The sequence below is a fragment of the Lissotriton vulgaris genome, chromosome 4_1 (assembly GCF_964263255.1).
Source record: "Lissotriton vulgaris chromosome 4_1, aLisVul1.2, whole genome shotgun sequence".
NCBI classification, from domain to species: domain Eukaryota; kingdom Metazoa; phylum Chordata; class Amphibia; order Caudata; family Salamandridae; genus Lissotriton; species Lissotriton vulgaris.
In genome coordinates, this window is record NC_141691.1 from 1216997824 (window position 1) to 1217069912 (window position 72089).

Below are 72089 nucleotides of genomic sequence, written 5' to 3' on the forward strand. Positions count from 1 at the left end.
GGAGGCATTTAATGTTCGAGCAAAAACGGCTGATTTTCGACAAAAGAGATAACACCCCCCCATTACGTCATGCTTCAGAAATGTGGAAAATGGTCCGTTTTCAAATGTTTTATTTTTGAACGTCAGTTCACATTTGTAGCTGGATTATCAGTGTTAGAGCTAAAATTAGCATGTTTAAAGTGATTTTCATGCTTCCAGGGGCTCGGGAAGTTAATTAAATACCATTTGGAGGCATTTAATGTTCGAGCAAAAACGGCTGATTTTCGACAAAAGAGATAACACCCCCCCCATTACGTCATGCTTCAGAAATGTGGAAAATGGTCCGTTTTCAAATGTTTTATTTTTGAACGTCAGTTCACATTTGTAGGTGGATCATCAGTGTTAGAGCTAAAATTGCATGTTTAAAGTGATTTTCATGCTTCCAGGGGCCCAAAACACAAGATTTATGGAATGGTTAAAAGTGCATGAAAATGGCCAATTTACTCACTCTGAGTTCTCAAAAAGGGTTTCTTCACCCCGGGAAATTAATTAAATACCATTTGTAGGCATTTAATGTTCGAGCAAAAACGGCTGATTTTCGACAAAAGAGATAACACCCCCCCATTACGTTATGCTTCAGAAATGTGGAAAATGGTCCATTTTCAAATGTTTTATTTTTGAACGTCAGTTCACATTTGTAGGTGGATCATCAGTGTTAGAGCTAAAATTAGCATGTTTAAAGTGATTTTCATGCTTCCAGGGGCTCGGGAAGTTGATTAAATACCATTTGGAGGCATTTAATGTTCGAGCAAAAACGGCTGATTTTCGACAAAAGAGATAACACCCCCCCATTACGTCATGCTTCAGAAATGTGGAAAATGGTCCGTTTTCAAAGGTTTTATTTTTGAACGTCAGTTCACATTTGTAGGTGGATCATCAGTGTTAGAGCTAAAATTAGCATGTTTAAAGTGATTTTCATGCTTCCAGGGGCTCGGGAAGTTAATTAAATACCATTTGGAGGCATTTAATGTTCGAGCAAAAACGGCTGATTTTCGACAAAAGAGATAACACCCCCCCATTACGTCATGCTTCAGAAATGTGGAAAATGGTCAGTTTTCAAATGTTTTATTTTTGAACGTCAGTTTACATTTGTAGGTGGATCATCAGTGTTAGAGCTAAAATTAGCATGTTTAAAGTGATTTTCATGCTTCCAGGGGCTCGGGAAGTTAATTAAATACCATTTGGAGGCATTTAATGTTCGAGCAAAAACAGCTGATTTTCGACAAAAGAGATAACACCCCCCCATTACGTCATGCTTCAGAAATGTGGAAAATGGTCCGTTTTCAAATGTTTTATTTTTGAACGTCAGTTCACATTTGTAGGTGGATCATCAGTGTTAGAGCTAAAATTAGGATGTTTAAAGTGATTTTCATGCTTCCAGGGGCTCGGGAAGTTAATTAAATACCATTTGGAGGCATTTAATGTTCGAGCAAAAACGGCTGATTTTCGACAAAAGAGATAACACCCCCCCATTACGTCATGCTTCAGAAATGTGGAAAATGGTCCGTTTTCAAATGTTTTATTTTTGAACGTCAGTTCACATTTGTAGGTGGATCATCAGTGTTAGAGCTAAAATTAGCATGTTTAAAGTGATTTTCATGCTTCCAGGGGCTCGGGAAGTGAAATAAATACCATTTGGAGGCATTTAATGTTCGAGCAAAAAAGGCTGATTTTCCACAAAAGAGATAACACCCCCCCATTACGTCATGCTTCAGAAATGTGGAAAATGGTCCGTTTTCAAATGTTTTATTTTTGAACGTCAGTTCACATTTGTAGGTGGATCATCAGTGTTAGAGCTAAAATTAGCATGTTTAAAGTGATTTTCATGCTTCCAGGGGCTCGGGAAGTTAATTAAATACCATTTGGAGGCATTTAATGTTCGAGCAAAAACGGCTGATTTTCGACAAAAGAGATAACACCCCCCCATTACGTCATGCTTCAGAAATGTGGAAAATGGTCCGTTTTCAAATGTTTTATTTTTGAACGTCAGTTCACATTTGTAGGTGGATCATCATTGTTAGAGCTAAAATTAGCATGTTTAAAGTGATTTTCATGCTTCCAGGGGCCCAAAACACAAGATTTATGGAATGGTTAAAAGTGCATGAAAATGGCCAATTTACTCACTCTGAGTTCTCAAAAAGGGTTTCTTCACCCCGGGAAGTTAATTAAATACCATTTGGAGGCATTTAATGTTAGAGCAAAAACGGCTGATTTTCGACAAAAGAGATAACACCCCCCCATTACGTCATGCTTCAGAAATGTGGAAAATGGTCCGTTTTCAAATGTTTTATTTTTGAACGTCAGTTCACATTTGTAGGTGGATCATCAGTGTTAGAGCTAAAATTAGCATGTTTAAAGTGATTTTCATGCTTCCAGGGGCCCAAAACACAAGATTTATGGAATGGTTAAAAGTGCATGAAAATGGCCAATTTACTCACTCTGAGTTCTCAAAAAGGGTTTCTTCACCCCGGGAAGTTAATTAAATACCATTTGGAGGCATTTAATGTTCGAGCAAAAACGGCTGATTTTCGACAAAAGAGATAACACCCCCCCATTACGTCATGCTTCAGAAATGTGGAAAATGGTCCGTTTTCAAATGTTTTATTTTTGAACGTCAGTTCACATTTGTAGGTGGATCATCAGTGTTAGAGCTAAAATTAGCATGTTTAAAGTGATTTTCATGCTTCCAGGGGCCCAAAACACAAGATTTATGGAATGGTTAAAAGTGCATGAAAATGGCCAATTTACTCACTCTGAGTTCTCAAAAAGGGTTTCTTCACCCCGGGAAGTTAATTAAATACCATTTGGAGGCATTTAATGTTCGAGCAAAAACGGCTGATTTTCGACAAAAGAGATAACACCCCCCCATTACGTCATGCTTCAGAAATGTGGAAAATGGTCCGTTTTCAAATGTTTTATTTTTGAACGTCAGTTCACATTTGTAGGTGGATCATCAGTGTTAGAGCTAAAATTAGCATGTTTAAAGTGATTTTCATGCTTCCAGGGGCTCGGGAAGTTAATTAAATACCATTTGGAGGCATTTAATGTTCGAGCAAAAACGGCTGATTTTCGACAAAAGAGATAACACCCCCATTACGTCATGCTTCAGAAATGTGGAAAATGGTCCGTTTTCAAATGTTTTATTTTTGAACGTCAGTTCACATTTGTAGGTGGATCATCAGTGTTAGAGCTAAAATTAGCATGTTTAAAGTGATTTTCATGCTTCCAGGGGCTCGGGAAGTTAATTAAATACCATTTGGAGGCATTTAATGTTCGAGCAAAAACGGCTGATTTTCGACAAAAGAGATAACACCCCCCCATTACGTCATGCTTCAGAAATGTGGAAAATGGTCCGTTTTCAAATGTTTTATTTTTGAACGTCAGTTCACATTTGTAGGTGGATCATCAGTGTTAGAGCTAAAATTAGCATGTTTAAAGTGATTTTCATGCTTCCAGGGGCTCGGGAAGTTAATTAAATACCATTTGGAGGCATTTAATGTTCGAGCAAAAACGGCTGATTTTCCACAAAAGAGATAACACCCCCCCATTACGTCATGCTTCAGAAATGTGGAAAATGGTCCGTTTTCAAATGTTTTATTTTTGAACGTCAGTTCACATTTGTAGGTGGATCATCAGTGTTAGAGCTAAAATTAGCATGTTTAAAGTGATTTTCATGCTTCCAGGGGCCCAAAACACAAGATTTATGGAATGGTTAAAAGTGCATGAAAATGGCCAATTTACTCACTCTGAGTTCTCAAAAAGGGTTTCTTCACCCCGGGAAGTTAATTAAATACCATTTGGAGGCATTTAATGTTAGAGCAAAAACGGCTGATTTTCGACAAAAGAGATAACACCCCCCCATTACATCATGCTTCAGAAATGTGGAAAATGGTCCGTTTTCAAATGTTTTATTTTTGAACGTCAGTTCACATTTGCAGGTGGATCATCAGTGTTAGAGCTAAAATTAGCATGTTTAAAGTGATTTTCCTGCTTCCAGGGGCCCAAAACACAAGATTTATGGAATGGTTAAAAGTGCATGAAAATGGCCAATTTACTCACTCTGAGTTCTCAAAAAGGGTTTCTTCACCCCGGGAAGTTAATTAAATACCATTTGGAGGCATTTAATGTTCGAGCAAAAACGGCTGATTTTCGACAAAAGAGATAACACCCCCCCATTACGTCATGCTTCAGAAATGTGGAAAATGGTCCGTTTTCAAATGTTTTATTTTTGACCGTCAGTTCACATTTGTAGGTGGATCATCAGTGTTAGAGCTAAAATTAGCATGTTTAAAGTGATTTTCATGCTTCCAGGGGCCCAAAACACAAGATTTATGGAATGGTTAAAAGTGCATGAAAATGGCCAATTTACTCACTCTGAGTTCTCAAAAAGGGTTTCTTCACCCCGGGAAGTTAATTAAATACCATTTGGAGGCATTTAATGTTCGAGCAAAAACGGCTGATTTTCGACAAAAGAGATAACACCCCCCCATTACGTCATGCTTCAGAAATGTGGAAAATGGTCCGTTTTCAAATGTTTTATTTTTGAACGTCAGTTCACATTTGTAGGTGGATCATCAGTGTTAGAGCTAAAATTAGCATGTTGAAAGTGATTTTCATGCTTCCAGGGGCTCGGGAAGTGAAATAAATACCATTTGGAGGCATTTAATGTTCGAGCAAAAACGGCTGATTTTCGACAAAAGAGATAACACCCCCCCATTAAGTCATGCTTCAGAAATGTGGAAAATGGTCCGTTTTCAAATGTTTTATTTTTGAACGTCAGTTCACATTTGTAGGTGGATCATCAGTGTTAGAGCTAAAATTAGCATGTTTAAAGTGATTTTCATGCTTCCAGGGGCTCGGGAAGATAATTAAATACCATTTGGAGGCATTTAATGTTCGAGCAAAAACGGCTGATTTTCGACAAAAGAGATAAAACCCCCCCATTACGTCATGCTTCAGAAATGTGGAAAATGGTCCGTTTTCAAATGTTTTATTTTTGAACGTCAGTTCACATTTGTAGGTGGATCATCAGTGTTAGAGCTAAAATTAGCATGTTTAAAGTGATTTTCATGCTTCCAGGGGCCCAAAACACAAGATTTATGGAATGGTTAAAAGTGCATGAAAATGGCCAATTTACTCACTCTGAGTTCTCAAAAAGGGTTTCTTCACCCCGGGAAGTTAATTAAATACCATTTGGAGGCATTTAATGTTAGAGCAAAAACGGCTGATTTTCGACAAAAGAGATAACACCCCCCCATTCCGTCATGCTTCAGAAATGTGGAAAATGGTCCGTTTTCAAATGTTTTATTTTTGAACGTCAGTTCACATTTGTAGGTGGATCATCAGTGTTAGAGCTAAAATTAGCATGTTTAAAGTGATTTTCATGCTTCCAGGGGCTCGGGAAGTTAATTAAATACCATTTGGAGGCATTTAATGTTCGAGCAAAAACGGCTGATTTTCGACAAAAGAGATAACACCCCCATTACGTCATGCTTCAGAAATGTGGAAAATGGTCCGTTTTCAAATGTTTTATTTTTGAACGTCAGTTCACATTTGTAGGTGGATCATCAGTGTTAGAGCTAAAATTAGCATGTTTAAAGTGATTTTCATGCTTCCAGGGGCCCAAAACACAAGATTTATGGAATGGTTAAAAGTGCATGAAAATGGCCAATTTACTCACTCTGAGTTCTCAAAAAGGGTTTCTTCACCCCGGGAAGTTAATTAAATACCATTTGGAGGCATTTAATGTTCGAGCAAAAACGGCTGATTTTCGACAAAAGAGATAACACCCCCCCATTACGTCATGCTTCAGAAATGTGGAAAATGGTCCGTTTTCAAATGTTTTATTTTTGAACGTCAGTTCACATTTGTAGGTGGATCATCAGTGTTAGAGCTAAAATTAGCATGTTTAAAGTGATTTTCATGCTTCCAGGGGCTCGGGAAGTTAATTAAATACCATTTGGAGGCATTTAATGTTCGAGCAAAAACGGCTGATTTTCGACAAAAGAGATAACACCCCCCCATTATGTCATGCTTCAGAAATGTGGAAAATGGTCCGTTTTCAAATGTTTTATTTTTGAACGTCTGTTCACATTTGTAGGTGGATCATCAGTGTTAGAGCTAAAATTAGCATGTTTAAAGTGATTTTCATGCTTCCAGGGGCTCGGGAAGTTAATTAAATACCATTTGGAGGCATTTAATGTTCAAGCAAAAACGGCTGATTTTCGACAAAAGAGATAACACCCCCCCATTACGTCATGCTTCAGAAATGTGGAAAATGGTCCGTTTTCAAATGTTTTATTTTTGAACGTCAGTTCACATTTGTAGGTGGATCATCAGTGTTAGAGCTAAAATTAGCATGTTTAAAGTGATTTTCATGCTTCCAGGGGCTCGGGAAGTTGATTAAATACCATTTGGAGGCATTTAATGTTCGAGCAAAAACGGCTGATTTTCGACAAAAGAGATAACACCCCCCCATTACGTCATGCTTCAGAAATGTGGAAAATGGTCCGTTTTCAAAGGTTTTATTTTTGAACGTCAGTTCACATTTGTAGGTGGATCATCAGTGTTAGAGCTAAAATTAGCATGTTTAAAGTGATTTTCATGCTTCCAGGGGCTCGGGAAGTTAATTAAATACCATTTGGAGGCATTTAATGTTCGAGCAAAAACGGCTGATTTTCGACAAAAGAGATAACACCCCCCCATTACGTCATGCTTCAGAAATGTGGAAAATGGTCCGTTTTCAAATGTTTTATTTTTGAACGTCAGTTCACATTTGTAGGTGGATCATCAGTGTTAGAGCTCAAATTAGCATGTTTAAAGTGATTTTCATGCTTCCAGGGGCTCGGGAAGTTAATTAAATACCATTTGGAGGCATTTAATGTTCGAGCAAAAACGGCTGATTTTCGACAAAAGAGATAACACCCCCCCATTACGTCATGCTTCAGAAATGTGGAAAATGGTCCGTTTTCAAATGTTTTATTTTTGAACGTCAGTTCACATTTGTAGCTGGATTATCAGTGTTAGAGCTAAAATTAGCATGTTTAAAGTGATTTTCATGCTTCCAGGGGCTCGGGAAGTTAATTAAATACCATTTGGAGGCATTTAATGTTCGAGCAAAAACGGCTGATTTTCGACAAAAGAGATAACACCCCCCCCATTACGTCATGCTTCAGAAATGTGGAAAATGGTCCGTTTTCAAATGTTTTATTTTTGAACGTCAGTTCACATTTGTAGGTGGATCATCAGTGTTAGAGCTAAAATTGCATGTTTAAAGTGATTTTCATGCTTCCAGGGGCCCAAAACACAAGATTTATGGAATGGTTAAAAGTGCATGAAAATGGCCAATTTACTCACTCTGAGTTCTCAAAAAGGGTTTCTTCACCCCGGGAAATTAATTAAATACCATTTGTAGGCATTTAATGTTCGAGCAAAAACGGCTGATTTTCGACAAAAGAGATAACACCCCCCCATTACGTTATGCTTCAGAAATGTGGAAAATGGTCCATTTTCAAATGTTTTATTTTTGAACGTCAGTTCACATTTGTAGGTGGATCATCAGTGTTAGAGCTAAAATTAGCATGTTTAAAGTGATTTTCATGCTTCCAGGGGCTCGGGAAGTTGATTAAATACCATTTGGAGGCATTTAATGTTCGAGCAAAAACGGCTGATTTTCGACAAAAGAGATAACACCCCCCCATTACGTCATGCTTCAGAAATGTGGAAAATGGTCCGTTTTCAAAGGTTTTATTTTTGAACGTCAGTTCACATTTGTAGGTGGATCATCAGTGTTAGAGCTAAAATTAGCATGTTTAAAGTGATTTTCATGCTTCCAGGGGCTCGGGAAGTTAATTAAATACCATTTGGAGGCATTTAATGTTCGAGCAAAAACGGCTGATTTTCGACAAAAGAGATAACACCCCCCCATTACGTCATGCTTCAGAAATGTGGAAAATGGTCAGTTTTCAAATGTTTTATTTTTGAACGTCAGTTTACATTTGTAGGTGGATCATCAGTGTTAGAGCTAAAATTAGCATGTTTAAAGTGATTTTCATGCTTCCAGGGGCTCGGGAAGTTAATTAAATACCATTTGGAGGCATTTAATGTTCGAGCAAAAACAGCTGATTTTCGACAAAAGAGATAACACCCCCCCATTACGTCATGCTTCAGAAATGTGGAAAATGGTCCGTTTTCAAATGTTTTATTTTTGAACGTCAGTTCACATTTGTAGGTGGATCATCAGTGTTAGAGCTAAAATTAGGATGTTTAAAGTGATTTTCATGCTTCCAGGGGCTCGGGAAGTTAATTAAATACCATTTGGAGGCATTTAATGTTCGAGCAAAAACGGCTGATTTTCGACAAAAGAGATAACACCCCTCCATTACGTCATGCTTCAGAAATGTGGAAAATGGTCAGTTTTCAAATGTTTTATTTTTGAACGTCAGTTCACATTTGTAGGTGGATCATCAGTGTTAGAGCTAAAATTAGCATGTTTAAAGTGATTTTCATGCTTCCAGGGGCTCGGGAAGTGAAATAAATACCATTTGGAGGCATTTAATGTTCGAGCAAAAAAGGCTGATTTTCCACAAAATGGATAACACCCCCCCATTACGTCATGCTTCAGAAATGTGGAAAATGGTCCGTTTTCAAATGTTTTATTTTTGAACGTCAGTTCACATTTGTAGGTGGATCATCAGTGTTAGAGCTAAAATTAGCATGTTTAAAGTGATTTTCATGCTTCCAGGGGCTCGGGAAGTTAATTAAATACCATTTGGAGGCATTTAATGTTCGAGCAAAAACGGCTGATTTTCGACAAAAGAGATAACACCCCCCCATTACGTCATGCTTCAGAAATGTGGAAAATGGTCCGTTTTCAAATGTTTTATTTTTGAACGTCAGTTCACATTTGTAGGTGGATCATCATTGTTAGAGCTAAAATTAGCATGTTTAAAGTGATTTTCATGCTTCCAGGGGCCCAAAACACAAGATTTATGGAATGGTTAAAAGTGCATGAAAATGGCCAATTTACTCACTCTGAGTTCTCAAAAAGGGTTTCTTCACCCCGGGAAGTTAATTAAATACCATTTGGAGGCATTTAATGTTAGAGCAAAAACGGCTGATTTTCGACAAAAGAGATAACACCCCCCCATTACGTCATGCTTCAGAAATGTGGAAAATGGTCCGTTTTCAAATGTTTTATTTTTGAACGTCAGTTCACATTTGTAGGTGGATCATCAGTGTTAGAGCTAAAATTAGCATGTTTAAAGTGATTTTCATGCTTCCAGGGGCCCAAAACACAAGATTTATGGAATGGTTAAAAGTGCATGAAAATGGCCAATTTACTCACTCTGAGTTCTCAAAAAGGGTTTCTTCACCCCGGGAAGTTAATTAAATACCATTTGGAGGCATTTAATGTTCGAGCAAAAACGGCTGATTTTCGACAAAAGAGATAACACCCCCCCATTACGTCATGCTTCAGAAATGTGGAAAATGGTCCGTTTTCAAATGTTTTATTTTTGAACGTCAGTTCACATTTGTAGGTGGATCATCAGTGTTAGAGCTAAAATTAGCATGTTTAAAGTGATTTTCATGCTTCCAGGGGCCCAAAACACAAGATTTATGGAATGGTTAAAAGTGCATGAAAATGGCCAATTTACTCACTCTGAGTTCTCAAAAAGGGTTTCTTCACCCCGGGAAGTTAATTAAATACCATTTGGAGGCATTTAATGTTCGAGCAAAAACGGCTGATTTTCGACAAAAGAGATAACACCCCCCCATTACGTCATGCTTCAGAAATGTGGAAAATGGTCCGTTTTCAAATGTTTTATTTTTGAACGTCAGTTCACATTTGTAGGTGGATCATCAGTGTTAGAGCTAAAATTAGCATGTTTAAAGTGATTTTCATGCTTCCAGGGGCTCGGGAAGTTAATTAAATACCATTTGGAGGCATTTAATGTTCGAGCAAAAACGGCTGATTTTCGACAAAAGAGATAACACCCCCATTACGTCATGCTTCAGCAATGTGGAAAATGGTCCGTTTTCAAATGTTTTATTTTTGAACGTCAGTTCACATTTGTAGGTGGATCATCAGTGTTAGAGCTAAAATTAGCATGTTTAAAGTGATTTTCATGCTTCCAGGGGCTCGGGAAGTTAATTAAATACCATTTGGAGGCATTTAATGTTCGAGCAAAAACGGCTGATTTTCGACAAAAGAGATAACACCCCCCCATTACGTCATGCTTCAGAAATGTGGAAAATGGTCCGTTTTCAAATGTTTTATTTTTGAACGTCAGTTCACATTTGTAGGTGGATCATCAGTGTTAGAGCTAAAATTAGCATGTTTAAAGTGATTTTCATGCTTCCAGGGGCTCGGGAAGTTAATTAAATACCATTTGGAGGCATTTAATGTTCGAGCAAAAACGGCTGATTTTCCACAAAAGAGATAACACCCCCCCATTACGTCATGCTTCAGAAATGTGGAAAATGGTCCGTTTTCAAATGTTTTATTTTTGAACGTCAGTTCACATTTGTAGGTGGATCATCAGTGTTAGAGCTAAAATTAGCATGTTTAAAGTGATTTTCATGCTTCCAGGGGCCCAAAACACAAGATTTATGGAATGGTTAAAAGTGCATGAAAATGGCCAATTTACTCACTCTGAGTTCTCAAAAAGGGTTTCTTCACCCCGGGAAGTTAATTAAATACCATTTGGAGGCATTTAATGTTAGAGCAAAAACGGCTGATTTTCGACAAAAGAGATAACACCCCCCCATTACATCATGCTTCAGAAATGTGGAAAATGGTCCGTTTTCAAATGTTTTATTTTTGAACGTCAGTTCACATTTGCAGGTGGATCATCAGTGTTAGAGCTAAAATTAGCATGTTTAAAGTGATTTTCCTGCTTCCAGGGGCCCAAAACACAAGATTTATGGAATGGTTAAAAGTGCATGAAAATGGCCAATTTACTCACTCTGAGTTCTCAAAAAGGGTTTCTTCACCCCGGGAAGTTAATTAAATACCATTTGGAGGCATTTAATGTTCGAGCAAAAACGGCTGATTTTCGACAAAAGAGATAACACCCCCCCATTACGTCATGCTTCAGAAATGTGGAAAATGGTCCGTTTTCAAATGTTTTATTTTTGAACGTCAGTTCACATTTGTAGGTGGATCATCAGTGTTAGAGCTAAAATTAGCATGTTTAAAGTGATTTTCATGCTTCCAGGGGCCCAAAACACAAGATTTATGGAATGGTTAAAAGTGCATGAAAATGGCCAATTTACTCACTCTGAGTTCTCAAAAAGGGTTTCTTCACCCCGGGAAGTTAATTAAATACCATTTGGAGGCATTTAATGTTCGAGCAAAAACGGCTGATTTTCGACAAAAGAGATAACACCCCCCCATTACGTCATGCTTCAGAAATGTGGAAAATGGTCCGTTTTCAAATGTTTTATTTTTGAACGTCAGTTCACATTTGTAGGTGGATCATCAGTGTTAGAGCTAAAATTAGCATGTTGAAAGTGATTTTCATGCTTCCAGGGGCTCGGGAAGTGAAATAAATACCATTTGGAGGCATTTAATGTTCGAGCAAAAACGGCTGATTTTCGACAAAAGAGATAACACCCCCCCATTAAGTCATGCTTCAGAAATGTGGAAAATGGTCCGTTTTCAAATGTTTTATTTTTGAACGTCAGTTCACATTTGTAGGTGGATCATCAGTGTTAGAGCTAAAATTAGCATGTTTAAAGTGATTTTCATGCTTCCAGGGGCTCGGGAAGATAATTAAATACCATTTGGAGGCATTTAATGTTCGAGCAAAAACGGCTGATTTTCGACAAAAGAGATAAAACCCCCCCATTACGTCATGCTTCAGAAATGTGGAAAATGGTCCGTTTTCAAATGTTTTATTTTTGAACGTCAGTTCACATTTGTAGGTGGATCATCAGTGTTAGAGCTAAAATTAGCATGTTTAAAGTGATTTTCATGCTTCCAGGGGCCCAAAACACAAGATTTATGGAATGGTTAAAAGTGCATGAAAATGGCCAATTTACTCACTCTGAGTTCTCAAAAAGGGTTTCTTCACCCCGGGAAGTTAATTAAATACCATTTGGAGGCATTTAATGTTAGAGCAAAAACGGCTTATTTTCGACAAAAGAGATAACACCCCCCCATTCCGTCATGCTTCAGAAATGTGGAAAATGGTCCGTTTTCAAATGTTTTATTTTTGAACGTCAGTTCACATTTGTAGGTGGATCATCAGTGTTAGAGCTAAAATTAGCATGTTTAAAGTGATTTTCATGCTTCCAGGGGCTCGGGAAGTTAATTAAATACCATTTGGAGGCATTTAATGTTCGAGCAAAAACGGCTGATTTTCGACAAAAGAGATAACACCCCCATTACGTCATGCTTCAGAAATGTGGAAAATGGTCCGTTTTCAAATGTTTTATTTTTGAACGTCAGTTCACATTTGTAGGTGGATCATCAGTGTTAGAGCTAAAATTAGCATGTTTAAAGTGATTTTCATGCTTCCAGGGGCCCAAAACACAAGATTTATGGAATGGTTAAAAGTGCATGAAAATGGCCAATTTACTCACTCTGAGTTCTCAAAAAGGGTTTCTTCACCCCGGGAAGTTAATTAAATACCATTTGGAGGCATTTAATGTTCGAGCAAAAACGGCTGATTTTCGACAAAAGAGATAACACCCCCCCATTACGTCATGCTTCAGAAATGTGGAAAATGGTCCGTTTTCAAATGTTTTATTTTTGAACGTCAGTTCACATTTGTAGGTGGATCATCAGTGTTAGAGCTAAAATTAGCATGTTTAAAGTGATTTTCATGCTTCCAGGGGCTCGGGAAGTTAATTAAATACCATTTGGAGGCATTTAATGTTCGAGCAAAAACGGCTGATTTTCGACAAAAGAGATAACACCCCCCCATTATGTCATGCTTCAGAAATGTGGAAAATGGTCCGTTTTCAAATGTTTTATTTTTGAACGTCTGTTCACATTTGTAGGTGGATCATCAGTGTTAGAGCTAAAATTAGCATGTTTAAAGTGATTTTCATGCTTCCAGGGGCTCGGGAAGTTAATTAAATACCATTTGGAGGCATTTAATGTTCAAGCAAAAACGGCTGATTTTCGACAAAAGAGATAACACCCCCCCATTACGTCATGCTTCAGAAATGTGGAAAATGGTCCGTTTTCAAATGTTTTATTTTTGAACGTCAGTTCACATTTGTAGGTGGATCATCAGTGTTAGAGCTAAAATTAGCATGTTTAAAGTGATTTTCATGCTTCCAGGGGCTCGGGAAGTTGATTAAATACCATTTGGAGGCATTTAATGTTCGAGCAAAAACGGCTGATTTTCGACAAAAGAGATAACACCCCCCCATTACGTCATGCTTCAGAAATGTGGAAAATGGTCCGTTTTCAAAGGTTTTATTTTTGAACGTCAGTTCACATTTGTAGGTGGATCATCAGTGTTAGAGCTAAAATTAGCATGTTTAAAGTGATTTTCATGCTTCCAGGGGCTCGGGAAGTTAATTAAATACCATTTGGAGGCATTTAATGTTCGAGCAAAAACGGCTGATTTTCGACAAAAGAGATAACACCCCCCCATTACGTCATGCTTCAGAAATGTGGAAAATGGTCAGTTTTCAAATGTTTTATTTTTGAACGTCAGTTCACATTTGTAGGTGGATCATCAGTGTTAGAGCTAAAATTAGCATGTTTAAAGTGATTTTCATGCTTCCAGGGGCTCGGGAAGTTAATTAAATACCATTTGGAGGCATTTAATGTTCGAGCAAAAACGGCTGATTTTCGACAAAAGAGATAACACCCCCCCATTACGTCATGCTTCAGAAATGTGGAAAATGGTCCGTTTTCAAATGTTTTATTTTTGAACGTCAGTTCACATTTGTAGGTGGATCATCAGTGTTAGAGCTAAAATTAGCATGTTTAAAGTGATTTTCATGCTTCCAGGGGCTCGAAAGTTAATTAAATACCATTTGGAGGCATTTAATGTTCGAGCAAAAACGGCTGATTTTCGACAAAAGAGATAACACCCCCCCATTACGTCATGCTTCAGAAATGTGGAAAATGGTCCGTTTTCAAATGTTTTATTTTTGAACGTCAGTTCACATTTGTAGGTGGATCATCAGTGTTAGAGCTAAAATTAGCATGTTTAAAGTGATTTTCATGCTTCCAGGGGCTCGGGAAGTTAATTAAATACCATTTGGAGGCATTTAATGTTCGAGCAAAAACGGCTGATTTTCGACAAAAGAGATAACACCCCCCCATTACGTCATGCTTCAGAAATGTGGAAAATGGTCCGTTTTCAAATGTTTTATTTTTGAACGTCAGTTCACATTTGTAGCTGGATTATCAGTGTTAGAGCTAAAATTAGCATGTTTAAAGTGATTTTCATGCTTCCAGGGGCTCGGGAAGTTAATTAAATACCATTTGGAGGCATTTAATGTTCGAGCAAAAACGGCTGATTTTCGACAAAAGAGATAACACCCCCCCATTACGTCATGCTTCAGAAATGTGGAAAATGGTCCGTTTTCAAATGTTTTATTTTTGAACGTCAGTTCACATTTGTAGGTGGATCATCAGTGTTAGAGCTAAAATTAGCATGTTTAAATTGATTTTCATGCTTCCAGGGGCTCGGGAAGTGAAATAAATACCATTTGGAGGCATTTAATGTTCGAGCAAAAACGGCTGATTTTCCACAAAAGAGATAACACCCCCCCATTACGTCATGCTTCAGAAATGTGGAAAATGGTCCGTTTTCAAATGTTTTATTTTTGAACGTCAGTTCACATTTGTAGGTGGATCATCAGTGTTAGAGCTAAAATTGCATGTTTAAAGTGATTTTCATGCTTCCAGGGGCCCAAAACACAAGATTTATGGAATGGTTAAAAGTGCATGAAAATGGCCAATTTACTCACTCTGAGTTCTCAAAAAGGGTTTCTTCACCCCGGGAAATTAATTAAATACCATTTGGAGGCATTTAATGTTCGAGCAAAAACGGCTGATTTTCGACAAAAGAGATAACACCCCCCTATTACGTTATGCTTCAGAAATGTGGAAAATGGTCCATTTTCAAATGTTTTATTTTTGAACGTCAGTTCACATTTGTAGGTGGATCATCAGTGTTAGAGCTAAAATTAGCATGTTTAAAGTGATTTTCATGCTTCCAGGGGCTCGGGAAGTTGATTAAATACCATTTGGAGGCATTTAATGTTCGAGCAAAAACGGCTGATTTTCGACAAAAGAGATAACACCCCCCCATTACGTCATGCTTCAGAAATGTGGAAAATGGTCCGTTTTCAAAGGTTTTATTTTTGAACGTCAGTTCACATTTGTAGGTGGATCATCAGTGTTAGAGCTAAAATTAGCATGTTTAAAGTGATTTTCATGCTTCCAGGGGCTCGGGAAGTTAATTAAATAACATTTGGAGGCATTTAATGTTCGAGCAAAAACGGCTGATTTTCGACAAAAGAGATAACACCCCCCCATTACGTCATGCTTCAGAAATGTGGAAAATGGTCAGTTTTCAAATGTTTTATTTTTGAACGTCAGTTTACATTTGTAGGTCGATCATCAGTGTTAGAGCTAAAATTAGCATGTTTAAAGTGATTTTCATGCTTCCAGGGGCTCGGGAAGTTAATTAAATACCATTTGGAGGCATTTAATGTTCGAGCAAAAACAGCTGATTTTCGACAAAAGAGACAACACCCCCCCATTACGTCATGCTTCAGAAATGTGGAAAATGGTCCGTTTTCAAATGTTTTATTTTTGAACGTCAGTTCACATTTGTAGGTGGATCATCAGTGTTAGAGCTAAAATTAGCATGTTTAAAGTGATTTTCATGCTTCCAGGGGCTCGGGAAGTTAATTAAATACCATTTGGAGGCATTTAATGTTCGAGCAAAAACGGCTGATTTTCGACAAAAGAGATAACACCCCCCCATTACGTCATGCTTCAGAAATGTGGAAAATGGTCCGTTTTCAAATGTTTTATTTTTGAACGTCAGTTAACATTTGTAGGTGGATCATCAGTGTTAGAGCTAAAATTAGCATGTTTAAAGTGATTTTCATGCTTCCAGGGGCTCGGGAAGTGAAATAAATACCATTTGGAGGCATTTAATGTTCGAGCAAAAAAGGCTGATTTTCCACAAAAGAGATAACACCCCCCCATTACGTCATGCTTCAGAAATGTGGAAAATGGTCCGTTTTCAAATGTTTTATTTTTGAACGTCAGTTCACATTTGTAGGTGGATCATCAGTGTTAGAGCTAAAATTAGCATGTTTAAAGTGATTTTCATGCTTCCAGGGGCTCGGGAAGTTAATTAAATACCATTTGGAGGCATTTAATGTTCGAGCAAAAACGGCTGATTTTCGACAAAAGAGATAACACCCCCCCATTACGTCATGCTTCAGAAATGTGGAAAATGGTCCGTTTTCAAATGTTTTATTTTTGAACGTCAGTTCACATTTGTAGGTGGATCATCAGTGTTAGAGCTAAAATTAGCATGTTTAAAGTGATTTTCATGCTTCCAGGGGCCCAAAACACAAGATTTATGGAATGGTTAAAAGTGCATGAAAATGGCCAATTTACTCACTCTGAGTTCTCAAAAAGGGTTTCTTCACCCCGGGAAGTTAATTAAATACCATTTGGAGGCATTTAATGTTAGAGCAAAAACGGCTGATTTTCGACAAAAGAGATAACACCCCCCCATTACGTCATGCCTCAGAAATGTGGAAAATGGTCCGTTTTCAAATGTTTTATTTTTGAACGTCAGTTCACATTTGTAGGTGGATCATCAGTGTTAGAGCTAAAATTAGCATGTTTAAAGTGATTTTCATGCTTCCAGGGGCCCAAAACACAAGATTTATGGAATGGTTAAAAGTGCATGAAAATGGCCAATTTACTCACTCTGAGTTCTCAAAAAGGGTTTCTTCACCTCGGGAAGTTAATTAAATACCATTTGGAGGCATTTAATGTTCGAGCAAAAACGGCTGATTTTCGACAAAAGAGATAACACCCCCCCATTACGTCATGCTTCAGAAATGTGGAAAATGGTCCGTTTTCAAATGTTTTATTTTTGAACGTCAGTTCACATTTGTAGGTGGATCATCAGTGTTAGAGCTAAAATTAGCATGTTTAAAGTGATTTTCATGCTTCCAGGGGCCCAAAACACAAGATTTATGGAATGGTTAAAAGTGCATGAAAATGGCCAATTTACTCACTCTGAGTTCTCAAAAAGGGTTTCTTCACCCCGGGAAGTTAATTAAATACCATTTGGAGGCATTTAATGTTCGAGCAAAAACGGCTGATTTTCGACAAAAGAGATAACACCCCCCATTACGTCATGCTTCAGAAATGTGGAAAATGGTCCGTTTTCAAATGTTTTATTTTTGAACGTCAGTTCACATTTGTAGGTGGATCATCAGTGTTAGAGCTAAAATTAGCATGTTTAAAGTGATTTTCATGCTTCCAGGGGCTCGGGAAGTTAATTAAATACCATTTGGAGGCATTTAATGTTCGAGCAAAAACGGCTGATTTTCGACAAAAGAGATAACACCCCCATTACGTCATGCTTCAGAAATGTGGAAAATGGTCCGTTTTCAAATGTTTTATTTTTGAACGTCAGTTCACATTTGTAGGTGGATCATCAGTGTTAGAGCTAAAATTAGCATGTTTAAAGTGATTTTCATGCTTCCAGGGGCTCGGGAAGTTAATTAAATACCATTTGGAGGCATTTAATGTTCGAGCAAAAACGGCTGATTTTCGACAAAAGAGATAACACCCCCCCATTACGTCATGCTTCAGAAATGTGGAAAATGGTCCGTTTTCAAATGTTTTATTTTTGAACGTCAGTTCACATTTGTAGGTGGATCATCAGTGTTAGAGCTAAAATTAGCATGTTGAAAGTGATTTTCATGCTTCCAGGGGCTCGGGAAGTGAAATAAATACCATTTGGAGGCATTTAATGTTCGAGCAAAAACGGCTGATTTTCGACAAAAGAGATAACACCCCCCCATTAAGTCATGCTTCAGAAATGTGGAAAATGGTCCGTTTTCAAATGTTTTATTTTTGAACGTCAGTTCACATTTGTAGGTGGATCATCAGTGTTAGAGCTAAAATTAGCATGTTTAAAGTGATTTTCATGCTTCCAGGGGCTCGGGAAGATAATTAAATACCATTTGGAGGCATTTAATGTTCGAGCAAAAACTGCTGATTTTCGACAAAAGAGATAAAACCCCCCCATTACGTCATGCTTCAGAAATGTGGAAAATGGTCCGTTTTCAAATGTTTTATTTTTGAATGTCAGTTCACATTTGTAGGTGGATCATCAGTGTTAGAGCTAAAATTAGCATGTTTAAAGTGATTTTCATGCTTCCAGGGGCCCAAAACACAAGATTTATGGAATGGTTAAAAGTGCATGAAAATGGCCAATTTACTCACTCTGAGTTCTCAAAAAGGGTTTCTTCACCCCGGGAAGTTAATTAAATACCATTTGGAGGCATTTAATGTTAGAGCAAAAACGGCTGATTTTCGACAAAAGAGATAACACCCCCCCATTACGTCATGCTTCAGAAATGTGGAAAATGGTCCGTTTTCAAATGTTTTATTTTTGAACGTCAGTTCACATTTGTAGGTGGATCATCAGTGTTAGAGCTAAAATTAGCATGTTTAAAGTGATTTTCATGCTTCCAGGGGCTCGGGAAGTTAATTAAATACCATTTGGAGGCATTTAATGTTCGACCAAAAACGGCTGATTTTCGACAAAAGAGATAACACCCCCATTACGTCATGCTTCAGAAATGTGGAAAATGGTCCGTTTTCAAATGTTTTATTTTTGAACGTCAGTTCACATTTGTAGGTGGATCATCAGTGTTAGAGCTAAAATTAGCATGTTTAAAGTGATTTTCATGCTTCCAGGGGCCCAAAACACAAGATTTATGGAATGGTTAAAAGTGCATGAAAATGGCCAATTTACTCACTCTGAGTTCTCAAAAAGGGTTTCTTCACCCCGGGAAGTTAATTAAATACCATTTGGAGGCATTTAATGTTCGAGCAAAAACGGCTGATTTTCGACAAAAGAGATAACACCCCCCCATTACGTCATGCTTCAGAAATGTGGAAAATGGTCCGTTTTCAAATGTTTTATTTTTGAACGTCTGTTCACATTTGTAGGTGGATCATCAGTGTTAGAGCTAAAATTAGCATGTTTAAAGTGATTTTCATGCTTCCAGGGGCTCGGGAAGTTAATTAAATACCATTTGGAGGCATTTAATGTTCAAGCAAAAACGGCTGATTTTCGACAAAAGAGATAACACCCCCCCATTACGTCATGCTTCAGAAATGTGGAAAATGGTCCGTTTTCAAATGTTTTATTTTTGAACGTCAGTTCACATTTGTAGGTGGATCATCAGTGTTAGAGCTAAAATTAGCATGTTTAAAGTGATTTTCATGCTTCCAGGGGCTCGGGAAGTTGATTAAATACCATTTGGAGGCATTTAATGTTCGAGCAAAAACGGCTGATTTTCGACAAAAGAGATAACACCCCCCCATTACGTCATGCTTCAGAAATGTGGAAAATGGTCCGTTTTCAAAGGTTTTATTTTTGAACGTCAGTTCACATTTGTAGGTGGATCATCAGTGTTAGAGCTAAAATTAGCATGTTTAAAGTGATTTTCATGCTTCCAGGGGCTCGGGAAGTTAATTAAATACCATTTGGAGGCATTTAATGTTCGAGCAAAAACGGCTGATTTTCGACAAAAGAGATAACACCCCCCCATTACGTCATGCTTCAGAAATGTGGAAAATGGTCAGTTTTCAAATGTTTTATTTTTGAACGTCAGTTTACATTTGTAGGTGGATCATCAGTGTTAGAGCTAAAATTAGCATGTTTAAAGTGATTTTCATGCTTCCAGGGGCTCGGGAAGTTAATTAAATACCATTTGGAGGCATTTAATGTTCGAGCAAAAACGGCTGATTTTCGACAAAAGAGATAACACCCCCCCATTACGTCATGCTTCAGAAATGTGGAAAATGGTCCGTTTTCAAATGTTTTATTTTTGAACGTCAGTTCACATTTGTAGGTGGATCATCAGTGTTAGAGCTAAAATTAGCATGTTTAAAGTGATTTTCATGCTTCCAGGGGCTCGAAAGTTAATTAAATACCATTTGGAGGCATTTAATGTTCGAGCAAAAACGGCTGATTTTCGACAAAAGAGATAACACCCCCCCATTACGTCATGCTTCAGAAATGTGGAAAATGGTCCGTTTTCAAATGTTTTATTTTTGAACGTCAGTTCACATTTGTAGGTGGATCATCAGTGTTAGAGCTAAAATTAGCATGTTTAAAGTGATTTTCATGCTTCCAGGGGCTCGGGAAGTTAATTAAATACCATTTGGAGGCATTTAATGTTCGAGCAAAAACGGCTGATTTTCGACAAAAGAGATAACACCCCCCCATTACGTCATGCTTCAGAAATGTGGAAAATGGTCCGTTTTCAAATGTTTTATTTTTGAACGTCAGTTCACATTTGTAGCTGGATTATCAGTGTTAGAGCTAAAATTAGCATGTTTAAAGTGATTTTCATGCTTCCAGGGGCTCGGGAAGTTAATTAAATACCATTTGGAGGCATTTAATGTTCGAGCAAAAACGGCTGATTTTCGACAAAAGAGATAACACCCCCCCATTACGTCATGCTTCAGAAATGTGGAAAATGGTCCGTTTTCAAATGTTTTATTTTTGAACGTCAGTTCACATTTGTAGGTGGATCATCAGTGTTAGAGCTAAAATTAGCATGTTTAAATTGATTTTCATGCTTCCAGGGGCTCGGGAAGTGAAATAAATACCATTTGGAGGCATTTAATGTTCGAGCAAAAACGGCTGATTTTCCACAAAAGAGATAACACCCCCCCATTACGTCATGCTTCAGAAATGTGGAAAATGGTCCGTTTTCAAATGTTTTATTTTTGAACGTCAGTTCACATTTGTAGGTGGATCATCAGTGTTAGAGCTAAAATTGCATGTTTAAAGTGATTTTCATGCTTCCAGGGGCCCAAAACACAAGATTTATGGAATGGTTAAAAGTGCATGAAAATGGCCAATTTACTCACTCTGAGTTCTCAAAAAGGGTTTCTTCACCCCGGGAAATTAATTAAATACCATTTGGAGGCATTTAATGTTCGAGCAAAAACGGCTGATTTTCGACAAAAGAGATAACACCCCCCCATTACGTTATGCTTCAGAAATGTGGAAAATGGTCCGTTTTCAAATGTTTTATTTTTGAACGTCAGTTCACATTTGTAGGTGGATCATCAGTGTTAGAGCTAAAATTAGCATGTTTAAAGTGATTTTCATGCTTCCAGGGGCTCGGGAAGTTGATTAAATACCATTTGGAGGCATTTAATGTTCGAGCAAAAACGGCTGATTTTCGACAAAAGAGATAACACCCCCCCATTACGTCATGCTTCAGAAATGTGGAAAATGGTCCGTTTTCAAAGGTTTTATTTTTGAACGTCAGTTCACATTTGTAGGTGGATCATCAGTGTTAGAGCTAAAATTAGCATGTTTAAAGTGATTTTCATGCTTCCAGGGGCTCGGGAAGTTAATTAAATACCATTTGGAGGCATTTAATGTTCGAGCAAAAACGGCTGATTTTCGACAAAAGAGATAACACCCCCCCATTACGTCATGCTTCAGAAATGTGGAAAATGGTCAGTTTTCAAATGTTTTATTTTTGAACGTCAGTTTACATTTGTAGGTGGATCATCAGTGTTAGAGCTAAAATTAGCATGTTTAAAGTGATTTTCATGCTTCCAGGGGCTCGGGAAGTTAATTAAATACCATTTGGAGGCATTTAATGTTCGAGCAAAAACAGCTGATTTTCGACAAAAGAGATAACACCCCCCCATTACGTCATGCTTCAGAAATGTGGAAAATGGTCCGTTTTCAAATGTTTTATTTTTGAACGTCAGTTCACATTTGTAGGTGGATCATCAGTGTTAGAGCTAAAATTAGCATGTTTAAAGTGATTTTCATGCTTCCAGGGGCTCGGGAAGTTAATTAAATACCATTTGGAGGCATTTAATGTTCGAGCAAAAACGGCTGATTTTCGACAAAAGAGATAACACCCCCCCATTACGTCATGCTTCAGAAATGTGGAAAATGGTCCGTTTTCAAATGTTTTATTTTTGAACGTCAGTTCACATTTGTAGGTGGATCATCAGTGTTAGAGCTAAAATTAGCATGTTTAAAGTGATTTTCATGCTTCCAGGGGCTCGGGAAGTGAAATAAATACCATTTGGAGGCATTTAATGTTCGAGCAAAAAAGGCTGATTTTCCACAAAAGAGATAACACCCCCCCATTACGTCATGCTTCAGAAATGTGGAAAATGGTCCGTTTTCAAATGTTTTATTTTTGAACGTCAGTTCACATTTGTAGGTGGATAATCAGTGTTAGAGCTAAAATTAGCATGTTTAAAGTGATTTTCATGCTTCCAGGGGCTCGGGAAGTTAATTAAATACCATTTGGAGGCATTTAATGTTCGAGCAAAAACGGCTGATTTTCGACAAAAGAGATAACACCCCCCCATTACGTCATGCTTCAGAAATGTGGAAAATGGTCCGTTTTCGAATGTTTTATTTTTGAACGTCAGTTCACATTTGTAGGTGGATCATCAGTGTTAGAGCTAAAATTAGCATGTTTAAAGTGATTTTCATGCTTCCAGGGGCCCAAAACACAAGATTTATGGAATGGTTAAAAGTGCATGAAAATGGCCAATTTACTCACTCTGAGTTCTCAAAAAGGGTTTCTTCACCCCGGGAAGTTAATTAAATACCATTTGGAGGCATTTAATGTTAGAGCAAAAACGGCTGATTTTCGACAAAAGAGATAACACCCCCCCATTACGTCATGCCTCAGAAATGTGGAAAATGGTCCGTTTTCAAATGTTTTATTTTTGAACGTCAGTTCACATTTGTAGGTGGATCATCAGTGTTAGAGCTAAAATTAGCATGTTTAAAGTGATTTTCATGCTTCCAGGGGCCCAAAACACAAGATTTATGGAATGGTTAAAAGTGCATGAAAATGGCCAATTTACTCACTCTGAGTTCTCAAAAAGGGTTTCTTCACCCCGGGAAGTTAATTAAATACCATTTGGAGGCATTTAATGTTCGAGCAAAAACGGCTGATTTTCGACAAAAGAGATAACACCCCCCCATTACGTCATGCTTCAGAAATGTGGAAAATGGTCCGTTTTCAAATGTTTTATTTTTGAACGTCAGTTCACATTTGTAGGTGGATCATCAGTGTTAGAGCTAAAATTAGCATGTTTAAAGTGATTTTCATGCTTCCAGGGGCCCAAAACACAAGATTTATGGAATGGTTAAAAGTGCATGAAAATGGCCAATTTACTCACTCTGAGTTCTCAAAAAGGGTTTCTTCACCCCGGGAAGTTAATTAAATACCATTTGGAGGCATTTAATGTTCGAGCAAAAACGGCTGATTTTCGACAAAAGAGATAACACCCCCCCATTACGTCATGCTTCAGAAATGTGGAAAATGGTCCGTTTTCAAATGTTTTATTTTTGAACGTCAGTTCACATTTGTAGGTGGATCATCAGTGTTAGAGCTAAAATTAGCATGTTTAAAGTGATTTTCATGCTTCCAGGGGCTCGGGAAGTTAATTAAATACCATTTGGAGGCATTTAATGTTCGAGTAAAAACGGCTGATTTTCGACAAAAGAGATAACACCCCCATTACGTCATGCTTCAGAAATGTGGAAAATGGTCCGTTTTCAAATGTTTTATTTTTGAACGTCAGTTCACATTTGTAGGTGGATCATCAGTGTTAGAGCTACAATTAGCATGTTTAAAGTGATTTTCATGCTTCCAGGGGCTCGGGAAGTTAATTAAATACCATTTGGAGGCATTTAATGGTCGAGCAAAAACGGCTGATTTTCGACAAAAGAGATAACACCCCCCCATTACGTCATGCTTCAGAAATGTGGAAAATGGTCCGTTTTCAAATGTTTTATTTTTGAACGTCAGTTCACATTTGTAGGTGGATCATCAGTGTTAGAGCTAAAATTAGCATGTTTAAAGTGATTTTCATGCTTCCAGGGGCCCAAAACACAAGATTTATGGAATGGTTAAAAGTGCATGAAAATGGCCAATTTACTCACTCTGAGTTCTCAAAAAGGGTTTCTTCACCCCGGGAAGTTAATTAAATACCATTTGTAGGCATTTAATGTTCGAGCAAAAACGGCTGATTTTCGACAAAAGAGATAACACCCCCCCATTACGTTATGCTTCAGAAATGTGGAAAATGGTCCATTTTCAAATGTTTTATTTTTGAACGTCAGTTCACATTTGTAGGTGGATCATCAGTGTTAGAGCTAAAATTAGCATGTTTAAAGTGATTTTCATGCTTCCAGGGGCTCGGGAAGTTGATTAAATACCATTTGGAGGCATTTAATGTTCGAGCAAAAACGGCTGATTTTCGACAAAAGAGATAACACCCCCCCATTACGTCATGCTTCAGAAATGTGGAAAATGGTCCGTTTTCAAATGTTTTATTTTTGAACGTCAGTTCACATTTGTAGGTGGATCATCAGTGTTAGAGCTAAAATTAGCATGTTTAAAGTGATTTTCATGCTTCCAGGGGCTCGGGAAGTTAATTAAATACCATTTGGAGGCATTTAATGTTCGAGCAAAAACGGCTGATTTTCGACAATAGAGATAACACCCCCCCATTACGTCATGCTTCAGAAATGTGGAAAATGGTCCGTTTTCAAATGTTTTATTTTTGAACGTCAGTTCACATTTGTAGGTGGATCATCAGTGTTAGAGCTAAAATTAGCATGTTTAAAGTGATTTTCATGCTTCCAGGGGCTCGGGAAGTTAATTAAATACCATTTGGAGGCATTTAATGTTCGAGCAAAAACGGCTGATTTTCGACAATAGAGATAACACCCCCCCATTACGTCATGCTTCAGAAATGTGGAAAATGGTCCGTTTTCAAATGTTTTATTTTTGAACGTCAGTTCACATTTGTAGGTGGATCATCAGTGATAGAGCTCAAATTAGCATGTTTAAAGTGATTTTCATGCTTCCAGGGGCTCGGGAAGTTAATTAAATACCATTTGGAGGCATTTAATGTTCGAGCAAAAACGGCTGATTTTCGACAAAAGAGATAACACCCCCCCATTACGTCATGCTTCAGAAATGTGGAAAATGGTCCGTTTTCAAATGTTTTATTTTTGAACGTCAGTTCACATTTGTAGCTGGATTATCAGTGTTAGAGCTAAAATTAGCATGTTTAAAGTGATTTTCATGCTTCCAGGGGCTCGGGAAGTTAATTAAATACCATTTGGAGGCATTTAATGTTCGAGCAAAAACGGCTGATTTTCGACAAAAGAGATAACACCCCCCCCATTACGTCATGCTTCAGAAATGTGGAAAATGGTCCGTTTTCAAATGTTTTATTTTTGAACGTCAGTTCACATTTGTAGGTGGATCATCAGTGTTAGAGCTAAAATTGCATGTTTAAAGTGATTTTCATGCTTCCAGGGGCCCAAAACACAAGATTTATGGAATGGTTAAAAGTGCATGAAAATGGCCAATTTACTCACTCTGAGTTCTCAAAAAGGGTTTCTTCACCCCGGGAAATTAATTAAATACCATTTGTAGGCATTTAATGTTCGAGCAAAAACGGCTGATTTTCGACAAAAGAGATAACACCCCCCCATTACGTTATGCTTCAGAAATGTGGAAAATGGTCCATTTTCAAATGTTTTATTTTTGAACGTCAGTTCACATTTGTAGGTGGATCATCAGTGTTAGAGCTAAAATTAGCATGTTTAAAGTGATTTTCATGCTTCCAGGGGCTCGGGAAGTTGATTAAATACCATTTGGAGGCATTTAATGTTCGAGCAAAAACGGCTGATTTTCGACAAAAGAGATAACACCCCCCCATTACGTCATGCTTCAGAAATGTGGAAAATGGTCCGTTTTCAAAGGTTTTATTTTTGAACGTCAGTTCACATTTGTAGGTGGATCATCAGTGTTAGAGCTAAAATTAGCATGTTTAAAGTGATTTTCATGCTTCCAGGGGCTCGGGAAGTTAATTAAATACCATTTGGAGGCATTTAATGTTCGAGCAAAAACGGCTGATTTTCGACAAAAGAGATAACACCCCCCCATTACGTCATGCTTCAGAAATGTGGAAAATGGTCAGTTTTCAAATGTTTTATTTTTGAACGTCAGTTTACATTTGTAGGTGGATCATCAGTGTTAGAGCTAAAATTAGCATGTTTAAAGTGATTTTCATGCTTCCAGGGGCTCGGGAAGTTAATTAAATACCATTTGGAGGCATTTAATGTTCGAGCAAAAACAGCTGATTTTCGACAAAAGAGATAACACCCCCCCATTACGTCATGCTTCAGAAATGTGGAAAATGGTCCGTTTTCAAATGTTTTATTTTTGAACGTCAGTTCACATTTGTAGGTGGATCATCAGTGTTAGAGCTAAAATTAGGATGTTTAAAGTGATTTTCATGCTTCCAGGGGCTCGGGAAGTTAATTAAATACCATTTGGAGGCATTTAATGTTCGAGCAAAAACGGCTGATTTTCGACAAAAGAGATAACACCCCCCCATTACGTCATGCTTCAGAAATGTGGAAAATGGTCCGTTTTCAAATGTTTTATTTTTGAACGTCAGTTCACATTTGTAGGTGGATCATCAGTGTTAGAGCTAAAATTAGCATGTTTAAAGTGATTTTCATGCTTCCAGGGGCTCGGGAAGTGAAATAAATACCATTTGGAGGCATTTAATGTTCGAGCAAAAAAGGCTGATTTTCCACAAAAGAGATAACACCCCCCCATTACGTCATGCTTCAGAAATGTGGAAAATGGTCCGTTTTCAAATGTTTTATTTTTGAACGTCAGTTCACATTTGTAGGTGGATCATCAGTGTTAGAGCTAAAATTAGCATGTTTAAAGTGATTTTCATGCTTCCAGGGGCTCGGGAAGTTAATTAAATACCATTTGGAGGCATTTAATGTTCGAGCAAAAACGGCTGATTTTCGACAAAAGAGATAACACCCCCCCATTACGTCATGCTTCAGAAATGTGGAAAATGGTCCGTTTTCAAATGTTTTATTTTTGAACGTCAGTTCACATTTGTAGGTGGATCATCATTGTTAGAGCTAAAATTAGCATGTTTAAAGTGATTTTCATGCTTCCAGGGGCCCAAAACACAAGATTTATGGAATGGTTAAAAGTGCATGAAAATGGCCAATTTACTCACTCTGAGTTCTCAAAAAGGGTTTCTTCACCCCGGGAAGTTAATTAAATACCATTTGGAGGCATTTAATGTTAGAGCAAAAACGGCTGATTTTCGACAAAAGAGATAACACCCCCCCATTACGTCATGCTTCAGAAATGTGGAAAATGGTCCGTTTTCAAATGTTTTATTTTTGAACGTCAGTTCACATTTGTAGGTGGATCATCAGTGTTAGAGCTAAAATTAGCATGTTTAAAGTGATTTTCATGCTTCCAGGGGCCCAAAACATAAGATTTATGGAATGGTTAAAAGTGCATGAAAATGGCCAATTTACTCACTCTGAGTTCTCAAAAAGGGTTTCTTCACCCCGGGAAGTTAATTAAATACCATTTGGAGGCATTTAATGTTCGAGCAAAAACGGCTGATTTTCGACAAAAGAGATAACACCCCCCCATTACGTCATGCTTCAGAAATGTGGAAAATGGTCCGTTTTCAAATGTTTTATTTTTGAACGTCAGTTCACATTTGTAGGTGGATCATCAGTGTTAGAGCTAAAATTAGCATGTTTAAAGTGATTTTCATGCTTCCAGGGGCCCAAAACACAAGATTTATGGAATGGTTAAAAGTGCATGAAAATGGCCAATTTACTCACTCTGAGTTCTCAAAAAGGGTTTCTTCACCCCGGGAAGTTAATTAAATACCATTTGGAGGCATTTAATGTTCGAGCAAAAACGGCTGATTTTCGACAAAAGAGATAACACCCCCCCATTACGTCATGCTTCAGAAATGTGGAAAATGGTCCGTTTTCAAATGTTTTATTTTTGAACGTCAGTTCACATTTGTAGGTGGATCATCAGTGTTAGAGCTAAAATTAGCATGTTTAAAGTGATTTTCATGCTTCCAGGGGCTCGGGAAGTTAATTAAATACCATTTGGAGGCATTTAATGTTCGAGCAAAAACGGCTGATTTTCGACAAAAGAGATAACACCCCCCCATTACGTCATGCTTCAGAAATGTGGAAAATGGTCCGTTTTCAAATGTTTTATTTTTGAACGTCAGTTCACATTTGTAGGTGGATCATCAGTGTTAGAGCTAAAATTAGCATGTTTAAAGTGATTTTCATGCTTCCAGGGGCTCGGGAAGTTAATTAAATACCATTTGGAGGCATTTAATGTTCGAGCAAAAACGGCTGATTTTCCACAAAAGAGATAACACCCCCCCATTACGTCATGCTTCAGAAATGTGGAAAATGGTCCGTTTTCAAATGTTTTATTTTTGAACGTCAGTTCACATTTGTAGGTGGATCATCAGTGTTAGAGCTAAAATTAGCATGTTTAAAGTGATTTTCATGCTTCCAGGGGCCCAAAACACAAGATTTATGGAATGGTTAAAAGTGCATGAAAATGGCCAATTTACTCACTCTGAGTTCTCAAAAAGGGTTTCTTCACCCCGGGAAGTTAATTAAATACCATTTGGAGGCATTTAATGTTAGAGCAAAAACGGCTGATTTTCGACAAAAGAGATAACACCCCCCCATTACATCATGCTTCAGAAATGTGGAAAATGGTCCGTTTTCAAATGTTTTATTTTTGAACGTCAGTTCACATTTGCAGGTGGATCATCAGTGTTAGAGCTAAAATTAGCATGTTTAAAGTGATTTTCCTGCTTCCAGGGGCCCAAAACACAAGATTTATGGAATGGTTAAAAGTGCATGAAAATGGCCAATTTACTCACTCTGAGTTCTCAAAAAGGGTTTCTTCACCCCGGGAAGTTAATTAAATACCATTTGGAGGCATTTAATGTTCGAGCAAAAACGGCTGATTTTCGACAAAAGAGATAACACCCCCCCATTACGTCATGCTTCAGAAATGTGGAAAATGGTCCGTTTTCAAATGTTTTATTTTTGAACGTCAGTTCACATTTGTAGGTGGATCATCAGTGTTAGAGCTAAAATTAGCATGTTTAAAGTGATTTTCATGCTTCCAGGGGCCCAAAACACAAGATTTATGGAATGGTTAAAAGTGCATGAAAATGGCCAATTTACTCACTCTGAGTTCTCAAAAAGGGTTTCTTCACCCCGGGAAGTTAATTAAATACCATTTGGAGGCATTTAATGTTCGAGCAAAAACGGCTGATTTTCGACAAAAGAGATAACACCCCCCCATTACGTCATGCTTCAGAAATGTGGAAAATGGTCCGTTTTCAAATGTTTTATTTTTGAACGTCAGTTCACATTTGTAGGTGGATCATCAGTGTTAGAGCTAAAATTAGCATGTTGAAAGTGATTTTCATGCTTCCAGGGGCTCGGGAAGTGAAATAAATACCATTTGGAGGCATTTAATGTTCGAGCAAAAACGGCTGATTTTCGACAAAAGAGATAACACCCCCCCATTAAGTCATGCTTCAGAAATGTGGAAAATGGTCCGTTTTCAAATGTTTTATTTTTGAACGTCAGTTCACATTTGTAGGTGGATCATCAGTGTTAGAGCTAAAATTAGCATGTTTAAAGTGATTTTCATGCTTCCAGGGGCTCGGGAAGATAATTAAATACCATTTGGAGGCATTTAATGTTCGAGCAAAAACGGCTGATTTTCGACAAAAGAGATAAAACCCCCCCATTACGTCATGCTTCAGAAATGTGGAAAATGGTCCGTTTTCAAATGTTTTATTTTTGAACGTCAGTTCACATTTGTAGGTGGATCATCAGTGTTAGAGCTAAAATTAGCATGTTTAAAGTGATTTTCATGCTTCCAGGGGCCCAAAACACAAGATTTATGGAATGGTTAAAAGTGCATGAAAATGGCCAATTTACTCACTCTGAGTTCTCAAAAAGGGTTTCTTCACCCCGGGAAGTTAATTAAATACCATTTGGAGGCATTTAATGTTAGAGCAAAAACGGCTGATTTTCGACAAAAGAGATAACACCCCCCCATTCCGTCATGCTTCAGAAATGTGGAAAATGGTCCGTTTTCAAATGTTTTATTTTTGAACGTCAGTTCACATTTGTAGGTGGATCATCAGTGTTAGAGCTAAAATTAGCATGTTTAAAGTGATTTTCATGCTTCCAGGGGCTCGGGAAGTTAATTAAATACCATTTGGAGGCATTTAATGTTCGAGCAAAAACGGCTGATTTTCGACAAAAGAGATAACACCCCCATTACGTCATGCTTCAGAAATGTGGAAAATGGTCCGTTTTCAAATGTTTTATTTTTGAACGTCAGTTCACATTTGTAGGTGGATCATCAGTGTTAGAGCTAAAATTAGCATGTTTAAAGTGATTTTCATGCTTCCAGGGGCCCAAAACACAAGATTTATGGAATGGTTAAAAGTGCATGAAAATGGCCAATTTACTCACTCTGAGTTCTCAAAAAGGGTTTCTTCACCCCGGGAAGTTAATTAAATACCATTTGGAGGCATTTAATGTTCGAGCAAAAACGGCTGATTTTCGACAAAAGAGATAACACCCCCCCATTACGTCATGCTTCAGAAATGTGGAAAATGGTCCGTTTTCAAATGTTTTATTTTTGAACGTCAGTTCACATTTGTAGGTGGATCATCAGTGTTAGAGCTAAAATTAGCATGTTTAAAGTGATTTTCATGCTTCCAGGGGCTCGGGAAGTTAATTAAATACCATTTGGAGGCATTTAATGTTCGAGCAAAAACGGCTGATTTTCGACAAAAGAGATAACACCCCCCCATTATGTCATGCTTCAGAAATGTGGAAAATGGTCCGTTTTCAAATGTTTTATTTTTGAACGTCTGTTCACATTTGTAGGTGGATCATCAGTGTTAGAGCTAAAATTAGCATGTTTAAAGTGATTTTCATGCTTCCAGGGGCTCGGGAAGTTAATTAAATACCATTTGGAGGCATTTAATGTTCAAGCAAAAACGGCTGATTTTCGACAAAAGAGATAACACCCCCCCATTACGTCATGCTTCAGAAATGTGGAAAATGGTCCGTTTTCAAATGTTTTATTTTTGAACGTCAGTTCACATTTGTAGGTGGATCATCAGTGTTAGAGCTAAAATTAGCATGTTTAAAGTGATTTTCATGCTTCCAGGGGCTCGGGAAGTTGATTAAATACCATTTGGAGGCATTTAATGTTCGAGCAAAAACGGCTGATTTTCGACAAAAGAGATAACACCCCCCCATTACGTCATGCTTCAGAAATGTGGAAAATGGTCCGTTTTCAAAGGTTTTATTTTTGAACGTCAGTTCACATTTGTAGGTGGATCATCAGTGTTAGAGCTAAAATTAGCATGTTTAAAGTGATTTTCATGCTTCCAGGGGCTCGGGAAGTTAATTAAATACCATTTGGAGGCATTTAATGTTCGAGCAAAAACGGCTGATTTTCGACAAAAGAGATAACACCCCCCCATTACGTCATGCTTCAGAAATGTGGAAAATGGTCAGTTTTCAAATGTTTTATTTTTGAACGTCAGTTCACATTTGTAGGTGGATCATCAGTGTTAGAGCTAAAATTAGCATGTTTAAAGTGATTTTCAAGCTTCCAGGGGCTCGGGAAGTTAATTAAATACCATTTGGAGGCATTTAATGTTCGAGCAAAAACGGCTGATTTTCGACAAAAGAGATAACACCCCCCCATTACGTCATGCTTCAGAAATGTGGAAAATGGTCCGTTTTCAAATGTTTTATTTTTGAACGTCAGTTCACATTTGTAGGTGGATCATCAGTGTTAGAGCTAAAATTAGCATGTTTAAAGTGATTTTCATGCTTCCAGGGGCTCGAAAGTTAATTAAATACCATTTGGAGGCATTTAATGTTCGAGCAAAAACGGCTGATTTTCGACAAAAGAGATAACACCCCCCCATTACGTCATGCTTCAGAAATGTGGAAAATGGTCCGTTTTCAAATGTTTTATTTTTGAACGTCAGTTCACATTTGTAGGTGGATCATCAGTGTTAGAGCTAAAATTAGCATGTTTAAAGTGATTTTCATGCTTCCAGGGGCTCGGGAAGTTAATTAAATACCATTTGGAGGCATTTAATGTTCGAGCAAAAACGGCTGATTTTCGACAAAAGAGATAACACCCCCCCATTACGTCATGCTTCAGAAATGTGGAAAATGGTCCGTTTTCAAATGTTTTATTTTTGAACGTCAGTTCACATTTGTAGCTGGATTATCAGTGTTAGAGCTAAAATTAGCATGTTTAAAGTGATTTTCATGCTTCCAGGGGCTCGGGAAGTTAATTAAATACCATTTGGAGGCATTTAATGTTCGAGCAAAAACGGCTGATTTTCGACAAAAGAGATAACACCCCCCCATTACGTCATGCTTCAGAAATGTGGAAAATGGTCCGTTTTCAAATGTTTTATTTTTGAACGTCAGTTCACATTTGTAGGTGGATCATCAGTGTTAGAGCTAAAATTAGCATGTTTAAATTGATTTTCATGCTTCCAGGGGCTCGGGAAGTGAAATAAATACCATTTGGAGGCATTTAATGTTCGAGCAAAAACGGCTGATTTTCCACAAAAGAGATAACACCCCCCCATTACGTCATGCTTCAGAAATGTGGAAAATGGTCCGTTTTCAAATGTTTTATTTTTGAACGTCAGTTCACATTTGTAGGTGGATCATCAGTGTTAGAGCTAAAATTGCATGTTTAAAGTGATTTTCATGCTTCCAGGGGCCCAAAACACAAGATTTATGGAATGGTTAAAAGTGCATGAAAATGGCCAATTTACTCACTCTGAGTTCTCAAAAAGGGTTTCTTCACCCCGGGAAATTAATTAAATACCATTTGGAGGCATTTAATGTTCGAGCAAAAACGGCTGATTTTCGACAAAAGAGATAACACCCCCCCATTACGTTATGCTTCAGAAATGTGGAAAATGGTCCGTTTTCAAATGTTTTATTTTTGAACGTCAGTTCACATTTGTAGGTGGATCATCAGTGTTAGAGCTAAAATTAGCATGTTTAAAGTGATTTTCATGCTTCCAGGGGCTCGGGAAGTTGATTAAATACCATTTGGAGGCATTTAATGTTCGAGCAAAAACGGCTGATTTTCGACAAAAGAGATAACACCCCCCCATTACGTCATGCTTCAGAAATGTGGAAAATGGTCCGTTTTCAAAGGTTTTATTTTTGAACGTCAGTTCACATTTGTAGGTGGATCATCAGTGTTAGAGCTAAAATTAGCATGTTTAAAGTGATTTTCATGCTTCCAGGGGCTCGGGAAGTTAATTAAATAACATTTGGAGGCATTTAATGTTCGAGCAAAAACGGCTGATTTTCGACAAAAGAGATAACACCCCCCCATTACGTCATGCTTCAGAAATGTGGAAAATGGTCAGTTTTCAAATGTTTTATTTTTGAACGTCAGTTTACATTTGTAGGTCGATCATCAGTGTTAGAGCTAAAATTAGCATGTTTAAAGTGATTTTCATGCTTCCAGGGGCTCGGGAAGTTAATTAAATACCATTTGGAGGCATTTAATGTTCGAGCAAAAACAGCTGATTTTCGACAAAAGAGACAACACCCCCCCATTACGTCATGCTTCAGAAATGTGGAAAATGGTCCGTTTTCAAATGTTTTATTTTTGAACGTCAGTTCACATTTGTAGGTGGATCATCAGTGTTAGAGCTAAAATTAGCATGTTTAAAGTGATTTTCATGCTTCCAGGGGCTCGGGAAGTTAATTAAATACCATTTGGAGGCATTTAATGTTCGAGCAAAAACGGCTGATTTTCGACAAAAGAGATAACACCCCCCCATTACGTCATGCTTCAGAAATGTGGAAAATGGTCCGTTTTCAAATGTTTTATTTTTGAACGTCAGTTAACATTTGTAGGTGGATCATCAGTGTTAGAGCTAAAATTAGCATGTTTAAAGTGATTTTCATGCTTCCAGGGGCTCGGGAAGTGAAATAAATACCATTTGGAGGCATTTAATGTTCGAGCAAAAAAGGCTGATTTTCCACAAAAGAGATAACACCCCCCCATTACGTCATGCTTCAGAAATGTGGAAAATGGTCCGTTTTCAAATGTTTTATTTTTGAACGTCAGTTCACATTTGTAGGTGGATCATCAGTGTTAGAGCTAAAATTAGCATGTTTAAAGTGATTTTCATGCTTCCAGGGGCTCGGGAAGTTAATTAAATACCATTTGGAGGCATTTAATGTTCGAGCAAAAACGGCTGATTTTCGACAAAAGAGATAACACCCCCCCATTACGTCATGCTTCAGAAATGTGGAAAATGGTCCGTTTTCAAATGTTTTATTTTTGAACGTCAGTTCACATTTGTAGGTGGATCATCAGTGTTAGAGCTAAAATTAGCATGTTTAAAGTGATTTTCATGCTTCCAGGGGCCCAAAACACAAGATTTATGGAATGGTTAAAAGTGCATGAAAATGGCCAATTTACTCACTCTGAGTTCTCAAAAAGGGTTTCTTCACCCCGGGAAGTTAATTAAATACCATTTGGAGGCATTTAATGTTAGAGCAAAAACGGCTGATTTTCGACAAAAGAGATAACACCCCCCCATTACGTCATGCCTCAGAAATGTGGAAAATGGTCCGTTTTCAAATGTTTTATTTTTGAACGTCAGTTCACATTTGTAGGTGGATCATCAGTGTTAGAGCTAAAATTAGCATGTTTAAAGTGATTTTCATGCTTCCAGGGGCCCAAAACACAAGATTTATGGAATGGTTAAAAGTGCATGAAAATGGCCAATTTACTCACTCTGAGTTCTCAAAAAGGGTTTCTTCACCTCGGGAAGTTAATTAAATACCATTTGGAGGCATTTAATGTTCGAGCAAAAACGGCTGATTTTCGACAAAAGAGATAACACCCCCCCATTACGTCATGCTTCAGAAATGTGGAAAATGGTCCGTTTTCAAATGTTTTATTTTTGAACGTCAGTTCACATTTGTAGGTGGATCATCAGTGTTAGAGCTAAAATTAGCATGTTTAAAGTGATTTTCATGCTTCCAGGGGCCCAAAACACAAGATTTATGGAATGGTTAAAAGTGCATGAAAATGGCCAATTTACTCACTCTGAGTTCTCAAAAAGGGTTTCTTCACCCCGGGAAGTTAATTAAATACCATTTGGAGGCATTTAATGTTCGAGCAAAAACGGCTGATTTTCGACAAAAGAGATAACACCCCCCCATTACGTCATGCTTCAGAAATGTGGAAAATGGTCCGTTTTCAAATGTTTTATTTTTGAACGTCAGTTCACATTTGTAGGTGGATCATCAGTGTTAGAGCTAAAATTAGCATGTTTAAAGTGATTTTCATGCTTCCAGGGGCTCGGGAAGTTAATTAAATACCATTTGGAGGCATTTAATGTTCGAGCAAAAACGGCTGATTTTCGACAAAAGAGATAACACCCCCATTACGTCATGCTTCAGAAATGTGGAAAATGGTCCGTTTTCAAATGTTTTATTTTTGAACGTCAGTTCACATTTGTAGGTGGATCATCAGTGTTAGAGCTAAAATTAGCATGTTTAAAGTGATTTTCATGCTTCCAGGGGCTCGGGAAGTTAATTAAATACCATTTGGAGGCATTTAATGTTCGAGCAAAAACGGCTGATTTTCGACAAAAGAGATAACACCCCCCCATTACGTCATGCTTCAGAAATGTGGAAAATGGTCCGTTTTCAAATGTTTTATTTTTGAACGTCAGTTCACATTTGTAGGTGGATCATCAGTGTTAGAGCTAAAATTAGCATGTTGAAAGTGATTTTCATGCTTCCAGGGGCTCGGGAAGTGAAATAAATACCATTTGGAGGCATTTAATGTTCGAGCAAAAACGGCTGATTTTCGACAAAAGAGATAACACCCCCCCATTAAGTCATGCTTCAGAAATGTGGAAAATGGTCCGTTTTCAAATGTTTTATTTTTGAACGTCAGTTCACATTTGTAGGTGGATCATCAGTGTTAGAGCTAAAATTAGCATGTTTAAAGTGATTTTCATGCTTCCAGGGGCTCGGGAAGATAATTAAATACCATTTGGAGGCATTTAATGTTCGAGCAAAAACTGCTGATTTTCGACAAAAGAGATAAAACCCCCCCATTACGTCATGCTTCAGAAATGTGGAAAATGGTCCGTTTTCAAATGTTTTATTTTTGAATGTCAGTTCACATTTGTAGGTGGATCATCAGTGTTAGAGCTAAAATTAGCATGTTTAAAGTGATTTTCATGCTTCCAGGGGCCCAAAACACAAGATTTATGGAATGGTTAAAAGTGCATGAAAATGGCCAATTTACTCACTCTGAGTTCTCAAAAAGGGTTTCTTCACCCCGGGAAGTTAATTAAATACCATTTGGAGGCATTTAATGTTAGAGCAAAAACGGCTGATTTTCGACAAAAGAGATAACACCCCCCCATTACGTCATGCTTCAGAAATGTGGAAAATGGTCCGTTTTCAAATGTTTTATTTTTGAACGTCAGTTCACATTTGTAGGTGGATCATCAGTGTTAGAGCTAAAATTAGCATGTTTAAAGTGATTTTCATGCTTCCAGGGGCTCGGGAAGTTAATTAAATACCATTTGGAGGCATTTAATGTTCGACCAAAAACGGCTGATTTTCGACAAAAGAGATAACACCCCCATTACGTCATGCTTCAGAAATGTGGAAAATGGTCCGTTTTCAAATGTTTTATTTTTGAACGTCAGTTCACATTTGTAGGTGGATCATCAGTGTTAGAGCTAAAATTAGCATGTTTAAAGTGATTTTCATGCTTCCAGGGGCTCGGGAAGTTGATTAAATACCATTTGGAGGCATTTAATGTTCGAGCAAAAACGGCTGATTTTCGACAAAAGAGATAACACCCCCCCATTACGTCATGCTTCAGAAATGTGGAAAATGGTCCGTTTTCAAAGGTTTTATTTTTGAACGTCAGTTCACATTTGTAGGTGGATCATCAGTGTTAGAGCTAAAATTAGCATGTTTAAAGTGATTTTCATGCTTCCAGGGGCTCGGGAAGTTAATTAAAAACCATTTGGAGGCATTTAATGTTCGAGCAAAAACGGCTGATTTTCGACAAAAGAGATAACACCCCCCCATTACGTCATGCTTCAGAAATGTGGAAAATGGTCAGTTTTCAAATGTTTTATTTTTGAACGTCAGTTTACATTTGTAGGTGGATCATCAGTGTTAGAGCTAAAATTAGCATGTTTAAAGTGATTTTCATGCTTCCAGGGGCTCGGGAAGTTAATTAAATACCATTTGGAGGCATTTAATGTTCGAGCAAAAACGGCTGATTTTCGACAAAAGAGATAACACCCCCCCATTACGTCATGCTTCAGAAATGTGGAAAATGGTCCGTTTTCAAATGTTTTATTTTTGAACGTCAGTTCACATTTGTAGGTGGATCATCAGTGTTAGAGCTAAAATTAGCATGTTTAAAGTGATTTTCATGCTTCCAGGGGCTCGAAAGTTAATTAAATACCATTTGGAGGCATTTAATGTTCGAGCAAAAACGGCTGATTTTCGACAAAAGAGATAACACCCCCCCATTACGTCATGCTTCAGAAATGTGGAAAATGGTCCGTTTTCAAATGTTTTATTTTTGAACGTCAGTTCACATTTGTAGGTGGATCATCAGTGTTAGAGCTAAAATTAGCATGTTTAAAGTGATTTTCATGCTTCCAGGGGCTCGGGAAGTGAAATAAATACCATTTGGAGGCATTTAATGTTCGAGCAAAAACGGCTGATTTTCCACAAAAGAGATAACACCCCCCCATTACGTCATGCTTCAGAAATGTGGAAAATGGTCCGTTTTCAAATGTTTTATTTTTGAACGTCAGTTCACATTTGTAGGTGGATCATCAGTGTTAGAGCTAAAATTGCATGTTTAAAGTGATTTTCATGCTTCCAGGGGCCCAAAACACAAGATTTATGGAATGGTTAAAAGTGCATGAAAATGGCCAATTTACTCACTCTGAGTTCTCAAAAAGGGTTTCTTCACCCCGGGAAATTAATTAAATACCATTTGGAGGCATTTAATGTTCGAGCAAAAACGGCTGATTTTCGACAAAAGAGATAACACCCCCCCATTACGTTATGCTTCAGAAATGTGGAAAATGGTCCGTTTTCAAATGTTTTATTTTTGAACGTCAGTTCACATTTGTAGGTGGATCATCAGTGTTAGAGCTAAAATTAGCATGTTTAAAGTGATTTTCATGCTTCCAGGGGCTCGGGAAGTTGATTAAATACCATTTGGAGGCATTTAATGTTCGAGCAAAAACGGCTGATTTTCGACAAAAGAGATAACACCCCCCCATTACGTCATGCTTCAGAAATGTGGAAAATGGTCCGTTTTCAAAGGTTTTATTTTTGAACGTCAGTTCACATTTGTAGGTGGATCATCAGTGTTAGAGCTAAAATTAGCATGTTTAAAGTGATTTTCATGCTTCCAGGGGCTCGGGAAGTTAATTAAATACCATTTGGAGGCATTTAATGTTCGAGCAAAAACGGCTGATTTTCGACAAAAGAGATAACACCCCCCCATTACGTCATGCTTCAGAAATGTGGAAAATGGTCCGTTTTCAAATGTTTTATTTTTGAACGTCAGTTCACATTTGTAGCTGGATTATCAGTGTTAGAGCTAAAATTAGCATGTTTAAAGTGATTTTCATGCTTCCAGGGGCTCGGGAAGTTAATTAAATACCATTTGGAGGCATTTAATGTTCGAGCAAAAACGGCTGATTTTCGACAAAAGAGATAACACCCCCCCATTACGTCATGCTTCAGAAATGTGGAAAATAGTCCGTTTTCAAATGTTTTATTTTTGAACGTCAGTTCACATTTGTAGGTGGATCATCAGTGTTAGAGCTAAAATTAGCATGTTTAAATTGATTTTCATGCTTCCAGGGGCTCGGGAAGTGAAATAAATACCATTTGGAGGCATTTAATGTTCGAGCAAAAACGGCTGATTTTCCACAAAAGAGATAACACCCCCCCATTACGTCATGCTTCAGAAATGTGGAAAATGGTCCGTTTTCAAATGTTTTATTTTTGAACGTCAGTTCACATTTGTAGGTGGATCATCAGTGTTAGAGCTAAAATTGCATGTTTAAAGTGATTTTCATGCTTCCAGGGGCCCAAAACACAAGATTTATGGAATGGTTAAAAGTGCATGAAAATGGCCAATTTACTCACTCTGAGTTCTCAAAAAGGGTTTCTTCACCCCGGGAAATTAATTAAATACCATTTGGAGGCATTTAATGTTCGAGCAAAAACGGCTGATTTTCGACAAAAGAGATAACACCCCCCCATTACGTTATGCTTCAGAAATGTGGAAAATGGTCCGTTTTCAAATGTTTTATTTTTGAACGTCAGTTCACATTTGTAGGTGGATCATCAGTGTTAGAGCTAAAATTAGCATGTTTAAAGTGATTTTCATGCTTCCAGGGGCTCGGGAAGTTGATTAAATACCATTTGGAGGCATTTAATGTTCGAGCAAAAACGGCTGATTTTCGACAAAAGAGATAACACCCCCCCATTACGTCATGCTTCAGAAATGTGGAAAATGGTCCGTTTTCAAAGGTTTTATTTTTGAACGTCAGTTCACATTTGTAGGTGGATCATCAGTGTTAGAGCTAAAATTAGCATGTTTAAAGTGATTTTCATGCTTCCAGGGGCTCGGGAAGTTAATTAAATACCATTTGGAGGCATTTAATGTTCGAGCAAAAACGGCTGATTTTCGACAAAAGAGATAACACCCCCCCATTACGTCATGCTTCAGAAATGTGGAAAATGGTCAGTTTTCAAATGTTTTATTTTTGAACGTCAGTTTACATTTGTAGGTGGATCATCAGTGTTAGAGCTAAAATTAGCATGTTTAAAGTGATTTTCATGCTTCCAGGGGCTCGGGAAGTTAATTAAATACCATTTGGAGGCATTTAATGTTCGAGCAAAAACAGCTGATTTTCGACAAAAGAGATAACACCCCCCCATTACGTCATGCTTCAGAAATGTGGAAAATGGTCCGTTTTCAAATGTTTTATTTTTGAACGTCAGTTCACATTTGTAGGTGGATCATCAGTGTTAGAGCTAAAATTAGCATGTTTAAAGTGATTTTCATGCTTCCAGGGGCTCGGGAAGTTAATTAAATACCATTTGGAGGCATTTAATGTTCGAGCAAAAACGGCTGATTTTCGACAAAAGAGATAACACCCCCCCATTACGTCATGCTTCAGAAATGTGGAAAATGGTCCGTTTTCAAATGTTTTATTTTTGAACGTCAGTTCACATTTGTAGGTGGATCATCAGTGTTAGAGCTAAAATTAGCATGTTTAAAGTGATTTTCATGCTTCCAGGGGCTCGGGAAGTGAAATAAATACCATTTGGAGGCATTTAATGTTCGAGCAAAAAAGGCTGATTTTCCACAAAAGAGATAACACCCCCCCATTACGTCATGCTTCAGAAATGTGGAAAATGGTCCGTTTTCAAATGTTTTATTTTTGAACGTCAGTTCACATTTGTAGGTGGATAATCAGTGTTAGAGCTAAAATTAGCATGTTTAAAGTGATTTTCATGCTTCCAGGGGCTCGGGAAGTTAATTAAATACCATTTGGAGGCATTTAATGTTCGAGCAAAAACGGCTGATTTTCGACAAAAGAGATAACACCCCCCCATTACGTCATGCTTCAGAAATGTGGAAAATGGTCCGTTTTCGAATGTTTTATTTTTGAACGTCAGTTCACATTTGTAGGTGGATCATCAGTGTTAGAGCTAAAATTAGCATGTTTAAAGTGATTTTCATGCTTCCAGGGGCCCAAAACACAAGATTTATGGAATGGTTAAAAGTGCATGAAAATGGCCAATTTACTCACTCTGAGTTCTCAAAAAGGGTTTCTTCACCCCGGGAAGTTAATTAAATACCATTTGGAGGCATTTAATGTTAGAGCAAAAACGGCTGATTTTCGACAAAAGAGATAACACCCCCCCATTACGTCATGCCTCAGAAATGTGGAAAATGGTCCGTTTTCAAATGTTTTATTTTTGAACGTCAGTTCACATTTGTAGGTGGATCATCAGTGTTAGAGCTAAAATTAGCATGTTTAAAGTGATTTTCATGCTTCCAGGGGCCCAAAACACAAGATTTATGGAATGGTTAAAAGTGCATGAAAATGGCCAATTTACTCACTCTGAGTTCTCAAAAAGGGTTTCTTCACCCCGGGAAGTTAATTAAATACCATTTGGAGGCATTTAATGTTCGAGCAAAAACGGCTGATTTTCGACAAAAGAGATAACACCCCCCCATTACGTCATGCTTCAGAAATGTGGAAAATGGTCCGTTTTCAAATGTTTTATTTTTGAACGTCAGTTCACATTTGTAGGTGGATCATCAGTGTTAGAGCTAAAATTAGCATGTTTAAAGTGATTTTCATGCTTCCAGGGGCCCAAAACACAAGATTTATGGAATGGTTAAAAGTGCATGAAAATGGCCAATTTACTCACTCTGAGTTCTCAAAAAGGGTTTCTTCACCCCGGGAAGTTAATTAAATACCATTTGGAGGCATTTAATGTTCGAGCAAAAACGGCTGATTTTCGACAAAAGAGATAACACCCCCCCATTACGTCATGCTTCAGAAATGTGGAAAATGGTCCGTTTTCAAATGTTTTATTTTTGAACGTCAGTTCACATTTGTAGGTGGATCATCAGTGTTAGAGCTAAAATTAGCATGTTTAAAGTGATTTTCATGCTTCCAGGGGCTCGGGAAGTTAATTAAATACCATTTGGAGGCATTTAATGTTCGAGTAAAAACGGCTGATTTTCGACAAAAGAGATAACACCCCCATTACGTCATGCTTCAGAAATGTGGAAAATGGTCCGTTTTCAAATGTTTTATTTTTGAACGTCAGTTCACATTTGTAGGTGGATCATCAGTGTTAGAGCTACAATTAGCATGTTTAAAGTGATTTTCATGCTTCCAGGGGCTCGGGAAGTTAATTAAATACCATTTGGAGGCATTTAATGGTCGAGCAAAAACGGCTGATTTTCGACAAAAGAGATAACACCCCCCCATTACGTCATGCTTCAGAAATGTGGAAAATGGTCCGTTTTCAAATGTTTTATTTTTGAACGTCAGTTCACATTTGTAGGTGGATCATCAGTGTTAGAGCTAAAATTAGCATGTTTAAAGTGATTTTCATGCTTCCAGGGGCCCAAAACACAAGATTTATGGAATGGTTAAAAGTGCATGAAAATGGCCAATTTACTCACTCTGAGTTCTCAAAAAGGGTTTCTTCACCCCGGGAAGTTAATTAAATACCATTTGGAGGCATTTAATGTTAGAGCAAAAACGGCTGATTTTCGACAAAAGAGATAACACCCCCATTACGTCATGCTTCAGAAATGTGGAAAATGGTCCGTTTTCAAATGTTTTATTTTTGAACGTCAGTTCACATTTGTAGGTGGATCATCAGTGTTAGAGCTACAATTAGCATGTTTAAAGTGATTTTCATGCTTCCAGGGGCTCGGGAAGTTAATTAAATACCATTTGGAGGCATTTAATGGTCGAGCAAAAACGGCTGATTTTCGACAAAAGAGATAACACCCCCCCATTACGTCATGCTTCAGAAATGTGGAAAATGGTCCGTTTTCAAATGTTTTATTTTTGAACGTCAGTTCACATTTGTAGGTGGATCATCAGTGTTAGAGCTAAAATTAGCATGTTTAAAGTGATTTTCATGCTTCCAGGGGCCCAAAACACAAGATTTATGGAATGGTTAAAAGTGCATGAAAATGGCCAATTTACTCACTCTGAGTTCTCAAAAAGGGTTTCTTCACCCCGGGAAGTTAATTAAATACCATTTGGAGGCATTTAATGTTAGAGCAAAAACGGCTGATTTTCGACAAAAGAGATAACACCCCCCCATTACATCATGCTTCAGAAATGTGGAAAATGGTCCGTTTTCAAATGTTTTATTTTTGAACGTCAGTTCACATTTGCAGGTGGATCATCAGTGTTAGAGCTAAAATTAGCATGTTTAAAGTGATTTTCATGCTTCCAGGGGCCCAAAACACAAGATTTATGGAATGGTTAAAAGTGCATGAAAATGGCCAATTTACTCACTCTGAGTTCTCAAAAAGGGTTTCTTCACCCCGGGAAGTTAATTAAATACCATTTGGAGGCATTTAATGTTCGAGCAAAAACGGCTGATTTTCGACAAAAGAGATAACACCCCCCCATTACGTCATGCTTCAGAAATGTGGAAAATGGTCCGTTTTCAAATGTTTTATTTTTGAACGTCAGTTCACATTTGTAGGTGGATCATCAGTGTTAGAGGTAAAATTAGCATGTTTAAAGTGATTTTCATGCTTCCAGGGGCCCAAAACACAAGATTTATGGAATGGTTAAAAGTGCATGAAAATGGCCAATTTACTCACTCTGAGTTCTCAAAAAGGGTTTCTTCACCCCGGGAAGTTAATTAAATACCATTTGGAGGCATTTAATGTTCGAGCAAAAACGGCTGATTTTCGACAAAAGAGATAACACCCCCCCATTACGTCATGCTTCAGAAATGTGGAAAATGGTCCGTTTTCAAATGTTTTATTTTTGAACGTCAGTTCACATTTGTAGGTGGATCATCAGTGTTAGAGCTAAAATTAGCATGTTGAAAGTGATTTTCATGCTTCCAGGGGCTCGGGAAGATAATTAAATACCATTTGGAGGCATTTAATGTTCGAGCAAAAACGGCTGATTTTCGACAAAAGAGATAAAACCCCCCATTACGTCATGCTTCAGAAATGTGGAAAATGGTCCGTTTTCAAATGTTTTATTTTTGAACGTCAGTTCACATTTGTAGGTGGATCATAAGTGTTAGAGCTAAAATTAGCATGTTTAAAGTGATTTTCATGCTTCCAGGGGCCCAAAACACAAGATTTATGGAATGGTTAAAAGTGCATGAAAATGGCCAATTTACTCACTCTGAGTTCTCAAAAAGGGTTTCTTCACCCCGGGAAGTTAATTAAATACCATTTGGAGGCATTTAATGTTAGAGCAAAAACGGCTGATTTTCGACAAAAGAGATAACACCCCCCCATTACGTCATGCTTCAGAAATGTGGAAAATGGTCCGTTTTCAAATGTTTTATTTTTGAACGTCAGTTCACATTTGTAGGTGGATCATCAGTGTTAGAGCTAAAATTAGCATGTTTAAAGTGATTTTCATGCTTCCAGGGGCTCGGGAAGTTAATTAAATACCATTTGGAGGCATTTAATGTTCGAGCAAAAACGGCTGATTTTCGACAAAAGAGATAACACCCCCATTACGTCATGCTTCAGAAATGTGGAAAATGGTCCGTTTTCAAATGTTTTATTTTTGAACGTCAGTTCACATTTGTAGGTGGATCATCAGTGTTAGAGCTAAAATTAGCATGTTTAAAGTGATTTTCATGCTTCCAGGGGCCCAAAACACAAGATTTATGGAATGGTTAAAAGTGCATGAAAATGGCCAATTTACTCACTCTGAGTTCTCAAAAAGGGTTTCTTCACCCCGGGAAGTTAATTAAATACCATTTGGAGGCATTTAATGTTCGAGCAAAAACGGCTGATTTTCGACAAAAGAGATAACACCCCCCCATTACGTCATGCTTCAGAAATGTGGAAAATGGTCCGTTTTCAAATGTTTTATTTTTGAACGTCAGTTCACATTTGTAGGTGGATCATCAGTGTTAGAGCTAAAATTAGCATGTTTAAAGTGATTTTCATGCTTCCAGGGGCTCGGGAAGTTAATTAAATACCATTTGGAGGCATTTAATGTTCGAGCAAAAACGGCTGATTTTCGACAAAAGAGATAACACCCCCCCATTATGTCATGCTTCAGAAATGTGGAAAATGGTCCGTTTTCAAATGTTTTATTTTTGAACGTCTGTTCACATTTGTAGGTGGATCATCAGTGTTAGAGCTAAAATTAGCATGTTTAAAGTGATTTTCATGCTTCCAGGGGCTCGGGAAGTTAATTAAATACCATTTGGAGGCATTTAATGTTCAAGCAAAAACGGCTGATTTTCGACAAAAGAGATAACACCCCCCCATTACGTCATGCTTCAGAAATGTGGAAAATGGTCCGTTTTCAAATGTTTTATTTTTGAACGTCAGTTCACATTTGTAGGTGGATCATCAGTGTTAGAGCTAAAATTAGCATGTTTAAAGTGATTTTCATGCTTCCAGGGGCTCGGGAAGTTGATTAAATACCATTTGGAGGCATTTAATGTTCGAGCAAAAACGGCTGATTTTCGACAAAAGAGATAAGACCCCCCCATTACGTCATGCTTCAGAAATGTGGAAAATGGTCCGTTTTCAAAGGTTTTATTTTTGAACGTCAGTTCACATTTGTAGGTGGATCATCAGTGTTAGAGCTAAAATTAGCATGTTTAAAGTGATTTTCATGCTTCCGGGGGCTCGGGAAGTTAATTAAATACCATTTGGAGGCATTTAATGTTCGAGCAAAAACGGCTGATTTTCGACAAAAGAGATAACACCCCCCCATTACGTCATGCTTCAGAAATGTGGAAAATGGTCAGTTTTCAAATGTTTTATTTTTGAACGTCAGTTTACATTTGTAGGTGGATCATCAGTGTTAGAGCTAAAATTAGCATGTTTAAAGTGATTTTCATGCTTCCAGGGGCTCGGGAAGTTAATTAAATACCATTTGGAGGCATTTAATGTTCGAGCAAAAACGGCTGATTTTCCACAAAAGAGATAACACCCCCCCATTACGTCATGCTTCAGAAATGTGGAAAATGGTCCGTTTTCAAATGTTTTATTTTTGAACGTCAGTTCACATTTGTAGGTGGATCATCAGTGTTAGAGCTAAAATTAGCATGTTTAAAGTGATTTTCATGCTTCCAGGGGCCCAAAACACAAGATTTATGGAATGGTTAAAAGTGCATGAAAATGGCCAATTTACTCACTCTGAGTTCTCAAAAAGGGTTTCTTCACCCCGGGAAGTTAATTAAATACCATTTGGAGGCATTTAATGTTCGAGCAAAAACGGCTGATTTTCGACAAAAGAGATAACACCCCCCCATTACGTTATGCTTCAGAAATGTGGAAAATGGTCCGTTTTCAAATGTTTTATTTTTGAACGTCAGTTCACATTTGTAGGTGGATCATCAGTGTTAGAGCTAAAATTAGCATGTTTAAAGTGATTTTCATGCTTCCAGGGGCTCGGGAAGTTGATTAAATACCATTTGGAGGCATTTAATGTTCGAGCAAAAACGGCTGATTTTCGACAAAAGAGATAACACCCCCCCATTACGTCATGCTTCAGAAATGTGGAAAATGGTCAGTTTTCAAATGTTTTATTTTTGAACGTCAGTTTACATTTGTAGGTGGATCATCAGTGTTAGAGCTAAAATTAGCATGTTTAAAGTGATTTTCATGCTTCCAGGGGCTCGGGAAGTTAATTAAATACCATTTGGAGGCATTTAATGTTCGAGCAAAAACAGCTGATTTTCGACAAAAGAGATAACACCCCCCCATTACGTCATGCTTCAGAAATGTGGAAAATGGTCCGTTTTCAAATGTTTTATTTTTGAACGTCAGTTCACATTTGTAGGTGGATCATCAGTGTTAGAGCTAAAATTAGCATGTTTAAAGTGATTTTCATGCTTCCAGGGGCTCGGGAAGTTAATTAAATACCATTTGGAGGCATTTAATGTTCGAGCAAAAACGGCTGATTTTCGACAAAAGAGATAACACCCCCCCATTACGTCATGCTTCAGAAATGTGGAAAATGGTCCGTTTTCAAATGTTTTATTTTTGAACGTCAGTTCACATTTGTAGGTGGATCATCAGTGTTAGAGCTAAAATTAGCATGTTTAAAGTGATTTTCATGCTTCCAGGGGCTCGGGAAGTGAAATAAATGCCATTTGGAGGCATTTAATGTTCGAGCAAAAAAGGCTGATTTTCCACAAAAGAGATAACACCCCCCCATTACGTCATGCTTCAGAAATGTGGAAAATGGTCCGTTTTCAAATGTTTTATTTTTGAACGTCAGTTCACATTTCTAGGTGGATCATCAGTGTTAGAGCTAAAATTAGCATGTTTAAAGTGATTTTCATGCTTCCAGGGGCTCGGGAAGTTAATTAAATACCATTTGGAGGCATTTAATGTTCGAGCAAAAACGGCTGATTTTCGACAAAAGAGATAACACCCCCCCATTACGTCATGCTTCAGAAATGTGGAAAATGGTCCGTTTTCAAATGTTTTATTTTTGAACGTCAGTTCACATTTGTAGGTGGATCATCAGTGTTAGAGCTAAAATTAGCATGTTTAAAGTGATTTTCATGCTTCCAGGGGCCCAAAACACAAGATTTATGGAATGGTTAAAAGTGCATGAAAATGGCCAATTTACTCACTCTGAGTTCTCAAAAAGGGTTTCTTCACCCCGGGAAGTTAATTAAATACCATTTGGAGGCATTTAATGTTCGAGCAAAAACGGCTGATTTTCGACAAAAGAGATAACACCCCCCCATTACGTCATGCTTCAGAAATGTGGAAAATGGTCCGTTTTCAAATGTTTTATTTTTGAACGTCAGTTCACATTTGTAGGTGGATCATCAGTGTTAGAGCTAAAATTAGCATGTTTAAAGTGATTTTCATGCTTCCAGGGGCCCAAAACACAAGATTTATGGAATGGTTAAAAGTGCATGAAAATGGCCAATTTACTCACTCTGAGTTCTCAAAAAGGGTTTCTTCACCCCGGGAAGTTAATTAAATACCATTTGGAGGCATTTAATGTTCGAGCAAAAACGGCTGATTTTCGACAAAAGAGATAACACCCCCCCATTACGTCATGCTTCAGAAATGTGGAAAATGGTCCGTTTTCAAATGTTTTATTTTTGAACGTCAGTTCACATTTGTAGGTGGATCATCAGTGTTAGAGCTAAAATTAGCATGTTTAAAGTGATTTTCATGCTTCCAGGGGCTCGGGAAGTTAATTAAATACCATTTGGAGGCATTTAATGTTCGAGCAAAAACGGCTGATTTTCGACAAAAGAGATAACACCCCCATTACGTCATGCTTCAGAAATGTGGAAAATGGTCCGTTTTCAAATGTTTTATTTTTGAACGTCAGTTCACATTTGTAGGTGGATCATCAGTGTTAGAGCTAAAATTAGCATGTTTAAAGTGATTTTCATGCTTCCAGGGGCTCGGGAAGTTAATTAAATACCATTTGGAGGCATTTAATGTTCGAGCAAAAACGGCTGATTTTCGACAAAAGAGATAACACCCCCCCATTACGTCATGCTTCAGAAATGTGGAAAATGGTCCGTTTTCAAATGTTTTATTTTTGAACGTCAGTTCACATTTGTAGGTGGATCATCAGTGTTAGAGCTAAAATTAGCATGTTTAAAGTGATTTTCATGCTTCCAGGGGCTCGGGAAGTTAATTAAATACCATTTGGAGGCATTTAATGTTCGAGCAAAAACGGCTGATTTTCCACAAAAGAGATAACACCCCCCCATTACGTCATGCTTCAGAAATGTGGAAAATGGTCCGTTTTCAAATGTTTTATTTTTGAACGTCAGTTCACATTTGTAGGTGGATCATCAGTGTTAGAGCTAAAATTAGCATGTTTAAAGTGATTTTCATGCTTCCAGGGGCCCAAAACACAAGATTTATGGAATGGTTAAAAGTGCATGAAAATGGCCAATTTACTCACTCTGAGTTCTCAAAAAGGGTTTCTTCACCCCGGGAAGTTAATTAAATACCATTTGGAGGCATTTAATGTTAGAGCAAAAACGGCTGATTTTCGACAAAAGAGATAACACCCCCCCATTACATCATGCTTCAGAAATGTGGAAAATGGTCCGTTTTCAAATGTTTTATTTTTGAACGTCAGTTCACATTTGCAGGTGGATCATCAGTGTTAGAGCTAAAATTAGCATGTTTAAAGTGATTTTCATGCTTCCAGGGGCCCAAAACACAAGATTTATGGAATGGTTAAAAGTGCATGAAAATGGCCAATTTACTCACTCTGAGTTCTCAAAAAGGGTTTCTTCACCCCGGGAAGTTAATTAAATACCATTTGGAGGCATTTAATGTTCGAGCAAAAACGGCTGATTTTCGAATAAAGAGATAACACCCCCCCCATTACGTCATGCTTCAGAAATGTGGAAAATGGTCCGTTTTCAAATGTTTTATTTTTGAACGTCTGTTCACATTTGTAGGTGGATCATCAGTGTTAGAGCTAAAATTAGCATGTTTAAAGTGATTTTCATGCTTCCAGGGGCCCAAAACACAAGATTTATGGAATGGTTAAAAGTGCATGAAAATGGCCAATTTACTCACTCTGAGTTCTCAAAAAGGGTTTCTTCACCCCGGGAAGTTAATTAAATACCATTTGGAGGCATTTAATGTTCGAGCAAAAACGGCTGATTTTCGACAAAAGAGATAACACCCCCCCATTACGTCATGCTTCAGAAATGTGGAAAATGGTCCGTTTTCAAATGTTTTATTTTTGAACGTCAGTTCACATTTGTAGGTGGATCATCAGTGTTAGAGCTAAAATTAGCATGTTGAAAGTGATTTTCATGCTTCCAGGGGCTCGGGAAGTGAAATAAATACCATTTGGAGGCATTTAATGTTCGAGCAAAAACTGCTGATTTTCGACAAAAGAGATAACACCCCCCCATTAAGTCATGCTTCAGAAATGTGGAAAATGGTCCGTTTTCAAATGTTTTATTTTTGAACGTCAGTTCACATTTGTAGGTGGATCATCAGTGTTAGAGCTAAAATTAGCATGTTTAAAGTGATTTTCATGCTTCCAGGGGCTCGGGAAGATAATTAAATACCATTTGGAGGCATTTAATGTTCGAGCAAAAACGGCTGATTTTCGACAAAAGAGATAAAACCCCCCCATTACGTCATGCTTCAGAAATGTGGAAAATGGTCCGTTTTCAAATGTTTTATTTTTGAACGTCAGTTCACATTTGTAGGTGGATCATCAGTGTTAGAGCTAAAATTAGCATGTTTGAAGTGATTTTCATGCTTCCAGGGGCCCAAAACACAAGATTTATGGAATGGTTAAAAGTGCATGAAAATGGCCAATTTACTCACTCTGAGTTCTCAAAAAGGGTTTCTTCACCCCGGGAAGGTAATTAAATACCATTTGGAGGCATTTAATGTTAGAGCAAAAACGGCTGATTTTCGACAAAAGAGATAACACCCCCCCATTACGTCATGCTTCAGAAATGTGGAAAATGGTCCGTTTTCAAATGTTTTATTTTTGAACGTCAGTTCACATTTGTAGGTGGATCATCAGTGTTAGAGCTAAAATTAGCATGTTTAAAGTGATTTTCATGCTTCCAGGGGCTCGGGAAGTTAATTAAATACCATTTGGAGGCATTTAATGTTCGAGCAAAAACGGCTGATTTTCGACAAAAGAGATAACACCCCCATTACGTCATGCTTCAGAAATGTGGAAAATGGTCCGTTTTCAAATGTTTTATTTTTGAACGTCAGTTCACATTTGTAGGTGGATCATCAGTGTTAGAGCTAAAATTAGCATGTTTAAAGTGATTTTCATGCTTCCAGGGGCCCAAAACACAAGATTTATGGAATGGTTAAAAGTGCATGAAAATGGCCAATTTACTCACTCTGAGTTCTCAAAAAGGGTTTCTTCACCCCGGGAAGTTAATTAAATACCATTTGGAGGCATTTAATGTTCGAGCAAAAACGGCTGATTTTCGACAAAAGAGATAACACCCCCCCATTACGTCATGCTTCAGAAATGTGGAAAATGGTCCGTTTTCAAATGTTTTATTTTTGAACGTCAGTTCACATTTGTAGGTGGATCATCAGTGTTAGAGCTAAAATTAGCATGTTTAAAGTGATTTTCATGCTTCCAGGGGCTCGGGAAGTTAATTAAATACCATTTGGAGGCATTTAATGTTCGAGCAAAAACGGCTGATTTTCGACAAAAGAGATAACACCCCCCCATTATGTCATGCTTCAGAAATGTGGAAAATGGTCCGTTTTCAAATGTTTTATTTTTGAACGTCAGTTCACATTTGTAGGTGGATCATCAGTGTTAGAGCTAAAATTAGCATGTTTAAAGTGATTTGCATGCTTCCAGGGGCTCGGGAAGTTAATTAAATACCATTTGGAGGCATTTAATGTTCAAGCAAAAACGGCTGATTTTCGACAAAAGAGATAACACCCCCCCATTACGTCATGCTTCAGAAATGTGGAAAATGGTCCGTTTTCAAATGTTTTATTTTTGAACGTCAGTTCACATTTGTAGGTGGATCATCAGTGTTAGAGCTAAAATTAGCATGTTTAAAGTGATTTTCATGCTTCCAGGGGCTCGGGAAGTTGATTAAATACCATTTGGAGGCATTTAATGTTCGAGCAAAAACGGCTGATTTTCGACAAAAGAGATAACACCCCCCCATTATGTCATGCTTCAGAAATGTGGAAAATGGTCCGTTTTCAAAGGTTTTATTTTTGAACGTCAGTTCACATTTGTAGGTGGATCATCAGTGTTAGAGCTAAAATTAGCATGTTTAAAGTGATTTTCATGCTTCCAGGGGCTCGGGAAGTTAATTAAAAACCATTTGGAGGCATTTAATGTTCGAGCAAAAACGGCTGATTTTCGACAAAAGAGATAACACCCCCCCCATTACGTCATGCTTCAGAAATGTGGAAAATGGTCAGTTTTCAAATGTTTTATTTTTGAACGTCAGTTTACATTTGTAGGTGGATCATCAGTGTTAGAGCTAAAATTAGCATGTTTAAAGTGATTTTCATGCTTCCAGGGGCTCGGGAAGTTAATTAAATACCATTTGGAGGCATTTAATGTTCGAGCAAAAACGGCTGATTTTCCACAAAAGAGATAACACCCCCCCATTACGTCATGCTTCAGAAATGTGGAAAATGGTCAGTTTTCAAATGTTTTATTTTTGAACGTCAGTTCACATTTGTAGGTGGATCATCAGTGTTAGAGCTAAAATTAGCATGTTTAAAGTGATTTTCATGCTTCCAGGGGCTCGGGAAGTTAATTAAATACCATTTGGATGCATTTAATGTTCGAGCAAAAACGGCTGATTTTCGACAAAAGAGATAACACCCCCCCATTACGTCATGCTTCAGAAATGTGGAAAATGGTCCGTTTTCAAATGTTTTATTTTTGAACGTCAGTTCACATTTGTAGGTGGATCATCAGTGTTAGAGCTAAAATTAGCATGTTTAAAGTGATTTTCATGCTTCCAGGGGCCCAAAACACAAGATTTATGGAATGGTTAAAAGTGCATGAAAATGGCCAATTTACTCACTCTGAGTTCTCAAAAAGGGTTTCTTCACCCCGGGAAGTTAATTAAATACCATTTGGAGGCATTTAATGTTCGAGCAAAAACGGCTGATTTTCGACAAAAGAGATAACACCCCCCCATTACGTCATGCTTCAGAAATGTGGAAAATGGTCCGTTTTCAAATGTTTTATTTTTGAACGTCAGTTCACATTTGTAGGTGGATCATCAGTGTTAGAGCTAAAATTTGCATGTTTAAAGTGATTTTCATGCTTCCAGGGGCTCGGGAAGTTAATTAAATACCATTTGGAGGCATTTAACCCCTTCCATGCTGGGTCGATTTTCCTCGTGTGCTAGGCTTTTAAAGAATCAATGGCTTTATGACGGCCCCCAGCCGTCATCAGCACACGAGCACTGTAATGCATGACGGATGGGGGCCGTCATCAGCATGGAAGGGGTTAATGTTCGAGCAAAAACGGCTGATTTTCGACAAAAGAGATAACACCCCCCCATTACGTCATGCTTCAGAAATGTGGAAAATGGTCCGTTTTCAAATGTTTTATTTTTGAACGTCAGTTCACATTTGTAGGTGGGTCATCAGTGTTAGAGCTAAAATTAGCATGTTTAAAGTGATTTTCATGCTTCCAGGGGCCCAAAACACAAGATTTATGGAATGGTTAAAAGTGCATGAAAATGGCCAATTTACTCACTCTGAGTTCTCAAAAAGGGTTTCTTCACCCCGGGAAGTTAATTAAATACCATTTGGAGGCATTTAATGTTCGAGCAAAAACGGCTGATTTTCGACAAAAGAGATAACACCCCCCCATTACGTCATGCTTCAGAAATGTGGAAAATGGTCCGTTTTCAAATGTTTTATTTTTGAACGTCAGTTCACATTTGTAGGTGGATCATCAGTGTTAGAGCTAAAATTAGCATGTTTAAAGTGATTTTCATGCTTCCAGGGGCTCGGGAAGTTAATTAAATACCATTTGGAGGCATTTAATGTTCGAGCAAAAACGGCTGATTTTCGACAAAAGAGATAACACCCCCCCATTATGTCATGCTTCAGAAATGTGGAAAATGGTCCGTTTTCAAATGTTTTATTTTTGAACGTCAGTTCACATTTGTAGGTGGATCATCAGTGTTAGAGCTAAAATTAGCATGTTTAAAGTGATTTTCATGCTTCCAGGGGCTCGGGAAGTTAATTAAATACCATTTGGAGGCATTTAATGTTCAAGCAAAAACGGCTGATTTTCGACAAAAGAGATAACACCCCCCCATTACGTCATGCTTCAGAAATGTGGAAAATGGTCCGTTTTCAAATGTTTTATTTTTGAACGTCAGTTCACATTTGTAGGTGGATCATCAGTGTTAGAGCTAAAATTAGCATGTTTAAAGTGATTTTCATGCTTCCAGGGGCTCGGGAAGTTGATTAAATACCATTTGGAGGCATTTAATGTTCGAGCAAAAACGGCTGATTTTCGACAAAAGAGATAACACCCCCCCATTATGTCATGCTTCAGAAATGTGGAAAATGGTCCGTTTTCAAAGGTTTTATTTTTGAACGTCAGTTCACATTTGTAGGTGGATCATCAGTGTTAGAGCTAAAATTAGCATGTTTAAAGTGATTTTCATGCTTCCAGGGGCTCGGGAAGTTAATTAAATACCATTTGGAGGCATTTAATGTTCGAGCAAAAACGGCTGATTTTCGACAAAAGAGATAACACCCCCCCATTACGTCATGCTTCAGAAATGTGGAAAATGGTCAGTTTTCAAATGTTTTATTTTTGAACGTCAGTTTACATTTGTAGGTGGATCATCAGTGTTAGAGCTAAAATTAGCATGTTTAAAGTGATTTTCATGCTTCCAGGGGCTCGGGAAGTTAATTAAATACCATTTGGAGGCATTTAATGTTCGAGCAAAAACGGCTGATTTTCCACAAAAGAGATAACACCCCCCCATTACGTCATGCTTCAGAAATGTGGAAAATGGTCAGTTTTCAAATGTTTTATTTTTGAACGTCAGTTCACATTTGTAGGTGGATCATCAGTGTTAGAGCTAAAATTAGCATGTTTAAAGTGATTTTCATGCTTCCAGGGGCTCGGGAAGTTAATTAAATACCATTTGGATGCATTTAATGTTCGAGCAAAAACGGCTGATTTTCGACAAAAGAGATAACACCCCCCCATTACGTCATGCTTCAGAAATGTGGAAAATGGTCCGTTTTCAAATGTTTTATTTTTGAACGTCAGTTCACATTTGTAGGTGGATCATCAGTGTTAGAGCTAAAATTAGCATGTTTAAAGTGATTTTCATGCTTCCAGGGGCCAAAAAAACAAGATTTATGGAATGGTTAAAAGTGCATGAAAATGGCCAATTTACTCACTCTGAGTTCTCAAAAAGGGTTTCTTCACCCCGGGAAGTTAATTAAATACCATTTGGAGGCATTTAATGTTCGAGCAAAAACGGCTGATTTTCGACAAAAGAGATAACACCCCCCCATTACGTCATGCTTCAGAAATGTGGAAAATGGTCCGTTTTCAAATGTTTTATTTTTGAACGTCAGTTCACATTTGTAGGTGGATCATCAGTGTTAGAGCTAAAATTAGCATGTTTAAAGTGATTTTCATGCTTCCAGGGGCTCGGGAAGTTAATTAAATACCATTTGGAGGCATTTAACCCCTTCCATGCTGGGCCGATTTTCCTCGTGTGCTAGGCTTTTAAAGAATCAATGGCTTTATGACGGCCCCCAGCCGTCATCAGCACACGAGCACTGTAATGCATGACGGATGGGGGCCGTCATCAGCATGGAAGGGGTTAATGTTCGAGCAAAAACGGCTGATTTTCGACAAAAGAGATAACACCCCCCCATTACGTCATGCTTCAGAAATGTGGAAAATGGTCCGTTTTCAAATGTTTTATTTTTGAACGTCAGTTCACATTTGTAGGTGGATCATCAGTGTTAGAGCTAAAATTAGCATGTTTAAAGTGATTTTCATGCTTCCAGGGGCCCAAAACACAAGATTTATGGAATGGTTAAAAGTGCATGAAAATGGCCAATTTACTCACTCTGAGTTCTCAAAAAGGGTTTCTTCACCCCGGGAAGTTAATTAAATACCATTTGGAGGCATTTACTGTTCGAGCAAAAACGGCTGATTTTCGACAAAAGAGATAACACCCCCCCATTACGTCATGCTTCAGAAATGTGGAAAATGGTCCGTTTTCAAATGTTTTATTTTTGAACGTCAGTTCACATTTGTAGGTGGATCATCAGTGTTAGAGCTAAAATTAGCATGTTTAAAGTGATTTTCATGCTTCCAGGGGCTCGGGAAGTTAATTAAATACCATTTGGAGGCATTTAATGTTCGAGCAAAAACGGCTGATTTTCGACAAAAGAGATAACACCCCCCCATTATGTCATGCTTCAGAAATGTGGAAAATGGTCCGTTTTCAAATGTTTTATTTTTGAACGTCAGTTCACATTTGTAGGTGGATCATCAGTGTTAGAGCTAAAATTAGCATGTTTAAAGTGATTTGCATGCTTCCAGGGGCTCGGGAAGTTAATTAAATACCATTTGGAGGCATTTAATGTTCAAGCAAAAACGGCTGATTTTCGACAAAAGAGATAACACCCCCCCATTACGTCATGCTTCAGAAATGTGGAAAATGGTCCGTTTTCAAATGTTTTATTTTTGAACGTCAGTTCACATTTGTAGGTGGATCATCAGTGTTAGAGCTAAAATTAGCATGTTTAAAGTGATTTTCATGCTTCCAGGGGCTCGGGAAGTTGATTAAATACCATTTGGAGGCATTTAATGTTCGAGCAAAAACGGCTGATTTTCGACAAAAGAGATAACACCCCCCCATTATGTCATGCTTCAGAAATGTGGAAAATGGTCCGTTTTCAAAGGTTTTATTTTTGAACGTCAGTTCACATTTGTAGGTGGATCATCAGTGTTAGAGCTAAAATTAGCATGTTTAAAGTGATTTTCATGCTTCCAGGGGCTCGGGAAGTTAATTAAAAACCATTTGGAGGCATTTAATGTTCGAGCAAAAACGGCTGATTTTCGACAAAAGAGATAACACCCCCCCCATTACGTCATGCTTCAGAAATGTGGAAAATGGTCAGTTTTCAAATGTTTTATTTTTGAACGTCAGTTTACATTTGTAGGTGGATCATCAGTGTTAGAGCTAAAATTAGCATGTTTAAAGTGATTTTCATGCTTCCAGGGGCTCGGGAAGTTAATTAAATACCATTTGGAGGCATTTAATGTTCGAGCAAAAACGGCTGATTTTCCACAAAAGAGATAACACCCCCCCATTACGTCATGCTTCAGAAATGTGGAAAATGGTCAGTTTTCAAATGTTTTATTTTTGAACGTCAGTTCACATTTGTAGGTGGATCATCAGTGTTAGAGCTAAAATTAGCATGTTTAAAGTGATTTTCATGCTTCCAGGGGCTCGGGAAGTTAATTAAATACCATTTGGATGCATTTAATGTTCGAGCAAAAACGGCTGATTTTCGACAAAAGAGATAACACCCCCCCATTACGTCATGCTTCAGAAATGTGGAAAATGGTCCGTTTTCAAATGTTTTATTTTTGAACGTCAGTTCACATTTGTAGGTGGATCATCAGTGTTAGAGCTAAAATTAGCATGTTTAAAGTGATTTTCATGCTTCCAGGGGCCCAAAACACAAGATTTATGGAATGGTTAAAAGTGCATGAAAATGGCCAATTTACTCACTCTGAGTTCTCAAAAAGGGTTTCTTCACCCCGGGAAGTTAATTAAATACCATTTGGAGGCATTTAATGTTCGAGCAAAAACGGCTGATTTTCGACAAAAGAGATAACACCCCCCCATTACGTCATGCTTCAGAAATGTGGAAAATGGTCCGTTTTCAAATGTTTTATTTTTGAACGTCAGTTCACATTTGTAGGTGGATCATCAGTGTTAGAGCTAAAATTTGCATGTTTAAAGTGATTTTCATGCTTCCAGGGGCTCGGGAAGTTAATTAAATACCATTTGGAGGCATTTAACCCCTTCCATGCTGGGTCGATTTTCCTCGTGTGCTAGGCTTTTAAAGAATCAATGGCTTTATGACGGCCCCCAGCCGTCATCAGCACACGAGCACTGTAATGCATGACGGATGGGGGCCGTCATCAGCATGGAAGGGGTTAATGTTCGAGCAAAAACGGCTGATTTTCGACAAAAGAGATAACACCCCCCCATTACGTCATGCTTCAGAAATGTGGAAAATGGTCCGTTTTCAAATGTTTTATTTTTGAACGTCAGTTCACATTTGTAGGTGGGTCATCAGTGTTAGAGCTAAAATTAGCATGTTTAAAGTGATTTTCATGCTTCCAGGGGCCCAAAACACAAGATTTATGGAATGGTTAAAAGTGCATGAAAATGGCCAATTTACTCACTCTGAGTTCTCAAAAAGGGTTTCTTCACCCCGGGAAGTTAATTAAATACCATTTGGAGGCATTTAATGTTCGAGCAAAAACGGCTGATTTTCGACAAAAGAGATAACACCCCCCCATTACGTCATGCTTCAGAAATGTGGAAAATGGTCCGTTTTCAAATGTTTTATTTTTGAACGTCAGTTCACATTTGTAGGTGGATCATCAGTGTTAGAGCTAAAATTAGCATGTTTAAAGTGATTTTCATGCTTCCAGGGGCTCGGGAAGTTAATTAAATACCATTTGGAGGCATTTAATGTTCGAGCAAAAACGGCTGATTTTCGACAAAAGAGATAACACCCCCCCATTATGTCATGCTTCAGAAATGTGGAAAATGGTCCGTTTTCAAATGTTTTATTTTTGAACGTCAGTTCACATTTGTAGGTGGATCATCAGTGTTAGAGCTAAAATTAGCATGTTTAAAGTGATTTTCATGCTTCCAGGGGCTCGGGAAGTTAATTAAATACCATTTGGAGGCATTTAATGTTCAAGCAAAAACGGCTGATTTTCGACAAAAGAGATAACACCCCCCCATTACGTCATGCGTCAGAAATGTGGAAAATGGTCCGTTTTCAAATGTTTTATTTTTGAACGTCAGTTCACATTTGTAGGTGGATCATCAGTGTTAGAGCTAAAATTAGCATGTTTAAAGTGATTTTCATGCTTCCAGGGGCTCGGGAAGTTGATTAAATACCATTTGGAGGCATTTAATGTTCGAGCAAAAACGGCTGATTTTCGACAAAAGAGATAACACCCCCCCATTATGTCATGCTTCAGAAATGTGGAAAATGGTCCGTTTTCAAAGGTTTTATTTTTGAACGTCAGTTCACATTTGTAGGTGGATCATCAGTGTTAGAGCTAAAATTAGCATGTTTAAAGTGATTTTCATGCTTCCAGGGGCTCGGGAAGTTAATTAAATACCATTTGGAGGCATTTAATGTTCGAGCAAAAACGGCTGATTTTCGACAAAAGAGATAACACCCCCCCATTACGTCATGCTTCAGAAATGTGGAAAATGGTCAGTTTTCAAATGTTTTATTTTTGAACGTCAGTTTACATTTGTAGGTGGATCATCAGTGTTAGAGCTAAAATTAGCATGTTTAAAGTGATTTTCATGCTTCCAGGGGCTCGGGAAGTTAATTAAATACCATTTGGAGGCATTTAATGTTCGAGCAAAAACGGCTGATTTTCCACAAAAGAGATAACACCCCCCCATTACGTCATGCTTCAGAAATGTGGAAAATGGTCAGTTTTCAAATGTTTTATTTTTGAACGTCAGTTCACATTTGTAGGTGGATCATCAGTGTTAGAGCTAAAATTAGCATGTTTAAAGTGATTTTCATGCTTCCAGGGGCTCGGGAAGTTAATTAAATACCATTTGGATGCATTTAATGTTCGAGCAAAAACGGCTGATTTTCGACAAAAGAGATAACACCCCCCCATTACGTCATGCTTCAGAAATGTGGAAAATGGTCCGTTTTCAAATGTTTTATTTTTGAACGTCAGTTCACATTTGTAGGTGGATCATCAGTGTTAGAGCTAAAATTAGCATGTTTAAAGTGATTTTCATGCTTCCAGGGGCCAAAAAAACAAGATTTATGGAATGGTTAAAAGTGCATGAAAATGGCCAATTTACTCACTCTGAGTTCTCAAAAAGGGTTTCTTCACCCCGGGAAGTTAATTAAATACCATTTGGAGGCATTTAATGTTCGAGCAAAAACGGCTGATTTTCGACAAAAGAGATAACACCCCCCCATTACGTCATGCTTCAGAAATGTGGAAAATGGTCCGTTTTCAAATGTTTTATTTTTGAACGTCAGTTCACATTTGTAGGTGGATCATCAGTGTTAGAGCTAAAATTAGCATGTTTAAAGTGATTTTCATGCTTCCAGGGGCTCGGGAAGTTAATTAAATACCATTTGGAGGCATTTAACCCCTTCCATGCTGGGCCGATTTTCCTCGTGTGCTAGGCTTTTAAAGAATCAATGGCTTTATGACGGCCCCCAGCCGTCATCAGCACACGAGCACTGTAATGCATGACGGATGGGGGCCGTCATCAGCATGGAAGGGGTTAATGTTCGAGCAAAAACGGCTGATTTTCGACAAAAGAGATAACACCCCCCCATTACGTCATGCTTCAGAAATGTGGAAAATGGTCCGTTTTCAAATGTTTTATTTTTGAACGTCAGTTCACATTTGTAGGTGGATCATCAGTGTTAGAGCTAAAATTAGCATGTTTAAAGTGATTTTCATGCTTCCAGGGGCCCAAAACACAAGATTTATGGAATGGTTAAAAGTGCATGAAAATGGCCAATTTACTCACTCTGAGTTCTCAAAAAGGGTTTCTTCACCCCGGGAAGTTAATTAAATACCATTTGGAGGCATTTACTGTTCGAGCAAAAACGGCTGATTTTCGACAAAAGAGATAACACCCCCCCATTACGTCATGCTTCAGAAATGTGGAAAATGGTCCGTTTTCAAATGTTTTATTTTTGAACGTCAGTTCACATTTGTAGGTGGGTCATCAGTGTTAGAGCTAAAATTAGCATGTTTAAAGTGATTTTCATGCTTCCAGGGGCCCAAAACACAAGATTTATGGAATGGTTAAAAGTGCATGAAAATGGCCAATTTACTCACTCTGAGTTCTCAAAAAGGGTTTCTTCACCCCGGGAAGTTAATTAAATACCATTTGGAGGCATTTAATGTTCGAGCAAAAACGGCTGATTTTCGACAAAAGAGATAACACCCCCCCATTACGTCATGCTTCAGAAATGTGGAAAATGGTCCGTTTTCAAATGTTTTATTTTTGAACGTCAGTTCACATTTGTAGGTGGATCATCAGTGTTAGAGCTAAAATTAGCATGTTTAAAGTGATTTTCATGCTTCCAGGGGCTCGGAAGTTAATTAAATACCATTTGGAGGCATTTAATGTTCGAGCAAAAACGGCTGATTTTCGACAAAAGAGATAACACCCCCATTACGTCATGCTTCAGAAATGTGGAAAATGGTCCGTTTTCAAATGTTTTATTTTTGAACGTCAGTTCACATTTGTAGGTGGATCATCAGTGTTAGAGCTAAAATTAGCATGTTTAAAGTGATTTTCATGCTTCCAGGGGCCCAAAACACAAGATTTATGGAATGGTTAAAAGTGCATGAAAATGGCCAATTTACTCACTCTGAGTTCTCAAAAAGGGTTTCTTCACCCCGGGAAGTTAATTAAATACCATTTGGAGGCATTTAATGTTCGAGCAAAAACGGCTGATTTTCGACAAAAGAGATAACACCCCCCCATTACGTCATGCTTCAGAAATGTGGAAAATGGTCCGTTTTCAAATGTTTTATTTTTGAACGTCAGTTCACATTTGTAGGTGGATCATCAGTGTTAGAGCTAAAATTAGCATGTTTAAAGTGATTTTCATGCTTCCAGGGGCTCGGGAAGTTAATTAAATACCATTTGGAGGCATTTAATGTTCGAGCAAAAACGGCTGATTTTCGACAAAAGAGATAACACCCCCCCATTATGTCATGCTTCAGAAATGTGGAAAATGGTCCGTTTTCAAATGTTTTATTTTTGAACGTCTGTTCACATTTGTAGGTGGATCATCAGTGTTAGAGCTAAAATTAGCATGTTTAAAGTGATTTTCATGCTTCCAGGGGCTCGGGAAGTTAATTAAATACCATTTGGAGGCATTTAATGTTCAAGCAAAAACGGCTGATTTTCGACAAAAGAGATAACACCCCCCCATTACGTCATGCTTCAGAAATGTGGAAAATGGTCCGTTTTCAAATGTTTTATTTTTGAACGTCAGTTCACATTTGTAGGTGGATCATCAGTGTTAGAGCTAAAATTAGCATGTTTAAAGTGATTTTCATGCTTCCAGGGGCTCGGGAAGTTGATTAAATACCATTTGGAGGCATTTAATGTTCGAGCAAAAACGGCTGATTTTCGACAAAAGAGATAAGACCCCCCCATTACGTCATGCTTCAGAAATGTGGAAAATGGTCGTTTTCAAAGGTTTTATTTTTGAACGTCAGTTCACATTTGTAGGTGGATCATCAGTGTTAGAGCTAAAATTAGCATGTTTAAAGTGATTTTCATGCTTCCGGGGGCTCGGGAAGTTAATTAAATACCATTTGGAGGCATTTAATGTTCGAGCAAAAACGGCTGATTTTCGACAAAAGAGATAACACCCCCCCATTACGTCATGCTTCAGAAATGTGGAAAATGGTCAGTTTTCAAATGTTTTATTTTTGAACGTCAGTTTACATTTGTAGGTGGATCATCAGTGTTAGAGCTAAAATTAGCATGTTTAAAGTGATTTTCATGCTTCCAGGGGCTCGGGAAGTTAATTAAATACCATTTGGAGGCATTTAATGTTCGAGCAAAAACGGCTGATTTTCCACAAAAGAGATAACACCCCCCCATTACGTCATGCTTCAGAAATGTGGAAAATGGTCCGTTTTCAAATGTTTTATTTTTGAACGTCAGTTCACATTTGTAGGTGGATCATCAGTGTTAGAGCTAAAATTAGCATGTTTAAAGTGATTTTCATGCTTCCAGGGGCCCAAAACACAAGATTTATGGAATGGTTAAAAGTGCATGAAAATGGCCAATTTACTCACTCTGAGTTCTCAAAAAGGGTTTCTTCACCCCGGGAAGTTAATTAAATACCATTTGGAGGCATTTAATGTTCGAGCAAAAACGGCTGATTTTCGACAAAAGAGATAACACCCCCCCATTACGTTATGCTTCAGAAATGTGGAAAATGGTCCGTTTTCAAATGTTTTATTTTTGAACGTCAGTTCACATTTGTAGGTGGATCATCAGTGTTAGAGCTAAAATTAGCATGTTTAAAGTGATTTTCATGCTTCCAGGGGCTCGGGAAGTTGATTAAATACCATTTGGAGGCATTTAATGTTCGAGCAAAAACGGCTGATTTTCGACAAAAGAGATAACACCCCCCCATTACGTCATGCTTCAGAAATGTGGAAAATGGTCAGTTTTCAAATGTTTTATTTTTGAACGTCAGTTTACATTTGTAGGTGGATCATCAGTGTTAGAGCTAAAATTAGCATGTTTAAAGTGATTTTCATGCTTCCAGGGGCTCGGGAAGTTAATTAAATACCATTTGGAGGCATTTAATGTTCGAGCAAAAACAGCTGATTTTCGACAAAAGAGATAACACCCCCCCATTACGTCATGCTTCAGAAATGTGGAAAATGGTCCGTTTTCAAATGTTTTATTTTTGAACGTCAGTTCACATTTGTAGGTGGATCATCAGTGTTAGAGCTAAAATTAGCATGTTTAAAGTGATTTTCATGCTTCCAGGGGCTCGGGAAGTTAATTAAATACCATTTGGAGGCATTTAATGTTCGAGCAAAAACGGCTGATTTTCGACAAAAGAGATAACACCCCCCATTACGTCATGCTTCAGAAATGTGGAAAATGGTCCGTTTTCAAATGTTTTATTTTTGAACGTCAGTTCACATTTGTAGGTGGATCATCAGTGTTAGAGCTAAAATTAGCATGTTTAAAGTGATTTTCATGCGTCCAGGGGCTCGGGAAGTGAAATAAATGCCATTTGGAGGCATTTAATGTTCGAGCAAAAAAGGCTGATTTTCCACAAAAGAGATAACACCCCCCCATTACGTCATGCTTCAGAAATGTGGAAAATGGTCCGTTTTCAAATGTTTTATTTTTGAACGTCAGTTCACATTTCTAGGTGGATCATCAGTGTTAGAGCTAAAATTAGCATGTTTAAAGTGATTTTCATGCTTCCAGGGGCTCGGGAAGTTAATTAAATACCATTTGGAGGCATTTAATGTTCGAGCAAAAACGGCTGATTTTCGACAAAAGAGATAACACCCCCCCATTACGTCATGCTTCAGAAATGTGGAAAATGGTCCGTTTTCAAATGTTTTATTTTTGAACGTCAGTTCACATTTGTAGGTGGATCATCAGTGTTAGAGCTAAAATTAGCATGTTTAAAGTGATTTTCATGCTTCCAGGGGCCCAAAACACAAGATTTATGGAATGGTTAAAAGTGCATGAAAATGGCCAATTTACTCACTCTGAGTTCTCAAAAAGGGTTTCTTCACCCCGGGAAGTTAATTAAATACCATTTGGAGGCATTTAATGTTCGAGCAAAAACGGCTGATTTTCGACAAAAGAGATAACACCCCCCGATTACGTCATGCTTCAGAAATGTGGTAAATGGTCCGTTTTCAAATGTTTTATTTTTGAACGTCAGTTCACATTTGTAGGTGGATCATCAGTGTTAGAGCTAAAATGAGCATGTTTAAAGTGATTTTCATGCTTCCAGGGGCCCAAAACACAAGATTTATGGAATGGTTAAAAGTGCATGAAAATGGCCAATTTACTCACTCTGAGTTCTCAAAAAGGGTTTCTTCACCCCGGGAAGTTAATTAAATACCATTTGGAGGCATTTAATGTTCGAGCAAAAACGGCTGATTTTCGACAAAAGAGATAACACCCCCCCATTACGTCATGCTTCAGAAATGTGGAAAATGGTCCGTTTTCAAATGTTTTATTTTTGAACGTCAGTTCACATTTGTAGGTGGATCATCAGTGTTAGAGCTAAAATTAGCATGTTTAAAGTGATTTTCATGCTTCCAGGGGCTCGGGAAGTTAATTAAATACCATTTGGAGGCATTTAATGTTCGAGCAAAAACGGCTGATTTTCGACAAAAGAGATAACACCCCCATTACGTCATGCTTCAGAAATGTGGAAAATGGTCCGTTTTCAAATGTTTTATTTTTGAACGTCAGTTCACATTTGTAGGTGGATCATCAGTGTTAGAGCTAAAATTAGCATGTTTAAAGTGATTTTCATGCTTCCAGGGGCTCGGGAAGTTAATTAAATACCATTTGGAGGCATTTAATGTTCGAGCAAAAACGGCTGATTTTCGACAAAAGAGATAACACCCCCCCATTACGTCATGCTTCAGAAATGTGGAAAATGGTCCGTTTTCAAATGTTTTATTTTTGAACGTCAGTTCACATTTGTAGGTGGATCATCAGTGTTAGAGCTAAAATTAGCATGTTTAAAGTGATTTTCATGCTTCCAGGGGCTCGGGAAGTTAATTAAATACCATTTGGAGGCATTTAATGTTCGAGCAAAAACGGCTGATTTTCCACAAAAGAGATAACACCCCCCCATTACGTCATGCTTCAGAAATGTGGAAAATGGTCCGTTTTCAAATGTTTTATTTTTGAACGTCAGTTCACATTTGTAGGTGGATCATCAGTGTTAGAGCTAAAATTAGCATGTTTAAAGTGATTTTCATGCTTCCAGGGGCCCAAAACACAAGATTTATGGAATGGTTAAAAGTGCATGAAAATGGCCAATTAACTCACTCTGAGTTCTCAAAAAGGGTTTCTTCACCCCGGGAAGTTAATTAAATACCATTTGGAGGCATTTAATGTTAGAGCAAAAACGGCTGATTTTCGACAAAAGAGATAACACCCCCCCATTACATCATGCTTCAGAAATGTGGAAAATGGTCCGTTTTCAAATGTTTTATTTTTGAACGTCAGTTCACATTTGCAGGTGGATCATCAGTGTTAGAGCTAAAATTAGCATGTTTAAAGTGATTTTCATGCTTCCAGGGGCCCAAAACACAAGATTTATGGAATGGTTAAAAGTGCATGAAAATGGCCAATTTACTCACTCTGAGTTCTCAAAAAGGGTTTCTTCACCCCGGGAAGTTAATTAAATACCATTTGGAGGCATTTAATGTTCGAGCAAAAACGGCTGATTTTCGAATAAAGAGATAACACCCCCCCCATTACGTCATGCTTCAGAAATGTGGAAAATGGTCCGTTTTCAAATGTTTTATTTTTGAACGTCTGTTCACATTTGTAGGTGGATCATCAGTGTTAGAGCTAAAATTAGCATGTTTAAAGTGATTTTCATGCTTCCAGGGGCCCAAAACACAAGATTTATGGAATGGTTAAAAGTGCATGAAAATGGCCAATTTACTCACTCTGAGTTCTCAAAAAGGGTTTCTTCACCCCGGGAAGTTAATTAAATACCATTTGGAGGCATTTAATGTTCGAGCAAAAACGGCTGATTTTCGACAAAAGAGATAACACCCCCCCATTACGTCATGCTTCAGAAATGTGGAAAATGGTCCGTTTTCAAATGTTTTATTTTTGAACGTCAGTTCACATTTGTAGGTGGATCATCAGTGTTAGAGCTAAAATTAGCATGTTGAAAGTGATTTTCATGCTTCCAGGGGCTCGGGAAGTGAAATAAATACCATTTGGAGGCATTTAATGTTCGAGCAAAAACGGCTGATTTTCGACAAAAGAGATAACACCCCCCCATTAAGTCATGCTTCAGAAATGTGGAAAATGGTCCGTTTTCAAATGTTTTATTTTTGAACGTCAGTTCACATTTGTAGGTGGATCATCAGTGTTAGAGCTAAAATTAGCATGTTTAAAGTGATTTTCATGCTTCCAGGGGCTCGGGAAGATAATTAAATACCATTTGGAGGCATTTAATGTTCGAGCAAAAACGGCTGATTTTCGACAAAAGAGATAAAACCCCCCCATTACGTCATGCTTCAGAAATGTGGAAAATGGTCCGTTTTCAAATGTTTTATTTTTGAACGTCAGTTCACATTTGTAGGTGGATCATCAGTGTTAGAGCTAAAATTAGCATGTTTGAAGTGATTTTCATGCTTCCAGGGGCCCAAAACACAAGATTTATGGAATGGTTAAAAGTGCATGAAAATGGCCAATTTACTCACTCTGAGTTCTCAAAAAGGGTTTCTTCACCCCGGGAAGTTAATTAAATACCATTTGGAGGCATTTAATGTTAGAGCAAAAACGGCTGATTTTCGACAAAAGAGATAACACCCCCCCATTACGTCATGCTTCAGAAATGTGGAAAATGGTCCGTTTTCAAATGTTTTATTTTTGAACGTCAGTTCACATTTGTAGGTGGATCATCAGTGTTAGAGCTAAAATTAGCATGTTTAAAGTGATTTTCATGCTTCCAGGGGCTCGGGAAGTTAATTAAATACCATTTGGAGGCATTTAATGTTCGAGCAAAAACGGCTGATTTTCGACAAAAGAGATAACACCCCCATTACGTCATGCTTCAGAAATGTGGAAAATGGTCCGTTTTCAAATGTTTTATTTTTGAACGTCAGTTCACATTTGTAGGTGGATCATCAGTGTTAGAGCTAAAATTAGCATGTTTAAAGTGATTTTCATGCTTCCAGGGGCCCAAAACACAAGATTTATGGAATGGTTAAAAGTGCATGAAAATGGCCAATTTACTCACTCTGAGTTCTCAAAAAGGGTTTCTTCACCCCGGGAAGTTAATTAAATACCATTTGGAGGCATTTAATGTTCGAGCAAAAACGGCTGATTTTCGACAAAAGAGATAACACCCCCCCATTACGTCATGCTTCAGAAATGTGGAAAATGGTCCGTTTTCAAATGTTTTATTTTTGAACGTCAGTTCACATTTGTAGGTGGATCATCAGTGTTAGAGCTAAAATTAGCATGTTTAAAGTGATTTTCATGCTTCCAGGGGCTCGGGAAGTTAATTAAATACCATTTGGAGGCATTTAATGTTCGAGCAAAAACGGCTGATTTTCGACAAAAGAGATAACACCCCCCCATTATGTCATGCTTCAGAAATGTGGAAAATGGTCCGTTTTCAAATGTTTTATTTTTGAACGTCAGTTCACATTTGTAGGTGGATCATCAGTGTTAGAGCTAAAATTAGCATGTTTAAAGTGATTTTCATGCTTCCAGGGGCTCGGGAAGTTAATTAAATACCATTTGGAGGCATTTAATGTTCAAGCAAAAACGGCTGATTTTCGACAAAAGAGATAACACCCCCCCATTACGTCATGCTTCAGAAATGTGGAAAATAGTCCGTTTTCAAATGTTTTATTTTTGAACGTCAGTTCACATTTGTAGGTGGATCATCAGTGTTAGAGCTAAAATTAGCATGTTTAAAGTGATTTTCATGCTTCCAGGGGCTCGGGAAGTTGATTAAATACCATTTGGAGGCATTTAATGTTCGAGCAAAAACGGCTGATTTTCGACAAAAGAGATAACACCCCCCCATTATGTCATGCTTCAGAAATGTGGAAAATGGTCCGTTTTCAAAGGTTTTATTTTTGAACGTCAGTTCACATTTGTAGGTGGATCATCAGTGTTAGAGCTAAAATTAGCATGTTTAAAGTGATTTTCATGCTTCCAGGGGCTCGGGAAGTTAATTAAATACCATTTGGAGGCATTTAATGTTCGAGCAAAAACGGCTGATTTTCGACAAAAGAGATAACACCCCCCCATTACGTCATGCTTCAGAAATGTGGAAAATGGTCAGTTTTCAAATGTTTTATTTTTGAACGTCAGTTTACATTTGTAGGTGGATCATCAGTGTTAGAGCTAAAATTAGCATGTTTAAAGTGATTTTCATGCTTCCAGGGGCTCGGGAAGTTAATTAAATACCATTTGGAGGCATTTAATGTTCGAGCAAAAACGGCTGATTTTCCACAAAAGAGATAACACCCCCCCATTACGTCATGCTTCAGAAATGTGGAAAATGGTCAGTTTTCAAATGTTTTATTTTTGAACGTCAGTTCACATTTGTAGGTGGATCATCAGTGTTAGAGCTAAAATTAGCATGTTTAAAGTGATTTTCATGCTTCCAGGGGCTCGGGAAGTTAATTAAATACCATTTGGAGGCATTTAATGTTCGAGCAAAAACGGCTGATTTCGACAAAAGAGATAACACCCCCCCATTACGTCATGCTTCAGAAATGTGGAAAATGGTCCGTTTTCAAATGTTTTATTTTTGAACGTCAGTTCACATTTGTAGGTGGATCATCAGTGTTAGAGCTAAAATTAGCATGTTTAAAGTGATTTTCATGCTTCCAGGGGCTCGGGAAGTTAATTAAATACCATTTGGAGGCATTTAATGTTCGAGCAAAAACGGCTGATTTTCGACAAAAGAGATAACACCCCCCCATTATGTCATGCTTCAGAAATGTGGAAAATGGTCCGTTTTCAAATGTTTTATTTTTGAACGTCAGTTCACATTTGTAGGTGGATCATCAGTGTTAGAGCTAAAATTAGCATGTTTAAAGTGATTTTCATGCTTCCAGGGGCCCAAAACACAAGATTTATGGAATGGTTAAAAGTGCATGAAAATGGCCAATTTACTCACTCTGAGTTCTCAAAAAGGGTTTCTTCACCCCGGGAAGTTAATTAAATACCATTTGGAGGCATTTAATGTTCGAGCAAAAACGGCTGATTTTCGACAAAAGAGATAACACCCCCCCATTACGTCATGCTTCAGAAATGTGGAAAATGGTCCGTTTTCAAATGTTTTATTTTTGAACGTCAGTTCACATTTGTAGGTGGATCATCAGTGTTAGAGCTAAAATTAGCATGTTTAAAGTGATTTTCATGCTTCCAGGGGCTCGGGAAGTTAATTAAATACCATTTGGAGGCATTTAACCCCTTCCATGCTGGGCCGATTTTCCTCGTGTGCTAGGCTTTTAAAGAATCAATGGCTTTATGACGGCCCCCAGCCGTCATCAGCACACGAGCACTGTAATGCATGACGGATGGGGGCCGTCATCAGCATGGAAGGGGTTAATGTTCGAGCAAAAACGGCTGATTTTCGACAAAAGAGATAACACCCCCCCATTACGTCATGCTTCAGAAATGTGGAAAATGGTCCGTTTTCAAATGTTTTATTTTTGAACGTCAGTTCACATTTGTAGGTGGATCATCAGTGTTAGAGCTAAAATTAGCATGTTTAAAGTGATTTTCATGCTTCCAGGGGCCCAAAACACAAGATTTATGGAATGGTTAAAAGTGCATGAAAATGGCCAATTTACTCACTCTGAGTTCTCAAAAAGGGTTTCTTCACCCCGGGAAGTTAATTAAATACCATTTGGAGGCATTTACTGTTCGAGCAAAAACGGCTGATTTTCGACAAAAGAGATAACACCCCCCCATTACGTCATGCTTCAGAAATGTGGAAAATGGTCCGTTTTCAAATGTTTTATTTTTGAACGTCAGTTCACATTTGTAGGTGGGTCATCAGTGTTAGAGCTAAAATTAGCATGTTTAAAGTGATTTTCATGCTTCCAGGGGCCCAAAACACAAGATTTATGGAATGGTTAAAAGTGCATGAAAATGGCCAATTTACTCACTCTGAGTTCTCAAAAAGGGTTTCTTCACCCCGGGAAGTTAATTAAATACCATTTGGAGGCATTTAATGTTCGAGCAAAAACGGCTGATTTTCGACAAAAGAGATAACACCCCCCCATTACGTCATGCTTCAGAAATGTGGAAAATGGTCCGTTTTCAAATGTTTTATTTTTGAACGTCAGTTCACATTTGTAGGTGGGTCATCAGTGTTAGAGCTAAAATTAGCATGTTTAAAGTGATTTTCATGCTTCCAGGGGCCCAAAACACAAGATTTATGGAATGGTTAAAAGTGCATGAAAATGGCCAATTTACTCACTCTGAGTTCTCAAAAAGGGTTTCTTCACCCCGGGAAGTTAATTAAATACCATTTGGAGGCATTTAATGTTCGAGCAAAAACGGCTGATTTTCGACAAAAGAGATAACACCCCCCCATTACGTCATGCTTCAGAAATGTGGAAAATGGTCCGTTTTCAAATGTTTTATTTTTGAACGTCAGTTCACATTTGTAGGTGGATCATCAGTGTTAGAGCTAAAATTAGCATGTTTAAAGTGATTTTCATGCTTCCAGGGGCTCGGGAAGTTAATTAAATACCATTTGGAGGCATTTAATGTTCGAGCAAAAACGGCTGATTTTCGACAAAAGAGATAACACCCCCATTACGTCATGCTTCAGAAATGTGGAAAATGGTCCGTTTTCAAATGTTTTATTTTTGAACGTCAGTTCACATTTGTAGGTGGATCATCAGTGTTAGAGCTAAAATTAGCATGTTTAAAGTGATTTTCATGCTTCCAGGGGCTCGGGAAGTTAATTAAATACCATTTGGAGGCATTTAATGTTCGAGCAAAAACGGCTGATTTTCGACAAAAGAGATAACACCCCCCCATTACGTCATGCTTCAGAAATGTGGAAAATGGTCCGTTTTCAAATGTTTTATTTTTGAACGTCAGTTCACATTTGTAGGTGGATCATCAGTGTTAGAGCTAAAATTAGCATGTTGAAAGTGATTTTCATGCTTCCAGGGGCTCGGGAAGTGAAATAAATACCATTTGGAGGCATTTAATGTTCGAGCAAAAACGGCTGATTTTCGACAAAAGAGATAACACCCCCCCATTAAGTCATGCTTCAGAAATGTGGAAAATGGTCCGTTTTCAAATGTTTTATTTTTGAACGTCAGTTCACATTTGTAGGTGGATCATCAGTGTTAGAGCTAAAATTAGCATGTTTAAAGTGATTTTCATGCTTCCAGGGGCTCGGGAAGATAATTAAATACCATTTGGAGGCATTTAATGTTCGAGCAAAAACGGCTGATTTTCGACAAAAGCGATAAAACCCCCCCATTACGTCATGCTTCAGAAATGTGGAAAATGGTCCGTTTTCAAATGTTTTATTTTTGAACGTCAGTTCACATTTGTAGGTGGATCATCAGTGTTAGAGCTAAAATTAGCATGTTTGAAGTGATTTTCATGCTTCCAGGGGCCCAAAACACAAGATTTATGGAATGGTTAAAAGTGCATGAAAATGGCCAATTTACTCACTCTGAGTTCTCAAAAAGGGTTTCTTCACCCCGGGAAGTTAATTAAATACCATTTGGAGGCATTTAATGTTAGAGCAAAAACGGCTGATTTTCGACAAAAGAGATAACACCCCCCCATTACGTCATGCTTCAGAAATGTGGAAAATGGTCCGTTTTCAAATGTTTTATTTTTGAACGTCAGTTCACATTTGTAGGTGGATCATCAGTGTTAGAGCTAAAATTAGCATGTTTAAAGTGATTTTCATGCTTCCAGGGGCTCGGGAAGTTAATTAAATACCATTTGGAGGCATTTAATGTTCGA